Below are 71,708 nucleotides of genomic sequence, written 5' to 3'. Positions count from 1 at the left end.
AGGTGGGTTTGAGAGCAAAGGCTCCAATATGTCCAATATGTCCGTATTATGTATCTGCTCACAATGAACTTCGCATGTGGAGGGAGACGTAACTAAAATTAAGCAGCGTACTCTCCAAAGACCCGCTGGAATCCAACTGTGAATCAGTTTTGCTGGAACGAAAAGGTTCATTGACCAGCAGGTTCACTTAGGGAGCTCTCCTGGAAGTCACGGAAGATCAAACCCACAACATTTTATCAAATGTGATCAAGGAGGGTGTGTGTGGTAGAGATAATAGGAGAAAGGGAGAGCACTGCATCTGGAGGCAGTATGTGTGTGTGTGTGTGTGTGTGTGTGTGTGTGTGTGTGTGTGTGTGTGTGTGTGTGTATGTACGTGTGTGTGTGTGTCTGTGTTGCAGCATCTCTGCAGGATTTTTATTTAAGTGTCAGACTGTGATAAAGAGACAGCGATTGAATCACTGAGTGATCAGTGAGTGACTTGTAAGCTTTCACATGGGCATTCCCATGACTGAGCATGTGATTACCTCTGACTGTGTGCATGTGTATGTCCATGCAACCCTATTGTCAGACAAGAATGTCAACATCGCCAAAACTAGATGATTCTGCAAAACTACTAATGCTAACAGTTTTTTTTTTTACCATCCTTGTATCTGTGCATGGCAACTACAGTATGGATAAGATTAGAGAAAAATGTAAGTTATGGAAAATGAACAATGGTTATGGTTCCATTTATGCAATAAAAAGGATAGGGAAGGGTCACGGTTACAGTAAAGATCAATTGCAGGTCAGTTACAGGATGCATGTTCTTCTGCATGGAAGTTGGACATGCTACACACCCATCCACCACCTCACGTCCTACCTCACTACATAAAGGACAAAGCACTTCCTGCATTGATACTGGATCCACATATCGACATAATTCTCAGGATAGTGGCCTGGCCCGTGCGTAGCCTCGCTGCAAAGGACAGTTTTTAATTATAAAATTGACAATTCCCTTGCTGTGGAGGGCAGTATTGAGAATGCTTTCATTTAATGACTTGAAATATTGAAGGAGGTCTCCACGCCGGGCTGTTTTTGGCTAAGGAGATGCATTTACTTATGGTACTTAATTACAGTGGGGGAGTTATCTCGGAAAGAAAAATAATGGACATCAGTGATGAGTGGCACAGTCAAACCAAGGACACACTGCGGCTGATGATGATATGAGGCCATGGAGCAGCAAGCATTTAGTGTAGCTCATTCTGAAGCACTCAGCCAAGTGGGTTTTTATATAGGGATGCACCAGTCCCACTTTTCCTCTACTGACTTGAAGTGTTTGCTTGTTTTGCTTTTCAGCTTCAAATCTACATACCACATGTAGAGTGAGAGTGAGTCACCAATCCATCATTTACTGTATATTCAAGTCATATTTGGAAGGAAACAATATTAGTCTCCATTTTATACAGGGATAGGTGAGAAATGTGTGAGCTTACATTTCAGAGCTGTACTACCTTTAAAGCTTTAATATTAATTATAACCTTTACTTACAGAGGGCACCTCGGTAGCTCACCTGTTAGAGCGTGTACCACATAGGCTTAGTCCTAACCGCAGCAGCGTTTTCTGCATGTCATCCCCTCTCTCTCTCTCTCTGACTCTTATGTCTGTCTCTCACTTCACTATCTAAATAAGGATAAAAATGCCCCAAAAAAATAACTAAAAAAAAAAAAAAAACCTTAACAAGATTCAAAAATATGCTTTACAGGGAAACACATAAAGATCAAGCAATAAAAATGAAGGCAAAAGCAAAGAGAAGCAATAATAGTCACAACATGACATATGAGGCCCATCTAGTAACATCAAATTGAAAGCATAAAATAACACAGAAAACAAGGGTCAAGCATTCAAAAAAAAAGGTCTCCACTAATTCTCCCAGAGTGCATTATGGTAGTCAGGGTGAGAAAAGATAAAAGCATCCTTACAACTTTTAATGTGCATTTTACATCAATATTTGCACATAATTGACTCCAAAAGCGAGAGGTAGGTGGAAAAAGTTCTGAGACATGATGTGAGTAAACTTTAGACAGCATGCTTTAAATATGCCACAGGAATGAGAAAGAGAGCGAGAAGCAGAATGTCTCCATTGAATCAGCAGTTAACTGAATGTTGTGGCACTTTGCTGTTAATATTTTATAAACTTCAACTGTTGAATTACAACCCGTGACAGCCAACTCACAAACGAAATAGTGTAGATCAGACAGTCTGAAAGTGTAGAAGACATGTTTGTTTTAACCAGTGTTTCCCCTCCGCTCAGGTAGATTTGTTTTGTTTATGGCCTGATGGATCTCAGTGGTGAACTGAGAGTTTATGGATCTGAAAAAAAATTTCCTTTAAATGTTAAAGGTTTGTAATGTCTGTAGTTTACATGGCTGGTACGTGGACAACCTCCACAGCTCAATACGTTTAATTAGGCCCACTGTGTTGTTATAGCACTGGTTTTGCTGATAAGGCTGTAAGCTATTTGCAGTACTGATAATATCATATAATGCTACCACCTTCAAATCACAGAGCCATATTTTCTTCAACTAGATGGGAGAGTTTGTTTGCTTGTGTTTACCCTTAAATTTCATTTTGTCCTTTCCTGTGACAAAGCTGTCTTTTCTTCATAGCATAATTTCATTAGGACAAATACATTTTGTGAGTCTGAAATGTTCCTCTCTACATTTAAAAAATGGCTTATGTAGCTTCTGAGAAAGACCTTTTAACTGAGTTTGCACTTGATGTCTTTCTATTTTCCCTTGGTGGCTAATAAAACCCAGACAGCAGCTTTCCATTGACCTGTCACAGTGGCGAGAGCCTCAATCAAAATCTGTCTTAATACATCTTACCTACTCATGTTAGACAATGAAAATAGGCCTTTCTGAGCTCTCTGTTTCCCTCATGTATCTGCTAGCAATGCCCACTATGAGAAGAACTGCATAAATGCATCTTTGCTTTGTTAAAAAGCCCATAGCCTTCAGGAACCATTGTTTAATTACTTGTCACCAATCCATGACAGATGAGAATTCAAATGAGAGGATTTTATGCCAACCTTAGTTGCCAAAAGTATGCAAATACTAGACAGCGCTCGTTGTTTTTTCATGGATCTTTGAAGACATTTGAAGGGTCTTCAAACCCATGGCAGCATGAAGGAAACATAGCAGCACTACCATAGGGATTCTTGTTTGTTTGTGTGTAAGAGAGAGAGAGACAGAGACAGTACACACAGCAACAGAATAAGACAGATGGAGGGAGCACCTATTTCCTGGTTGCTGTTTTGTGAGCAGAAATTAATTCTTGGATTATACAGTAGCTGACTTTGTAAATGGGAACTAGTGCCTACCTCTGGATTACCTGTTGGGGCTGAAGTAGACCTGAAGAGAGCATCCATCAACTGGACACATCTAATAGAGTGGTCCATGTCTGAGAGATGGTCTCTCCCCGTGGCGTTTTTATCAAATTGACTCCTAATGGAACAAGAGTAAAAGTCTAAAGCCCCAACAGCGGTGCCTAGGGGCTCCAATGTCGCTTACATTCCACAAAGTGAATGTTGGATGGATTGAACCTACTGATTTTACTCATCATAGAGCCTTACCTGTAGAAGGGCTAAAGATGCAAACTTTGTCTTGAGAATGTGACCAGTGTTTGAATGTTGAGGGACTGCCATTTTTCTGCCATTTCTCCTCTTGGAAATATTAAATCTCCATTACCTCAAACATGAAAGTCACTTCAATCTTATCAGCTGGTAACAATAAGGGGGAACCCAGTTACGAAAGGTGCTAAGTTATCAAGTTATGTTTTGAGAATTAAAATGACAAGTTACACTTTTCCCACTCTGGGTTTTGAGACACAGAAGGCTTCCCCACTATATTGTGTAGTTTTCTATCCTTTTGCATTACAAACCATCTAGAACTCATCCCACCAAATTTGCCAAATTCTGTCATTTTGTATTAATGTTAATTTTGTTTGAATTAATGCAAGTGAATCAGATTAATTTCTTTATGCAGTCACTCCTTGTCAACTCATAAAGTCAAACATTTCCAGTCAACAAAGTTGGGCGACAAAATATGTTGTTTGTCCTTACTTTCTAGAACAAGGCATAGAAGCATTAGCATTAGTCTGTACCTTCCAAAATTCCAAAAATCACAACTGGAAAAATAAATCTCTTTTATGATGTGACGATAGTGTGATTAAGGTTTGGTTAGATTTAGGCACAAAAAAAATGACTGGACCTTTGTCACCACGGTTACAATAAAGGACACATTGTTAAGGTCCTGGAGCCAATGGTAAACATAATTCAAAACAACAACATTGACTGTTGATTGATAACGGGAAACGAGCAGCGGTCTCCTGTATTAAAGTTCCACGTTTTGTTGACCCAACCATCCCGACCTTGTTTTCTGTGCGGATTCTGTTGCTTTACAACAACTGTTGAGGTCGTCTTTGGAGGACAGCCTCCCTCCTCCTTTTACCACCAGGGTGTTTCTCTTAATAGCAGTCCATAGGGATTCATAAATGTAACACCACATGATTGAAAACACATCTAAGTTGCTTACAAGAGCAAGCAGTCAGGTTTATGTTGGGCTATTCCAGCTGTTAAGCTCTGGTTTTATTATATTTATCAATAATAGATCAGCGTCAGAACCCAAAACAAGCACTAAGTGGCTTGTGAATAGTGAGTGCTGCTAAGGACACGCTGGTTGTGTCTTCGAGGCTGCATTTCTCTGCAGCTTTTGAAGGACAGACAGCCTTACTGACCAACATCCTCATCATTAAAACCAAGTTGCCGAGATGGCATCAGTTTGTCGTATGGAATTAGCAGCAGGGCAATGTACGTGTTTCACTCTGCATATTTGCAGCGTGTGCCTTTCTGTAAAACAACCATTAAAATTGGATCTACACCAAGCACTCATCTCTGCCACCGTCACAAACCTGACATCTATGAAAGCTGATGGTTGTAATTTCAACTCTTTTCTTTGATTATGTAACAAAAAGCTGTCTGTGCTTATTTTCATCTAATTTCCAACATATTATGATGTTTCAAATGAGGATGAGAGAGTTTTTTTTTGCCATTGGTTACTTTTATGGGTAAACAGTGCCTTTTATGCCACAAACCACTGAATGCTTCTTTTGTGAATGTGTGGAAGAAGTCAAAGATCAGAGCTACTGTAATTTGTTAGGGTAACGCTTGCTGCACAGAGGATTGTGTCAGGACTCAGGGGTACGTTGTAGCAAGTCTGGCCTTGAATGGTAGATACTGAAAAGAAGTTCTGTCTCATTAAAAGGCCAACAGGTCTGAATGCAAAGTTCACATTGGCTTTTCCCAGAGGCTCTCTGCAGTTTGGGTTGAAACTTCCAATTAAAAGGTTTATTAATTCCCTCTGCTTGTAGATCCTTTTCAGCTCAGTTCTAACTGAGGACAGAAGTTACTATATGTGTCAATTAAGGAATTCTCCATTGACTATTGAGTAAAAAACTGTTGAATAAAATTTGACTGCTTGATAAATAAGGAGCATTTGATGTGATATTGCAAAAGTGATGCGCTGAATTTTAGAACCGCATTTGACTGTTTGTAGAAAATATATTTGACAGTAATATTTGTCCATTACTCATCTCATGAATGTAAGGTGAATTCGCAGCTACTGTCATAGCTGTTAACTTTGTAAGTGTAGGAGGGTTGTAGATATTTGTAAGTCATCGTGTATTTGTGAATTATGCAGTGGCTGCACCACATCTCTCTCTTTCTACTTCTGATTGGTATACTGCACAAGTATGATTGGAAAGCACAGAGTCTACATGTAATGTATTTCAGAGGATGTGTGTGTATGTGTGTGTTGATAAGACACAGAGAGATAAAGATATAGACCAAGATTTGGCACCTCCATCCAGTGACACTGCTGTCTTCCCTAAAGAGTTGCCTGTTTTGTTTCTGCTAAGTACATCTTCTCTAAGTTTGTTCCCTGAGCTTATTGCTCTCTGAATCTATGCTGGGAAGTTGATACAGTATTCCCTCGTGCTGACGTCAATATTGAGCTGATGACAGAGAGGTGGACTGGAAATCCACTGACTTGATAGCAAATCCTCTGGATATTGTTCTGGTATTGGCAAGTCGTTTTCATAACACAGGAGGAATTGTCTTTTTTTTTGCTCTTCACTCTGTGAACATGAACTACAGCAAATCCTGTCCATGAAATCTGTTTTTTAACACTGGCTGATTTGAACTCCCAGGTTGTTTGGAGTATATAAAACTACTGTGACTCAAACATCATCAACAGGAAATCCAAGACTCATTGCATAAGATGTTGGCCAGGATTTTGGAAAACTAAAAGGTTTGGTTTGGGTTGAGATAATGGATGAAATAGATTATGCATTAGACAGCATTAGGGAAAACATTAATAAGCATGTCCCTATTTATGACATTTTGTAAGCTTGAAATTTAGCTTCTGATCAGAACGGGTTGGGTCAATCAGTGTTGGGTTTACAGGAAGCATCCATTAACTGACTTCCTCTTTGTCTTATTTGCAGTTACACTAATCTAATCTCATTGCCACAATCTTTTTAGAGGACTCCATAACTGGTTTTAGATTGTGACTGAGTATGGAGTGTAGTATTGTGATGTAATCTTAATGTAAACTTTGCCAACAAACGGTTTTAAGTGTGGAAGTCAATGCAGCGGCAACAAGTCTGAGGGGGAATTTCATACACATAAACATTGACGTGAGTTCACTGAATTACAGGGATATGAAATATGTGAGAATTGTGAAGTGTTCCTGTCAACTTATTGTTTACTCACATGGTTTTAAAAACATACAAAGTTCATTACATATAAGCTATCAGATAATATATTTCAACTCTTAGCCTGAAATAAAAAATAACAGGTTTATTCTCACAAATAATGTTACTTAACTTTGCTTTGTTGAAAATTGCAGTTATTTGTCCACTGCGTTTCAGCTATGATGGACCATATGAGCTGTTTTCTCTGTGAGGAAAGGAGAACGTCCTTCCCGCATTAGGAACTGTCCTGTCCATTTGGAGATGGATCCAATCTGCAGAAACAGCTGTAGTTGAGAGCTTGTGTCGCACACTAACAAAACAATAATGCCATTGCCATTTTTATACAAACAAAAGGAAAAACAGCTTATGTTGCATGAAAAATGAAAATAGTGGAAGAGAATGAGGATAGGAGGCCCTTTATGCAAATGTTAGTCTGTATGAAATTCATTTTAGCCAAGTACATTTGTCACTGCAACACTAAATGACTTGTGGTGGATTTCTTTGCAGTGGAAGCTATGAATTGCATTAATATGATGAGCTGTTGCAAAGTACAGTAATCCCATTGGCACTGTGTCTTGCACAGCAATAATATGAATTTACCTGCTGGGAATCAATAAAATCTTCTTCTCTTCTCTTCTCTTCTCTTCTCTTCTCTTCTCTTCTCTTCTCTTCTCTTCTCTTCTCTTCTCTTCTCTTCTCTTCTCTTCTTCTCTTCTCTTCAGAGTGTGACAAAGTAGTGGATTTTCACTCCTGTCGTATCCTACTCCCACAACAATACTCGTGTCCCCTCCTAATCCCATGACAGAATTCAGAAGTTACCTGTGGTGGTTCCCTATCGGTAGACACTAGCTGCATACACAGAAGCCTTCATGTCTCCCCTCAGTTACTGCAGTGCAGCATCTCAGACAGGTGTGTGGCCAAAATGCATTTAGTTTGAAAAGAGTGAAACAAGCTTCTAATGTAAGATTTATGGGCTGTGCAGTGAATAGCCTCTCTGATTTTTGGTGTCTGTATCACGCATCGTCAATCGACACACATCATGCACCAGTGGCAACCAGTCACCAGAGCAGATAGGAGAGGATAAAAAAGAAAAAAAGACAGTAACAACAGAATGACTATGTTCAAAATAAAGAAAATGGTGTTTATTCATATTAGAACTGCATATCTATGTAAGACTCACCTACAGTTATTATGATTCCTGTCACACCTGCTCTCTTTGACTTTTTTTCCTGTCCTGTCCCAGTCACATGATGAATAGTGAGATTGACTCCGATTCTGTGGGAATCCCACGGGAATCCTGAAAAACCTCCTGTTTTCTTCTCTCCTCTCCTCTCCTCTCCTCTCCCTAAATTTCATTTTATATTCAAAATGAATCAGTTCAGTGCTAATAAATTAAATAACTGCTTCTTCTAAACTTATAGTACTAACAGAATTTATTAGACATTTATATAGTGAAACCCATTGTAAAGTTTTTTATGACTGAATAAATAAGTGTTGGTCTCGCCTGACAGAGAGGCAGGGCCAGCCCTCCTTCTGATACAAGACACAATGATGGGAGCCATATAGCTCGTCAGTGATAAATCAAATAGCTGAGTGATAGACAGCATCCAGATGGTTAAGATAAGAAATGGGAACATGTCTATAAATAACTTTGCAGTAATCCAATAAAGACAGAAAGGTGGCTTCCAAAATCCCTACATAATGGGAAACAGGACTTGTTCCTATCCAGAAGACCAACTTGCTCCCTTTACTTGTCTATGTGAGTTTTACAAGTTAATTTATCATCAATCCAGGTGCCTATGTATTTATAATGAGGAATTTTCTCAATTGGGGTACCATTCAAAGTGCATATTTGAATTAATATGAATTATTATGAATCCATATGTATGTCAGCCCCTGCCTGACAGTGGCTTTTCATCAAACATTTTCAGTGTATATTATCTGCTGTGGACATCTATATTTTGTGCACAGCCAGTGGTGAGCAGAGCAAAGACTAATGGACCGGGGGTCTGTCTCAGAGTTTACCAACTGAAAATAAGCTCTAAAGGCCAGAAATGTCAAGACTTGACAGCATAATTCATTTGTTAATTTGTGATTTATTCAACCCGTACTGTTATATGAAAGTCATTCTTAAATATATTTCGGTACTAAAGCTGCAAGCTGCTGCACTCAAAGCCTTTTCTCTCACCTTGCAAGTTCTAATCATTCATCTGTTTCCAACGGTGGGGAGCATGCAGCTTGAGTCAGCAGCATATCAAAAGAAAATTCAGTAATTTCATTTACATTTTCAGAAGGTTTTATCACTTTTTCCTATCAACATGTGGCTAATATATGCTATAAAGCGCCGATCCTCCAAGTCTTCCATACCCTTTCTGTCACACAAATTGATCTACCAAGAAAAATCATACACAGAAAGTGGGTCAAGAAACTATTTTCTGTTTTTATCACCTACGTCCTATCCTGAATTTGTGCGTTTTCTCAACACTACGCTCATTAATTTCCTCACAGAACGATGGTGTGATTTCTGCCAGGATAACCTTCATCTGCACCAAACAGCTCCAAGGAGACTTACTGAAATGACGGATCTGTTTCCGAGCAAACGCTGATGCAGTGTTGTGAGCTTTATTTTTGTGACATACTTATGTTATGACATGACAACTCTGTTGTTGGAGTGAGGGACTTTTTTTTTTCTTTTTTTTTAAATCTTTCTGCTGAAAACATTTGAAGGACATTTCCAATTCAAGACACATTGGAATTATCTCTCATTGTGTTGGTGTTTCATTGATGTCAGAATAAAATAGAAGAGGATTGCAGGAGTGGGACAAAAGAGGACACACCATGAAATGACTACAAATATTACATTTCTGCATAATCAATGTTTTTTTTTCACATGGACTTCCCATCAATTTAGCCATGTGCTTCATTGCATCCACCCAGTCCATTTACGCTAAGGTGCCCTTGTTACAGGGCAACTGTTGTGGAAATAAGTGAACATTGGAAGAGGATATTAGCTCCCGTAGGTTTGCGGAACTATGCCTGGGGTGCACTTTAATTAAATTCATGTGGCTGAATGTGCCAGTATTTAGGCTACTTGTGTGTGGGTGTGTGTTACCGGGGGTTGTTTATATTATTTGCACATAATTCATAAGACATTTTAAATGGATTAAACTGTTGATAATCAAAACTGCTGTTTCCATACACCCAAGAGTGTGTGTGTAAAAGAGAGAGAGAGAGAGAGAGAGACAGAGAGAGCGAGAGAGTACATGTGCATGAGTGACAGTTGGACACTTGTGTTATGTTAACATATCCAAAGGTAGCCATACTCATTTTTTGTAGCTTGAAGTGAAAACCTGAGTAAAAGTTATTGTTTATGATGTATTTGAAAGGCAAATTACTATTACTACTAGAAGTAGAAATAAAATCCCTTAAAACTGTGAAATACTGTAAGCATGTCTTTGAATTAATATCAGACAGATGAACTGCGTCCTGTATTTCTGAGGCTGCAGAACTGATGGGATGTTCATGTGGGAAAAAAAAAACATTGTTTATGCAGAAATGTAATATTCATAGTCATTTAATGGCGTGTCCTCTTTTATCCAACTACACTGTAATGTCAAAGTGCTTGTTTGTACTGCTGAGATCACAGAGAATTATAAATCAGTGATGCAGATCTGTGGATCTTTTTGCTCATTGTTTTGGTTTTTGTACAGTTACTACGGTTCAGGCATTCGTTTTAACCCGAGCAAATCTACCACAAAATATAGTTAAATGCAATTAATTTGCTTTGCCAAGTACATTTTCAAGGAAATATAATTCTCCAGCAGTGATGATTCAAATCCAACACATATAATATCCCTTTTCCAGAAGCACATCTCCAACAGCTGATAATGTGTCTCTTGCTGGATGTGGATTGTGGGCATATTAAGCTGACACATTAGCCAAAACAGCTGTATGAAGTGGTGATGCTGTGTGTGGCAGCTGCATATCTGGAGGCATGCGCTGATGTTTCTCAATGTGAAGGGGCCATGCAATTTAGAGAGGCAAACTGTTTTCCCATTTAATGTGTTTAGCTGCTGATAATTTCTTCAGGAGTTTTTTAATCTTGATTCTTCTCCAGGGGAGTTACAGTTTCAATTCATTAGGACATTACCTTCCCACTTTAACAGCATGATTAGCAACTTTAATAGCTGCAACATTTTGGTGGACATTAATTATATCAAACTACATGCTCACCATGTTAAATATTTAAATAAATACTCTCATTAACTCAAAATACGATGTGGCTCTGTAACCCTAATTTGAAGGGAGATAACAACTTCTCCTTTTTTCTGGCAATTACTGTAGTCAAACACTTTTCTTTGAAATAAATGGCATAGATCATGTGTCAGACTTCTGACAGCTCACATTTTTGCCTCAAAATGACCTTCTATTTAGCGGCTCTTTAGTAATAACAAAACAAATTAGAACACTATTCCCAGAGAAATTTGTCATACCCTGACGTGCTTACCTGATCTTACACATTTAATATCTGGATTTGCTTCCTTTTCTTATGACAAAGCTGCACTGTGTACACTGTGTGTTGTTTGTGTGAAGATTCACATCCTACACTGTTGACGTGTAGGATGTGTGAGATATCATCGGCATTTTTTTTTAAAGATAAATTAAATAAAATCCACCTCTCAGCTGCATGATGCAATTAAAGCAAAACTACGCATGGTCCGCTCACTCATCTCTTGTGAGTTCACTTCACAAGCTACATATTTGCTAGTTGTTGATTTTTCTGCAAATAGATTTCTGCTCCAAGTCTGGGTGCTCACAATAATTAATGACACCTTTCCATAATGTAAGAACTGGCAGTTGTCAAAACACATTTTAAAGGAGTATAAATGACTAAAATGTGGGCCACAGCTGAATAAGTAACACATCATACTGTTTCATGCAGTATGAATAAGCAGAGAAACAAATGTGTGAATGTACCAATTGCAAAATAATTTCATAAATCATTCAATCTCCATCTATTAAGCTCTACATAAATGTGTTAATGTTTTTGTAGATACAATGAATAAAACTGAATTTAAAAAAATTAGGAAAAAAATTGCATATTGAAATAAAGGTGGCTTAAAGTCCTTAATGCTTCTTTTTCATTCCGTAGCGACAATTTTCCCATTGACAGGTAACAAATAGGACAAAGTGGTAGGTTATATGCACAAGGACAATGAGAATGCATCCACATGCACCAGTTTTTTTATATATATGCTTTACATCCACAGAGGTCAACTTCCTTCACCTGGTTAGCAAACATGCAGTGACTACAATGTGTTCATGTGATAAAACTAGAATGGCACTCATACCTCCGCCGAGGCCAAATGTCGGAAAAATGTCGGAAAATACCCGATCTCGCAATGTTGAGGAAAGTCATTAAACAGTTCCTGATCCTCATCCGCCCCTTTAATCAGATCTGCACCTAAATTGGGTGACCTCGTCCCTGTTCCACGCCCCATCCCTCCACCAAGTTTGGTGCAAATCAGTTCAGTACGTTTTGCACAATCCTGCTGACAAACAAACAAACAAACAAAGCATCAGACACAGGTGAAGACATAACTACTTTAGCGAAGCTAAAAGGTCTGGTTCTAATGAAAGTACAAAGTCAATTTTTAACAGACTACGAAATAACAGGTCTAAAGAAACAAAAAATAAAGCATTATTTTTGGAGCTACAATTCAAATAAAATTGATTTAACTTGACTTTCTTAGGGGTTATTTTTTACAAACCTGCTACAGACAACCAGAATTAAATCCTTGTGATAGTGACCTGACAGGTTCTGCTTTGAAATAGGTCCAGTTGGCCTCCTTTCACACCCATTACCTGGGTAGCTGCAGGTCTATAGAAGTCTATAAGGGTGTATATGCAGGAATATACTATACCAATATATGATACATTAAGACACACTCGACTGTTTCCCTCCGTAACCTGGTGATTTGGATGAGGACAGAGAGAGGAGGATTGTTAGGACTGGGTTGTTTTGTTGTCAGGATGTTCAGTGAGGAAAGTAATTTTTCATGCAACTGTGTGTCCCCAGTGCCTCCCCACAATGTCACCATCTCCCATCTGCACAGAGGTTTGTGTGGTTGTTTTGCAGTTTGTTGATTTCAAGCCGCTGAATGTGTAAATCTGTATGCCACAGGGTCAAAATTGTTCAAATCCTGTAGGGGCTTTAATCAATGTAAAGTGTGCATCAGCATGTTTAATGATAATGTGCTTTGAGGCAGCACTTTAACATTAAAGACTGCGAACGAAACATACAACCAGTCATGCTGCCTTCAAACTGTTGATGCCAGACACTTTTTTAACAGTTACCCATTAACTCAGTACAGACTACTGATCGTATTTGTTGCCATAGTCGCATCAAACCTGTATTGATGATGTGGATCCAATTATGTGTTCTGGTAGGAGAATCTCTTTGATTCTCTGCTCACCAGATAAAGGCTTGAGCGGATGCTTTTTCCTATAATTGTGGCGGTTGTCTAATCAGTGGTTTTCCACGTTATGTGCACATTTGTGCTTGCTGATGAAATCACCAATGTATGAGCTGTGTTGGGGAAGTTACTATGTGATGCTATTACTGTTAATAAATTAAAATTGTAATGCGATTACTGTACTGTACTGGGGATCTATCCAGTACTTGCTATTACTTTCTAGAAGCCATAAATATGCTGTAGTCATGCAAAATATGACCTCCTCTACAGGCCTCCCCTGTATTACTGCTGCACTGAGCAAAAACTAATCTGAGCCTGTTCAGCAGGGATCGAGGCATCTTTGCCATCATCTGTAACAAGACAAGGCCGAATTCCACCGCTATGTTTCACATCTACTGCTCCTACAAGTGCCTTGGCAGATTGCTTTGGCAGGTTTCCTTGCTGTGGACAGCTGATTCTGACCGGGACTCAATTTACATTCACTGGTGGAATTCATGTCTTCATGCGAGATAAACATAAAATAATGTGTCTCCCCATTCTCCTCTGTACGTTTGCTCTTTACCTTCTTCCCCCCTGTACTCACACATGTTCTGACAGCATAGAAGGCTAAGGACTGAGTAATACTTCCTGAACGTAACCTCTAATGTCACATGCCCTTTGTAATCACCAACTTTTCAGAAGCATGTATGTGTTTGTTTTTAATAGTATAGACATTCATAATGGCTGCCTTGCATGTCAAGTCAGTCCATTCAAGCTGAGGTCTAGGAATGTACATAGCCTTAGTCCACATGTGCACAACAGCGAGGTTTAAGTCATACTGCATTAAACTCCTGGAAGCTTCTGTCTTAAAAAATAATTCACCTGATTATGGAGTGTATGGCCACACATACACTAACTGCAGCAGAAATAAGAAAGACAGATGCAGGCCACTGATAGATTCAAGAGTTTCAGCCAACACAAACATCACTTAAAGCCACCCTCCACTCAAAACTGAAATAGATTGTTTTGCTCATAGTTACTTAATTTGGATGTTTGGCCTTCACTGTGCAGAATGCTGTATGTGCAGAGTTCAACACTAGATGACTGTTTTTTAATTCATTCAAAACAGAAAGTATCTCCATGCTCACCTCAAAGGACCTATTTGTATGTTTTGGTATTGCTACATAGGTAGCATTAGCATTATCAGCTGTTTACTTTCCAGTCTTGGCAACAGCTTCAGCCATTGTCGCTTTTACAAGACAAAAGGTTATAAGACACTCTCTGAGCAGCGCTACTTCTTCAGGGCAGACTGAGCACTGCAGTGACTCGGAATTGGAAAGTGGCAAGCAAGTTCAACCGTGCCAGGGCTAGCTGGTTAGCATGCTAACTTCAGTAGAAGAAAAGATATAGTGATAGGTAGAAGAAAAACAAGAAGGTTGCTTTCCACCACTGGAGACAGCTCTTGGCGAGTAAATTAATTAAGTTTCATGCTGAACTTGCAACATTTCTTCCAGACTGGTAAAGAAACAGCTGTTAATACTAACAGTGGCTATGTAGCAAAAATAAAACAAATAGAATCCAAAAAGTTGAAGTCATGCACCTACAAGCAGGATCGAAGATTGAACCCTCCAGTGCACATATACAGAGAGAATTGTCTTTTCAGTGAAGCAGGAAACATCTTGTGTTCTGTGCTTAAACTTTTAAAGTACAAAAAAATATTTGTTGGATTTTGCATTGACATTTTGTGGGGAAAAAAATATAGCCAGCAAAAAAATGTTATTGAAAACAAAGTATTTTCTATGTCTTAAAACATGTTGAACACCTAACACTTACGCCCAGCATGCCACAAAATGCTTTGAAACCTTTTCATTCATCCCCAGATATCACTGAAAGTATTGTTGCTGACAAAACATGCAAACTGCCTAGAAAAAGATGTGTGCAACATATTGTATCATTTAAAGCTGGTTACACAACTGAAACACAACAAAGACAGTGGTAAAACAATGAACCTATCCATTTTTTTTTTTTTTTGCACAAATGTAAATGCTTTCTCAGATGAGTGTGCAGTAAGCTATCCACTTTATGTCCCCTACAGTACAATACCTGCAGTCAAGTTTATATGATGAATAAAAAACAACCTAAGAAAAGATACACCACCTCTGCCCCCTTTTGGACCTGGTGAGTCCTTGAACCAATTCCATCAAATTGAGTCCTCAGGGGTCATGTCACCAGCTAATACTTCTATCTCCATGAAGCAGGTAGAGAGAGCTGACAGTAACATGGTGTGTAGTGAAACCCCAGCTGAAACACGCATGAAGTGACCCAGTCAAGCCTGAAACGAGGACACAGGTCAGTGAGTGAGAACAGTGACTGCTGCAAAGTGAACATGACAGTAGTTTAGCCCACTCGGAGCGATGGGGATGATGTCACCCTTTGGTGTAATGCAGGTCAGTCAGTATGAGTCACTATAGACACAAAGTAGTTATTAGAACATATAGTACATTTTAGTCACTTGTCATTGTTATGCAACATACTTTGCTTTTAATTCATCCTTGATGTGGAGATGAATTTCTTGCTAGGGGTCTCTGATCTAAATGAAGTACTCTCAATCTCTCAAAATGTGATTAAATATTTATAACAGCTGATTTTTTTTTTTTTTTTAAAGGACATTGGAATATTATGGAAATGTTTAGTGCAAATAGTTAGCCCTATAATGAGCCCTTTACCTATTTGTGTCATTCCACGTCTTTACCATTCCCTGAAAATGCAGTTTACTTTATGCTACTTTTTCATTATTGTGTCCCAGAAAGCAAGAATCAATAATTACATCCAGTTATGTATAAAAATGTGTTTCCAATTAGTTTTTAAAAAAAATAAAAGCGTGTCCTTTGCTGCATTTTGTTTTTCACCAAATTAAATAGACTCAGCAGATGAAAATAGCTAAACAGACAGATAGACTTGCTGCTGTGCCCTGTTATTTTGCTACAGTTAGTCATTTATTTCACATCTTTCCAGATCTGTCACTCACACAATCAGCTTTTTCACAACTCTCCTCCTTCACAAACAACACTGGGCAGCTTGACATCATGCCTCGGCCAAACTGTGTTTCAGAGCTCGTGCTCCAAATGACAGATACAGTTTCTCTGTTGTTGTACAGAGAGAGAGATTTCATGTCAGGGGACTGACACTTTTCTTCTGGTGGGGGACTGCAAGCCTTGTGGAAATGAGAGAGAGTGAAGTTGTTGTTTGTTTGTTGGTGTACACAGTATATGTGTGCTGGTTTGTGGGTGCTTTCAGGTGGGAATGTGTTTGAGCTGTGAGTGAGTTGAGTTAAATATTGTTAACATGTTTCTGCTTTGTCAGCCTCCTTTTTATCTGCACAACCTGGATCTGTTGTTGTAGACTGCATCGTCACACAATATTGCCACAGCTTATTATTACACCCACATAACAACTTTGCATTTAAAATTTGGGGATTTTGAAAATGTTATTTGAATGCTGAATAAATATGCTAATATTGTAGCTCATGAAGCTCTTTAAACATTACTGAACAGTATCAGGGTGTGCTGGTTGTCTGTTATCACAACATATCCATAATTAGTAGATAATTCATCAAAAAAATAACGTAGCACTGTAAAAAAAAAAAAAATAGTTAAATTAAATAAAAACTGTGTAATTTTGAAACAATGTGGTTATCAGTCAGTGAATGAAGATTTTTTTCCCTGTTCACTGAATTTATGCAAGGGCACTGGGTTTTATTCTGAATAAAGCAGAGAGCAGATTCACGGAGACTCACTGGAGCTTATCTTCAGATGGCCTTGAGCAGAAGCCTATGTTTTAGAACATTTCAAGACAAAAGCAGATGATTTCTTTGTTGTATATAATGACAGGCTGACACTGTTAAAATGCATACTGTCAGTTACTGCATTTGCATGAACAGAGACACACTCATAGAAACACACTGCATCATATTGTATATCTAAATATACATTTGTGCAAAAACACTGACAAAAATAAGTGTTTTCAGATGCACCTCGGAGAATACATTGGTGCACAGTGACAGAGTGCAACAGAAGTGCAGCAGTAATTATCATCTATCTGTGCAAAGTAATCTGCATATTAAGTACTACTTTTTTCCACATTTACTCAAGGGTAAATGGGAAGGAGTAGAATTGCATCACAACACAGAGGAAGGGAATTTTATTGACTTTAAAGACAAGAATCACAGGTATAAATAAACAAATACTGCTCATTGGTTCATTTCACAGTGGCAAAGCAATTTGTTCTGGATTCGCTGAAACCATCTGCTTTTAATTGTATTTTTTGGCCATTGTAGCATAATGAATTGTACCTGACACACTCAGCAAAGAGTCAGCTTTAATAAAGTGCTTGGTGAAACTTCACTTTAGGTGGTAATTTTCTTGTACTGAGCCTGAAAATCAATTTGGAAACCAACAGCTTAAAGCTGCTGTTTTCAACACTGGGTCTGGCACAGCCAACAAAAGCAAACAGGAGTTTTATCTCCTACAAATTGTCAATACAGAAAGATGAAAAAACACAAAATCAAAATATACATTATTTATGGTTAAAGAAATTAAAGGTTCATTGTTCATGTGTTATACACCATAGAAATATGATTTCTTTTACACTGTAAAACACTAAGCAGAGGTGACTCAGTCTGGCAAAGGTGCCCACACCTTGAATGAGGTAGTGAAACAATACTCATCATAGGCCTCTGCACTGCTTTGGTCAATTTCACCTACATATTATATAAGATGCTCAACATTATAATGGCTATGAAAATACCACAGTTCCACCTAGATGTTGCATCTGATGCTACCTGTAACCTCTCATAAGAGGTAAGATTTTGCAGTGGTAATGGTTAGCCAATGGTAAAAACACAGTCTGGACGTGTTCATGGTAAATGATATTAACAGGCATTTTGCCGTGTGTGAGGGTTAAGTGAACTGAAATCTCTTATCTCATTCAGCTGTCATATGGCCTAGCCAACCCGTTCACCCATCCACCTACGCCCGGACCTACAGCCTGGGAATCGAACAGTGTCAGCAGAGACCTGACAGTCATAGTTTGCCTGCCTCTTCTCCATCACCAGATTAAGCAAAACTACTGTACTTCTTGTGTTTCTATAGCAACAGTTCCCACTCATGTCTTCAGGATACTGAGCAATGCGGCGGGTGAAGGAGAGCTGCAATGACAGTCATACCTGAGCATTTTGATGTAGTCATAGTGGCTGTTGCTAAATGTGGGGTGGGGTGGGTGGGAGGGTCACATTGGTTAATACTCAGTTGATCAGGTTAAAAGAAGATCCACAGACTCATGCTTAGAGAAAGTGGTTTACATGAATTAAGTGAATACAAATAATGCAAACGTTAACTTGATTTTTACTGTTGTGTAAGTGTACTTGTCCTTGGCTATGTTGCTTTCCTCCCTTTTCCTTTTCTCTATCTTTCTCATGATTTCTCTCTCGTTCCCTCTCTTTTTCTCTCTCAGGTGTTGAGTGACAGAGGTGATGTGATGGCAGAGCTAGCAGGCCAGAAAGATCAGAGCAGAGTGTCTGCTGCACACTGAAACAACTGGATGCAACACAGTAGAGCCTATTCAGGTAGGACTGCATAGTCAGATTTGTAGGTTTCTGCATACTTTTGTGGGCAAGTTTAAGGATTGTCAAAGCTTTGCCAACCATTTAATGTTTCAGGACCTTGAAAATTACATTTGAAAGCATATTTTGAATGAAAACCTTCCTTTCATCCACTTTGACATGTTTTATGTATGAAGTTCAGAGAGGAAAATCATTGGCAATGAATGTTTAAAAGAAGAAGAAGGGGAAGAATAACAGAATTACTGCGACAAGTGAATTTTGCAGCACTTTAAAATGTTGATGTTAAAATTCCATGTCAGATTATGAACAGATAAAAGAAGAACAAACATTATACACAGCAGTCACACGATAAATATTGACTCAAAATGATTTGTCTGCTCCTAAAGAGGAATTTTGGACAGCACCTTTATCTCAAATGCACAACTGTCTTTGTCTCTAACTGCAGAATGGATTTCCCCAATTGCACTGAAGGGGTGTTTTCCACAAGCAGCGGTGATTATGACTCACTGGAGACCACTAAACGCCCTCCCAGTAAGATCCTGCTAACGCTGACCCTGTCTGTGGTGGCTATCCTGACTACATTCTTCAACTGCCTGGTGATCACAGCTATCGCAGTGACCCGCAAGTTGCACCACCCAGCCAACTACCTCATCTGCTCATTAGCAGTGACTGATCTGCTGGTGGCTGTGTTGGTCATGCCCTTCAGTATCATCTACATCCAGAAAGAGAGCTGGGTCATGGGCCAGGTGGTGTGCACCATCTGGTTAAGTGTGGATATCACCTGTTGCACATGCTCCATCCTGCACCTCGCTGCAATCGCCATCGACCGTTACAGGGCCATTACTGATGCAGTGGAGTACTCTCGCAAACGCACAGGGGCCAGGGCTGGCGCGATGGTGGCAGTGGTGTGGCTTTTGTCCATCCTCATCTCGCTTCCTCCTCTGCTGTGGCGGCACTACAGCGGGGATGCAGACCACAAAGACCAGTGCATCATCATCCACCATCACATGGCCTTCACCCTGTACTCCACCCTTGGAGCCTTTTACATCCCCCTGCTGCTCATCCTCATCCTCTACTACAAAATCTACCGGGCCGCTCAGACCCTCTATATGCGCAGGGAGGCCAGCCGAGCCAGCCGTCACTCATGCATGACCAATGGGAGCATGATCCCCTCATCCTACCCTGCTGGAGATGGTGATGCTGATGAGGGGCCTCGAAGTCCGGAGCCCGTAAGCCCACCAGAGAAGTCTTTCTCTGAACCTTCGACTGAGGAACCTCTGCGCGAACGAGTACGTGTTTCGGTGAAGCCTTTCCAGTGCAAGTCGCGTCGGTATGAGTCGCGTAGCGAGTCACGTAGCGAGTCACGTCGGAGCCAACTTTACCAAGGACCTCGCATCTCTGGCTCGCGGGAGCGCAAAGCGGCATCCACGTTGGGGTTGATAATTGGCGCTTTTGTCATCTGTTGGTTGCCATTTTTTGTCAAGGAGGTGATCGTGAACACCTGCAGTGCTTGCAGTACTTCAGTGGAGATGGCTGACTTTCTGACGTGGTTGGGCTATCTCAACTCGCTGATCAACCCCCTCATCTACACCATCTTTAATGAAGACTTCAAAAAAGCTTTCCAAAGTCTCGTTAGGTGCAATCAGTACCTCTGATGGTTGCAATGATACACGGTCATGCCAATACACCATCTAATGTACACACATAACAGGGAGGCGACAAACTAATAGCTGGAGGAGGTCAGAGAATACTGACTGAATACTGATTTTGGTGTGCTTGAGTATCATCTCACAGAGGAAAGGATTGACACACATTTCCAGACACTCCATCAGGCTCTTCAACAGCCTGAATGGCACCAGCTCAGCAAAGAGCTTCACAGCAAAGTTCCACATTGAAATCCAAGTCTTGTTATTAATAGAACATCCTGAGATCCCCTTGATGATAATTGGTGCGTGTGAAGGGACACTGACATGTTGGTTTTTAGAAAATGGGCCATCGCTGACCTTTTTGAGGTAGAGGTTCTGAGCATTAATGATCAGTCCCATTTAAAGGTCTTGAAATAGCTGACCATTAAGTCTGTTCCATGGAATGACCTCCCTTCTATCTAGTCCAAGCTGCTAGCTGAAATACAGAACATGTGTAAAATACCACAGCATACCAAGTTGTGACTTTCTGTGGCCATGATGTTATGGGGGGGGGGGGACTTTTACATGACTTACTGTCAGAGTAATTGTTAACAGAAGTAGTTGTTGAATGTGGTATGTATTCAGCCTCGCAAAACATTCCAACAAATATAAAACATAAATTTGTAGATTGCTAAAGCTCCATGTTAAATAATGGTAATGATGCTGACTTTATTCATTTGACAATCTGAGAATGGGAAATTATTGCTTGCTTTTCATGAACTTCACAACACTAGAACTTAACATACCATGTATTAAATGTCTCAGATTAACAGCTAAGAATACCTTAAGTGTGAAGAAAATGTTTTATGATCTGGGACCAAATCACATATTGAAATATGAAAATACTTGTGACCAAGTTTAAAGAATATGTAATTTTCAGTTCGAAATCCTAACTGGAGATGTTCTATAAAACTCTGATCTCTAATTGAAATTTTTTGCACAAACCTTTATGTTCCTTTCAGTTTTTCTCAGTATTATTTATTTGTTCATCCTGGAACCCCTAGACTTCCTATCCCATCCCTCTCCCACACCATAGCCAGGTTAATGGATGTGAGAACCACTGGAGGAGAGATCCTCATTACGTTACTCCCACTCAAGTACTTGGAATAGAACTACTATTTCTTTACTGCCTCCGAGAGGAGACATGATATGTTGATGGAAATTTTGAGGATGAATCAAGTGAGAGGGTGTACTGTACGCCAGGGAGATAATACAGTGTCATATATTTACATACTCTCTGACAGTATGACCAGTGGTTGTATACTGTTTCTTTCTTTGTCTCTCTGTCTCAATGATCAATAATAAACAGTCCACAGCTGAATCATGTCCCCCTGTTCTTGTCTCAGTTAATTAGAAGTTTCTGAGTGATGATTTGGTGTGTGAGGCGACTACAGTATAGTTGATATGTGTAGGGAGAGAGTAGTAGAAGGAATAACAGAAAGATAACTCACTGATAATCTGTACATCTGAATGACTTGATGTGATATACTGCAATCCCATATTTCTATCTGGTGACATTCTGCTGTTAAATGTGAACACAACAATGGTTACCATATTCTGATATGATGACACCCCCTTGTGGCCGGCAGAAAAACTGCAGACTTTCCAGTTGGCTCTGATAAACTGCATCACTCTCTTTCACGGCTAAAACAAAGAAATACGGTGTTGATAATTTGGCTTCACCAAAAAAAAAAAAAAAAAAGAAAAAAAAAGGCATTAATGTGAATGTCCTCTCTGGCTTATGGGCCAAAAACAAAATACCTAAATTCACTCTAGCTATAGCCCACATCTTGCCCAGCTTTTTCCTCTGGCTTACTGAACGTGTTATTGTGAAGATCATGTTTTAATGCTGTTGTCCATTTTGAAAATGAGAGAAGAAGAACGTCACTTTTATTTCAACCAGTAACCCGTTGGTGAAACACATGGTGTGGGGACCATCTGCTTCTGTTTTACCTGTCGGTAAGGACAAAATTTACTGATGGATAAAACAAAACTCCTAAAACTCTTCATTACTACATCACTGGAACACACGACTGTCACAGAGGTGCAACTGCCAGGAATAGAAACCGTCTCAACAGTGGTTTGCCTCTGAACCACCTATTATAACCTACAGTGTCCAATTTGTTTCAAATGTCTTCACAGAGTTTGAAATATAAAACATGTAGACTAGAATAGAAAGTAACCATGTTCATGTACACACAGGCTTGTAAGGTTCTCTCACTAACCCATTCGGCCCACGTCTGTTATGAAAGGGTCTTACTGCCTAGTCTTTCTCCATAGTACACAAATAACTAGTGCAGTATAACTGTGTACACCCCCGAGGAAACATCAGTGCAGGCATAAGGCACAGACTAGGCAAAGTCTTTTCTCTTTCTCCAGCCTCTAGCTGAGTTGTGCAGGAGCTTAAAGAACTGTTGTTCTCAGGGGTAAAGTTTGTCTCACTAATAGTAGCGCTTTTCCGATGTTAATGTTACAGTTCATATCTTCAGTGACAGTTTGCTCAAAGGGCTCTTTGGAGAAGGTTTTGAAAACTACAGGCAAGAGGTCTTAGACATTTTCAGGAGTCATAGTAGGAAAAGCACAGGTGAAAAAAAATCCATTTAACTGCTTCAGCCTTAGGGTCCTGCTGTTGTACATGCTGGCTCACTGTCACTCTGTCTGCTGAGTGGCATACTTAAATAGAACAGAGCCATTGGTAATGTTATATAACACCTGTGCTATTCCTTCTATGACAAATCTACTGTGAAAGAGGTCTCTTATACATGAATAGGAATTTAATTATTACCATCTTATCTTCAAAATGAACCCATTTTCTGCACAGGAATCGTTAATTGTGCTGTCTTACCATTTAGGCAGCAGTACTCAAAGGTTTGGTTTTTGAGAGACTGAAAGTGAAAATTTCAACTCTTCTATATAGTTTGTTCACATTTTGCCAAAATTACAGTCACTTCCTTCCTGAGCATGTCATTTTTTTAATTATTTTTTTTATTTTACCTTTATTTTACCAGGCAAGACATTAAGAACAAATTCTTATTTACAATTTATCACTGTGATAAACCTGTGAACTTTTATGTTGTCAAGGGACCACATTGTATTGTTGTCCTGTATTGATTGTTTGATCTCGGTCTGATTGCCTGCTAAAACATTACATCCATGTCAAAAACTGGAGTATCAAAATGGATAACTGGTTAGCAACAGGAAGAATTAACAGAGTCAAGAGACAACTGGTGAACCGACAAGTGATCTCTCCCCATCAAACAAAATAGAAAAACTGAGCTTCCCATGCTTTGAGTTCAATCCTGAATGTTCGTTTGTATCATTAAAATCAAAAGTGCTACTAGAAGGCATTATTTGGCCATAGCCAGATTGTTACAGTGGCTGATGTGGGCCACCAACATTTTTGAGATTTTCAAGTTGGCCATGAGTTGGAAAAGGTTGGGAACATCTGTGCTAAACAGTCAAAGTCTCTGCAGTATTGACGAGCACTGCCAGTTTTAAAGCTGGGAAGATCGATTAGTTTGCAGATGACATTATCAAACTTAATTAATGTTAAGGTGACTATGAAAAATGTCAGGGCAAAAAAAGGGCACTCTGGAAAAAGCCATATTAAATAAATGAATGAACAAAACAATGGTAGCAGCAGAGGTACTATCAACTTAGAGAGTCAAGCATGAAACACACCATAGCAGAGATGTTGGCTGCAACTCACAATCCAGCATGAAGCACACAGCAAAGATGTTAGCTGTGTCAAACATGGATTACACAGTAGCAAAGATGTTTGCAGAGTGCAACATGGAGCACACAGTAGCAGAGATGTTAGCAGCTACTCAATTAGCCAAAGAACGTTCCGACACACAGGTATGTGATGTACCATTGCAGTGCTGGTGGACTTACGTGTGCTTTTGTATTCATTAGGTGCTCGACATAGGTGACAGCCTTGCCATCCCTGATGAATCACTTTACTTGTTTTTAAGAGTTATCTGAATTTTAGCCTGTAACATTCAAAAAATGCTGTAAATTCTACTGTAAAAACTTTCCTTCATATTTAAGATAATATTTATCTGATATTTCACAAACAGAGAATTTGTTAGAAGAGAACTTAAATGTCAACCATTTATTTAAAAATTTTAAAATGAACTAAAGTTTGCAGTACTATAACAGTCAGAATTATAAATGAATAAATAAATCATACATATGAGGAAGAAGAGTTAAAAGATAGTTGTGTTGGAATAACTTTCTCAAACAAGTTTCAAGTCTCAGCAATTTGGTATTCATGGGAAACATGCAGCTCAACTACTGCCTGCAAGTAGGGCATCAATAAAACTTTAGGCCATGGTTATTAACTTACATCGTTTTATTGACAGATAACAATCGCGATATTCATAGTTTATGCTCAAGATAATATTTCTGCCTCAAAATGCCATTATGTAGCAATTTGACGTTTGTCTCTGTATACAAGGGCCAACAGGCCACAAATATTTGATGTTATTCTGTCAATAGGTCCCAATAGCTTAATTTTGAACAACCAGCCTTCGTGTTTTTAATCTTTAGGAGACATTCAAATGTTTGCTTTTTGTATATTGTTAATTACCTTTAAGAATAACTTTAAAATACGTTTGTAATTATGGTGTTGCCAGGTTGGTTGTGTTTTGTCGTGGGAGATAGGAGGATGCTACATTACAAACCTGGCAACTTTGGCTATGCGCTGGATACAGCAGCCAGCATGGCGGACAGCGAAAGTGATTTGGAAACAGACGGGCTTGAATCAGCCCTGGACACATTGTGTAGTAGCCACTGCAGCAATGAATCATCTCTGAAGAGCAAAGATTATTGCTCTGAGTTTTGTGAGGTATGTTGGACTCCATTTTGTTGGCTAGTCTACTGAGTCGGTGTCTGTTTATTGCTAACGCTACTAGCTTAGCTGGCTAGCATTAGCCTCCAGACTAGCTCTACTAATGCAGTTGTGTAGCTAGCCAAGACTGTGGCATAGCCCATCAGAAACAAAACAGAAATAGTCAACAGAATGATGATAGGTATAAACTGGGCTCCCGGCTAAGTAACTCCATGTAGTAACTCTGTTTGTAGAGATCTGGCATTTGATCATGCTTAGCTTTATAGCAAGTCCGCTAAGCTAATTAACGGTAAGAGGTCTTCTAACGACCTATGTAACTACTGTTATTAACATTTTATGAAACAATGAGTAAAATGCAACATATTCTGCTCTGAAATGCCACTAGTTGATATGAAATGCCAGGTTAGGTAACCTAAATACTATAAGATTTACAGCCACCAATGGAAAACTTAATTTTAAGCCACCATGTAACATGACGTTATCAACAGTAACGTTAGTTTAAAGATTGCAAGGTGCACATACTACAAGCCACAAGCCTGAAGTCATTGCATGTGGCCCTGTCACCTCAGTCTGATTTCAGCCTTTCTTTTAAAGAAACAGTGATTAACGATATTTGGGCCGAATTAGTTTACACAATCATTTAATCCTAATGAGTCCCACCTTTTGGAGAGGTCTGTTACCATAGCGATGTCAATCAGAACAGAGTTATATTATGACGAACTGTAAAACATGACACAGTATACACATGAGAGCTCTACAGCGTTTGCACATATTGACTGAGACTCTTTTTGATGCAGTATGACAGTTAGTGAAATGCTTTGTAAGATGAGTACTTTGGTGGTGGATATGGTGGTCATTGTTTTGTGCCGAAGGGGTTATTACAATAAACAGTAATTTACAGTGTCTTGAGAAAGTATTCAGTCCCTCTCACTTTTTGCACACTTTATTTTGTTGTAGATTTAATTTTAAACAGATTAATTTGATATTAATAACCTACAGCGACAAAGTGAAAATTTGTTTTAATTTTTTTTAATTTAAGATAATAACAAATTTGTTCTAAAAATCAAAAACTGAAATCTCTCATTTACAAAAGTGTTCTACCCCTTTCCTGTGGCACTCCAAACTGTGGTCAGGGACATGAAGTCCAAGGAACTCTTTGTAGACCTCTTTGATTAAATTGTGGGGAGGCACAGATCAGGGCAAGGGTATAAAACCATTTTAAAGCTTTGAGTGTTTAGGAGCATTGTGGCCTCACTAATTATGAAATGGAAGAAGTATGGAACCACCAGGAGCCTTCCTAGAGTTGGTTGTTTGGTCAGACTGAAAAACTGGGCAAGAAAGATCTTGGTCGGGAAGGTGACCATGAACTCCGTAATTGCTCTAACCATGCTTCAGAAGTCCTCTGCAGAGATGGGAGAACCTGTCAGAAGGACTACCATCTCAGCAGCACTTCATCAATCAGGTCTTTACTGTAGAGTGGCTGGATGAACGCCACTTAGAGTAAAAGGCAAATGACAGCCTCCTTGGAATTTGCCAAATTGCATTTAAAGGACTCTTAGAGCATGAGGGGAAATTTTTCTCTGATCTGATGAAACAAAAATTTTACTCTTAGGGAAGAACTCCAAGCACTATGTCAGACAAACACCAGGCACTGGTCATCACCTGGCTAATACCATGCCTATGGCGAAGAATGGTGGTGGCAGCATCATGCATCTCAGCGAGTTGAGGGAATGACGAATGCAGCCAAATACAGAGAGGTCCTTAAAAGAACTCCAGAGTGCATGTGACCTGAGACTGGGCTGACACTTCACAGTCACTTCCCATCCAATCTGATCGAGCTTGAGAGGACCTGCCTAATGTACAAATCCAGGTGTGCAAAGCCTGTAGAGACTTACCCAAGGAGACTTGAAGCTGTAATTCCTGCCAAAGAGGCTTCTACAAAGTCATTAATTAAGGATATATATATGTGCGTGTGTGTGTAAAATATGACTGTGCTAAATTTTGTTCTTTTGTTCACTATGTTCTTCCTGCACAGCTGGTTGAGGAGTACACCGGGCAATGGCAAGTTCCTCTCCCCCAGCTGAAGGTGCTGCGGACAGCACTCTGCAAGTTCACCGAAGCCACTGCTCCCTTCCCTGATGACTGTCAGCACATCCACTATGTTCTCAGTAGTCTGGCCTTGTAAGTAGTTTGTTCCTTGGAAACGGAAAACTGGCGCATCAACTTCAGTGTAGAACCAGTTACTATTATTTGGAGCCATGTGTGGAACTATTTTATCATCAATGACCCCTCTGGAAAAAACTGGTCCTTTTAACAAAATGTTGCTCGTTGTGGACCTCAGGGTAACATAGACAGACAATGAGGATGAGTCCAGAACAAAAAATAATGGTAGAAAACTGAAACTAAAACTGAAAGCTGTGAACTAAAAATTATTATGTGTTAACACCACACAGACTTGAAGTAACACAGTAAGTTCTCACTTACTGTGAGGTGTTTTGGTAAACCTTTTTTCTCTCACTGTCTTGCAGGAGCTTCTTTGAACTGATGCTGTTTTTCAGCAAAGAAGAATTTGTGGAAGACCCTTTAAAAGACATCCTTGATTCCTTTCAGGTGACAAAAACTGACCCACTGTCTCAGTCCTTTGTTTTCTAATTCACACAACACACTTTCATAAGACCCAGCTGCCCTATGTGCCATTAGTAAGCTGTGCTCAGTGTTAAGTGACAGTTACCAACAGCTGAAAACACTACAACACAGTTGAGTCTTACCCTTCTACAAACAATGACGTTTTACTACTTCACTGGTCATCTCACAAAAAGGTTATGTGTTCGTAAAGGAAATTTTTGTGAACCAGCTTTTTGCCACTCGTTGCAGGATTGTCACTCTCGGCTCCTGCGGCACAGGAATGGCTACCTTCAGCATGTGAAGCAGACCATCAAAGCAGGAGGCCCATGGGAGAATCCAGTGCTGCAAGGAATCCTGAAGGAGGCAGACTTGCCACCGAAAGAGGGTAGGCTCATGACCATTATACATTTTTTAAATGATTTTAATTATTAGCTGACAAAGCATAAACACAGAGAGCGCTGCATTGTTAAGTGGGGCTCTCCACTCTTGTGACAAGACTCAGTTTTGATATGATTCACTGGGGTTGTGTCATCAACAAATGTATATAGTTTAAGGGAGAGGAGTGGTGAGAGCACACAGCTCTGTCCAGCAGCAGTGATGATTGATAGGGAGCGTGATAGGTAGTGTTGTAGACTCACCTTCATGTCTGCCATTCACTAATCAGAATCACACTGTCAGTCCACACTGTTCAGAAGTTCACAGAAGTTCAGCTGCTCCTGTGTTGTATTGATTTGCTCTGAATTGTTCTGCTGAATATAGATCTAGTCCACAAACATGACTCCAGCATTGGACCTCCAAGTGTGATGTAGGATTTACAAAGGGCTCCGGTTGGCTGCGCGATTACAGTTTCAGGATGTTTTTTTCTGTTCTCTGTTTTGTTTTTTTGGCCCAAGTTTTAAAATCTCCCCTGAGGTCGTTGATCTAGTGTACCTCAGAGTTTTCTTGCAGGCTCTTGGCTATCATTTTTGGTTCTGACCAGATTTTGGGATGTGTTTTAAGATACCTATGATTTTACAATACATCAAACCCTTTACATCAGAGATCGACAAAACTCACTGGCTAGTATAGAATGCTAATGAAACCGACATCACAGGTGGATGTTAAATTACTCTATTTAACATCACCCTAGGCCACACTTGTATGTAAATACTCCCATATCATGCACATTAACACATGTGATTTCCTCCCATGTAGTTGAGGAGTACTTGAGCGCAGAGTTGCCGGTATTCTTGGAGCTGCGGGTTCGTTATCTGCAGGCCTGTGAACGAATGAAGGAGGCTATGGCCCTAGCTAAAAGCTGCCTGGAAAATCGTGAGGCCGGCAAACACCTGTACTTCCATCAGGCCTACCTTACGTGCCTCTACAAGGCCTCACTGCATGAACATCTTCACAAGGAGGTAAGAGAAGAAGAGCAGCACAGACAAAGAAACGACAGAAAGGATTAGCAATGTGAAAAAATAAGGGGGTGTAATGTACATGAATGTGTTTGTTCCTTCAGATAGCAGAGGTGGAGATGAATGGAAAGGATTACACCAGCCAAAATGGGGAATAGAAAAATTTCATTCTTTGGTCTGTCTAAATTTTGGACAATAATATGAATAGAGTTGAATATATAAATCAACCAAAAAAACGGTGGAAATGTAAAAAAAAAAAGAAAAGAAAAAGAAATTAAAACTTTTATTACAAACAAGACATAATAACAATTTTTGTGATAAAATAAAAATAAAGTGTAATAGGACACATTATTTAGAATAGTTTCTTCTGTTTCTGGTATCCTTTCATCAATTGTAATGCATGTTGATTTACTTTTTGGTGTATTTTTTATTTTTTTTATTCATGTGTGTGCATCTGCATATTCTCTTCCTCAGATGGCAGAGATAGATGGTCGTGATGCAGTGGAGATAATCTGCAACACAGAGAGTGTTGAAAAAGATGAGCTCCTGTTGTCACTGTGTAAAGCTTTCCTTACCCAGCATCTACACAATGGAGACATGTATTACATTTGGTAAGTATGATGTTCAGACAAGTACATCACACTAATATAACTATAAAACATCTCCTCGGCTTTCACTCTTGAATGTTATTTTCAGTAACTTTCAGTAGCATTGTGTAAACATTGTTTGCACAATATGTGTATATCCAAGGGGAGTTATTGGCAGGATACATATATTGATTTCTTAATTTGGTTCAGTACCCCTCTGTTTATTGAATGAGGAATTATAACATCTGTTGAATGAAAATATAACAAAACTAGTCTTTGACTTTTCAACTGCTGCCTTTCTGCAGGGACCTGGTGTTCATCTGGAGTAGGTTGCATCTTAGGGCCCATCCCTCGAGACAAGGCTTCCTGGCTGAGTGCTTACAGCTGGCTTCCTCTGCTACCAACGTCAGAGCCATCTTTCCCTTCATCAAACTTGTCACCACAGAGGTGCGGTGTGTCATCACAGCATCATCGTTTTCCATGTTGTGCTCGTCAGGACAAATGATAAGAAAAGATTTAGAAAGTATTCAGACCTTTTTGCACACTTTATTATGTTGTAAATTTAATTTCAAATGGATAAAATTGCCTTTTCAATTAAATTTCAAACTGGAATTAACATTTACAAAAGTGTTCAGCCCTCTTGCCCTGACATCCCAAATTGTGATCAAGACTATCCTGTTTGCTTTAGTCATGTGTGAGATCTGTCTACAACTTGACTGGAGTCTACCTGTGGCAAATTGAACTGATGGGACATCGTTTAGAGAGGCCCACACCTCTGTATGAGGGCTCACAGTTCACACTGCATGTAGGGACAAAAACAAGCCATGATATCCAAGGAACTCAACGCAATAAAGTGTGCAAAAAGCGAAGAGATCTTAAACTGCACCTGTATATATTTCTTTGTTTTATGCAAATTAATTGTAAACAGTGTAGACTTCTGCAGTCAAAATTAACATTTTTGGGTTTTCTTTCATCTTGGCTGTAGTAATTTGATACTTCTGTCTTCTACCAGTTTACCTAATTTAAAATAGTATTGTTTACTTTTTTAAACAGGTGGGTAGTGAAGGAATCCAGATCTGTGTAGAGCTTTGTGCCAGGGCCTTTCAACTGTGTGACATGCAGGCTGACTCTGTAACCCGGTCATTGGTCTGCAAGACCATCGCTTTCCTGCTGCCTCATGACCTGGAGATCTGTCGAGCGTGTGCCCTGCTGGTCTTCTGCCAGGAACGCAGCCTGGAGGCTTATCGAACCGTCTGCCTGCTGTACATGCATCCTGACCAGGAGCAGCATCCCCACAACAGCCCCGTCCGGACCAATGTTCGCTTCCATATTCTGCAGGTTGGAGAGGGTGAAAAGGGGAAGATGTTCAGCATCCTTTGATATATTGGATATATTAGCGTTATGATTTGCGCCTAACATTTTCACATCTTTGTTTTCCAGATGCTGAAAGAGCGCCTGTGCTTTGATCCTGAGTTTTGGAACTTCCTGACCCTCAAGACCCATTGCTTGGAGTTGATAAGTGACAAGGTCATGAAGGCTGCTGTTCTAAATGAGATGAAGGAAGAAGAAAAGGAATACAGTGAAGAGCTTTTAACAAATAATTGTTTAAATGACTCTTGCACTCAAGGTTTAAATTTATGCCAGTGCACTGAAGCTACATTTGTGAACCAAGACCTTCCAGAACAGCAGATTAAAGATGGAGAGGCAGGAAAGTGTGTTTCTCCATCAAATAATGCTCCCTTAAAGAGGAGGAAATGGAGGAGAAGGTTACGAAGGAGAAAACACTCAGCATCTGACGATGAGGCAGACCCTGGTGATGATCCAGAGATCAGATACAATCTCAAATCCACCTCTTTGGGTAATAAGCCTGTGTATTCACTAAGACGCAATCACACTAACTTGGAAAATTCAACTACTGCAAAGCTCCCACTAAACCGCAAGAGAGAGTACTTGTCTAGATGTGTGAAGAGCCAAATTTTGAAAAGAAAAGGACGGAAGAAAAGATGGTTGCAGGGTCTTCCAAGGCCGGAGCAGGTACAGACAGTTAAGGAGAAGAAGGTCAAAGTTAAAGGGAAAAAACGAGGAAGGAAGCCTTTATTTAAATTTGAACTGTCTTACCCTGATAATGAAATATTCCTCACTGAGGACGAATCTGGTTTTGAGCAGAAAACTGATACAGAAGACAAAGAGCAGGATATGCCTCGTCTGGAGAATGAACTTGAACAGAAGAGTGAACATGAAGAGAATCAAATAGACCAGATGAATGACCTTGAGACAGAAATTGGACATACTGACTTGGTCTGCCTTAGTGGGCTCAGTGAACAAACTCAGCTTCGTTCCAAGCTTAGTGAAGGTTCTCCCAGTGAGCCTCAAGCTGCTGTTCTTGCTGCTGAAGCTGATCCTGAGCTTGATGGACCTCCATTGGAGTTACTGGATTGTCCAATAGAACTGTTGCACAGTTACTCACTTAATTCCAAAAAGCCTGATGGTGAGAAACTGCAAACTCAAGAATCCTCAGCACCAGATGAGCTTAATGGTGATGAAGAGCAGGAGCCCCAGCCTACAGTGGAAACAGAAGTCTCAAATACTGAGGTCAGTTATTTGTCTATAATTACCCTCCCAGGAATTTGATAATGTAGGTTTATGTAACAGTTGGATTAGTAGCATTTTGTTTTTCAAGAAACCATGATGTGTTTACACACACTTGTGAGTTCAGTATTTGAAAGTGTTACTAAAACATGAACACACCCTGTGTATTATTAAGGGAAACAGAGAACAACAAACAAGTGGTTCTAGTGTCTTTTGTTTGATATTTTATTTGACATTTTTTCTGTTTAATTCATAGCATTGATTTCAGTGGTTTGTTGTCTTTTCTTCAGGTGAAAGCCAAGAGAACATGGAGGGACAGAGTGCTCCGTACTCAACAGTATGCCCATTTGACGTACCACTGCAACTTCTGTCGCAAAGACTATAAAGGCTTGAATGTTATGAGGCACGCTCTCTCACACCTTAAGAGTAGCAAACTAAGATGTATACTATGTGAAAAACGCTTTAAACAGCTTCCTTTTGCCAAAAAGCATGTTCTGGACCACATTGATGAAATGTGCAAGCAAAAACCTCCAGATAAGGAGCCATGCACCAAGGACACCCCAGCTGCTAATGGAATAGCAGATAATGTGGAAGATCAGAACGAGCCTCAGGATGAGAATCTTACTTCCATTTCTGATGAGGAAATTCCAGGACAGAAACCTGGAGGCAAAACTAGAGTTTCCAGCCTCAAGAGGGAAGATCGAATCATCAGAAACCTCCGCACCCTCATCAAAAAGACATCCGTGCTACACAAAAAGTGCAAGAACCCTAATGCAAATATTTTTAAGCAGGTAGATTTCAAGGATGAGCAGGTAGTCATTAAAGATGGCCTGGTGATTGTAAAAGATCCATCTGTGATGGAGAAGGAGGGGGATGGAGAGGGGAAGGAGAACCCGGTAGGAGAAAATGGCTATGGTGTGGACATCACGTATCACTTGTGCCCTTCAGAGTCCTGTGATAGAGTATTCTTGAGGATCAGCACCACACTAACAAAGCATGCGATCAAATGCCATATTAATGATGAGAAAGTGCTGGAGAAGACTTTCATTTGGGCCAAGCACAAGTGTTCCCTCTGTCTCAGGTAAGATGTACAGTATATCAGTCATCACAGACTAACTTACCTACATTTAAACTTGGCCATTTTCACATAACTGAGTTAATGACTGCATCTGCCTTGTGATTTAAAAAAAAACAAAAACAAAAAAACAAACTGCACCTGAATTGAAAAAACTGTTATTTTTATTATTATTATATTAAGTTCCAGTATAACAGGCCATTAATAGAGATTCCCAGTTCTATATCAGCTACCTAAATCACAAAATTGATTAAATTATGAGTCAGTTAGCAACTCCTACCTTTCCAGCAAATGAATGTGGGACAGCTGATGTACAACATGGAGAATGATGACACACCAGTTGAGATTAAAGCAGCACCTTTCTAGTTTTGGTTGTCTTTTGGATTCCAGACCAACTTGTGTTTGTTTTGTGAATTCAATGGAAAAGTAAGTAAAGTAATGCATATTCAGATTCACAACCAATTTATTGGGGGGCTGAGAGGCAATTTCTTGCTTTACCTGCTAACTAAAGTGGTAATGATAAGAGTTAGTAGTTCATACTCAATACAGTGTTTACCATTTGATATGCTGATTTCTGTAACAGTCTGTTACTGTGAGAAATTCCTCATTTGATGCCAAATATACAAGAAGTTTCTTTAAATTTCAGCATTCTTGTATACTTTCAGCAGAACTTATTTGGATTATTCAATTTGCTGCTAAATGTTAATTAATGCAAATTGTGTTTCTTAGGTGAACTTACTGTGCTGACTGTCCTTTCCACCAACAGGCAGATGCAGTTCCTCCAGCAATATAAGGATCACATGAAGCTCCACGATACCCCTCTCCAGCATTTCTGCTACCATCTGGAGTGTAACCAGCGTTTCTTGACGCACCAGGAATTGAAGGACCATGTCAGCACCCACCAGCCCTTCAGACCCCAGTGTCCCTTCACAGACTGTGAGAAGCTCTTCTCAAGCCTTCAGGGACTCTATGACCATGAATGGAGACACTACATCCCAGCGCCTCAAAGAGAGGAGTTAGAATTGGGACCCAGCAGACAGAAAAAGCAAAACGCTGAAGCGCCGTGGAAGCAGAGAGTGAAGGTCGAGGAGTTATGGCTGCAGAATAAGAAGGGGCAGAGCGAGAGTCCCACCCCTGATCATGTTGAGGCCACTAATTTTGAGTGTCTTGAGGAAATTAAAACTGAGGAGGAGGATTGTGAAATAAATGTTGCAAACAGTGGTGAGGATCTGTCCAGATCAGATAATTATTCAGAGGACACTGTCAAATGCGAGCCCACAGATGACAGCAAACCCGACATCAATGGATATGAGGATGTGGCAACAAATGCATCTGACGGATCAATCTCCACTTCCCATACTGTTGCTGCTGGAAACACTCCAAGTAAGAAGTGTAGAAAAAGAACGCCAGTCGAGTGGGACCCTTTAAATGTCCGAGACCTTGAGGATTTGTCCACTTTGTCCGAGGGAGTCCAACAGAAACTGGGAGAGCCGCACATCACTGAGCACAAAACCTTCAAACCCGAAGATCCCGCCTACGCCACTTTTGTCAAAGCCCCCTTCATCCGGCCACCACCCTCCACATACCTGGATGAATCCCTGCTCTCAATGCGCAAGAGGAGGTCCACTGATGAGGCTGCTGCGAGGAAAAACATTTACTGGAGCAATAAGAAAAAGAAGGAGCCCGTCCCAGAGCAGGAGCAGCGGGTGGAAGACGTGGCCCCTGAGCAGAAGATCAGACATCGCTGCGACAAATGTCTGTCATCCTTCAGCAGCTTAGAAGAATTGCAGAAACACCAAGCCCTTAACACCTGCTCTGCACTCTTTGGCTTTGATTCAGATGATGAAAGTAAATACACTTGATTCACTGATTATGAATACAGTTCATAAATATGAATATGTCCAACCCCTTTGGACCACTGAATAATTGTTTTTGTTCTGTTTTTTTTATTTCTAGGTTAGTAGTGCGTGAAGAGGAGCTGTAGGTCACCTGGCTCAGGGTAAGCCTTGAAGATAAATGAACACTGGAACCTTTTCTCAATACTCAGATACAGTACCTATTTAATTCTTGGATACCAGTTTGTCAACAATGACAGGAAATGTGCCAAAATGGTAAATGGAAGGATTTTATTGATTGATAAAACTTCTCAAGCAATAACGTTGACAGCTAAAATTGGTTTTTAACTAATTTTCTTCAAAACATCTTCAGTGTGCACTTTGTCAAATACGCAAAAAAGGTGATAAATCTATTAATTCTCATAATCTATGATAGGTCAATATTTATTCACCTTTTTAAACAAAATTGGTTATAAAAAAAACAAATTTTGTTTTCTCAGTATATCTAAAAGTAACTCAGAACAATGTCTGGGAACTGAGAAACCAACTATGGCCCAGGACAACTTCCACATGAACCATAAACCATAAAATAACTTCACACAAATCACATGTATTCCTTTTCTGTATTTGCATTTCTGAAACTTTGTCACTAAGTAACTATACACAGTTTCAACCTGACTTTCAAGTTTATTCCTTGGCAAGTTCTGACAAATGTAATTCAGTCATTCATTTTTCCCGAATAGGTAGGAGGAGGCGAAGCTGGATGTGTGGATAACTGAAATGCTTTTGCCTTATAAGGTACTACTACATAGCTTGATAAACACTCACCCACAAATGTTGTTGTCAGTCACGCAACACATAAGATGCAAAATGCTTTAGTCAGTGTGGTTTGCGCCACACTCCAAATCATATGTTTTCGTCAGTCAGGGCCGTAAACAGCAATGGAAAAATCCCCCTCAATGTTTCTGGCAAACTGCATCCCATTTAGAACTTGGTATAGCTATAAAGATTACTCTAAATGCCATATCCTTCATCTTCCACTTTAACCTATGAGGACTATAAGGCACATGTCAAATATACTGAAGCCTTTAACATTCAGATAAAGTGAGCCTGAAAGATTCACGTTTTTTAATTTGAACTTAAACTGGCTTTCTTCTTCACTCACCCTTTTTAGATCAATTAATTTTGTTTATTTTTTTGCAAAGATTTTAGAAGATAAAACTGTGGCCACCAAACCGATGTTTTTCCCTGGTGACTTGAGACTCAAGGCTGTGGTGTTGAAAATGATGCCATGAACAAGGCCTCATTCATGGCTTCAACTTATGATTTTAAAGTGATGTCCTTAGTATGGACTTTCCATTCAGTACAACATAACCAGTGTTTTCAACTGTATAAACTATTGTGAAAAATCCTAATAATTGATAGAAAGTTGAGCTCAGTGCGTGTTGCTCCCTCTGTTCAGAATGTATAGTCTTCCAAATGAACCATGCGCCACTCTAAGCTTTGGTCTTTGTAGACAGGATGTATAAAACAGGTTTATTAGACATGACAGTAACAGTGGATATGTGATGGTTGTCCTCTTTCCACGTCTCTGAACCATTAAAATTGATTTCAATTCTGAGTAAATCCTTAAAATCCTTGTCACATACAGACACTTTTAAAACTGTAAGGAGAAAGTGTTTTCAGCTTAATGTGTGTGGGCTGTTGTTTTCAGTAGTTAGGCAGAATTGGGTTTTGCCTTTGTTAACTAGTCCTCTGGTCATGGTATGACAACATGAATCACTTGACTCATTGAAGCCATGACCAAAATGTCCGAAACCATGTAAATCTGCCTTCATACTGTCACACTAATTCTTGTACAGCATATGAATTATTCACAATTTTATTAGTGCCAAGACTGAATCAGTGTTAGACTGTAGGTAAACAGAAACATTAAAGATCAGTAAAACAGCTTTGAATTTCAGTTTGACATTGTTACTCAGTTTAACTCAATGATCATGTATTTCATTATGTAGTATATTTTATATTGGTCCTTTGTTATGTATATACTTTTGAGATGGTTGATCTGTTTGATAACTTTTTAATGTAATGTTTTTATGGGACTGTGCACTTAAACTTGCTATTTATATGTAAAAATGTTAATAGATTGGATTTGTAAAGGTAATGATTCCTCATCTATTTTTCTTAAAGAAAAGGTGATTAAAATTGTTTGAATAAACAAATGATGAATCTAAAAGTTTGTTGCCATGATGATAGTTATGTTACATTTTTTGTTCCACATTATTCATGTAGTTTTACTGTTGTTAGGTGCAGTGAGATGATACAGTAAAAGAGAAAGCAGGCTGACTCAATATATACTTTATTGTAGTAGAGCATTGCATATTTACTGTACAGAAACATATTGCTTCATTAGCCCCCAGGAAAGAGGAAAATAGAACGATTACATTAGAATTGCTTGTTTAAAAAAGTTTTTGCATCACATTTTCCTGATACACAAGGTCATTTTGAAAAAATACAGGGATCACGTAATTACAACCCTTCCATTCACTTAAAGTCCACAAAGTGTTTTCCCTTTTTATTTTAATCTAAGTCACTCAGTAATGGAGTTATGTGTATTAAAGTCAAGGGTGCATTGTCACTGAAGGCATGTATTCCAAGAAAAAGTGCAGTCTATTGTTGTGTGACTTGTTTAAAATGTACTGCACATTTTAGCTGACAGTCTGGCTTTAACAAATTTGGATTTGCGCTGTTGCATTCTGACGTTACTGTCTTAATGACACTTTATTTATTTAATTGGGGGTAACGTGGGGGTTAAGTGTCAAAGTCCAACTATTATGGCAACTTATGGCTGAGCTTACAGGCTCGAAAAAACAAGCAATGGCAGAGAGGCAGGCCTGCTACAGGTCAGCGTTCAAGGTGGAAGGCTTTTCCCAATATCACATGCAGCAAATTCATTCCAGTTTTACCACATGCTAATTTAACCATTTGCTTTGGTGCTGTATGTAGCTTAAAGACAAAGAAACTAAGATGGATGGTAATGTGCAGGATTTTAAAGAATGACTGATGTAGACTACACAGAATGACTGGAAAGAGCATTAACAACGTATCAAACAACTTGAATATTGTTTCCACTTGCATTTTCTTTTGACCTGAGATAAGAAAGTCCAAAATTATGGAAACGGAAAGCCCCCTTGATAGAAGTTTTTCCAAGTCCCATTCTTCCTTATTACTGTACAGTTATACTAACGGAATATGTGGGAAATCACAATGGAAAAGGCATCGTGATGCGTCATGTTAAAAATGAATCTTACAAACGTTTAAGGCCAGGTAAAAGGGAAAACTTTAGGGAAAAGTTTTAAGTAAATTTTTTTGTTAAAAAATTGGAAAGAGTACTGCACACTTTTGTGGGCCTGTTCAGGTGGAAACTAAAATGAATTAAGACAAACTGCTACATGTATCTGTATTCATGACTACTGATATGGGCAATGAAAGATATTTTTCGAGACTGAGAATTTTTTTCAGTTTCTGCAGACATGCTGGAATAAATTAGCCGAATAAACGCGGCACATTATTCTCATATAGATCAACAATGACCATTTATCTTTGTGAAAAAAGTACAAATATGTCTCAACAGCATTCAGAGTTGGAGATAAACATGCAAAGTGTCAGAGTGCATCCCACATGGGTGTAGTTTTGATAAATGTTTTCATAATTCACAATATTATTATTTTTTTAATTAAATGTGCTAAAAACACAATAGTAGCACTTTTGCAAGTTCAAATGGAAGACCTGGATCAAAAGGAGGGGTGGACAATATTGTGGGTTCACATGAGAAGAGGGAGAAACAAAATACAATTAGGGATTAGGCATAAAACCTGATCAAGATATGCAAAAGTCTGAGCACTGCATCTGTCTGTGTTTCTTAATCAAGGACAAAGTAGCTGTTAATTCAAGGGCTTGGTCGTACAAAGGACACAGTCCACAAAGATGGGGATTTCAGAGGATAGAGCCTCCCTCATAACCACTGCTACCTCAACAGTGCTGGAGTGATGGACCAGCTTTGTGCAGCATCTGCAGTTTACTGCACACGAGGGAGTGGGTTTGTAAGTTCAAAAGGTTTCGATATGGCTTGTCAAGGCAGTGTGTTTGGATCAGCAAAGTTATCAAATGCTCCGCTTAAGTAGCCCAAATAAAGAGTGTTGAACTGACAAAATCATGATCATCTGAGTCCTGAGTTGCTGACTTGTTATCTAAAGACTAGGACTGGAAAGCACGGAAACCATATTTATGATTGAAGTTATTATTATTATAATATATGCTTGTTTAGCATTCTCTATAATTTACTCTAAAATAATTAAGATATGTCTGTTGTTTTTTAGGGTTTGATATTTAACAGTAAATATTGAAAAGCAAAGTCAATAGCACGCTTTATGTGCATTTTATCTTATTAAATATGCTGCTGCAGTACAAAACTTCTGTGTGCAACCTGTTTTCTAAAATAGGTTCTCTGTTGTAATTACTTGAAAGTAATAAAGTTGAATGTACAACTCATATATTTGGGGTACGGGGGCTTATGATAAGACCTTACAGTTAGAATAAGCCTAAAAGGGAAGTCGGATTTAATGGTACAGTGCAACAAACACGTCCCTTTCAACGCTTGGATTTATAGTCTGTTTTGCATAAAAACATTTGCATGAGGTTTGGGACCAGTGGACTGCATTTGGCGAACATGCCATCACCGTCCTTCTGGTTTTTAAGTAGATGCAGCTCAGGAGAAAGTGGACAGATGCAAAGAGACATAGTGTATAGCTGGGTGTGTAAGTATTTGTGTGTTCATGCTCAGTGGCTGCTGTTGGAGCTCCAGTCGTACGGGAGGAAGCAGACTTTGGTCTTTCCGGCAGAAAGGATGTCCTGCAGGCTGGTCTTCTTCGGCGAGTCACCCATGTGCTCCAGCACCCACTTCAGCAGCTACGACAGAGGGAAGATAAAACAGAGTGAGGTAAACAGTTGGGTTGAAGGTTGAAAATATCAGTATGTTTCTTGCAGTGCTTTGAATGGTAACTGTAATTTGCACTGTAGTTATACCCGCCAGTATTAATGGTAGACACAAGAGCTGATAATTAAATATAACTTAGGAGAGTTAAAATGCTGTTGTATACAATAAATACAGACAATAAGAGACTTCAAATGTTGATTTGGTTTTAAACCTACTTTCTCATCAGTGCCTCCAAAGTCAGCCTTGTACCACTTGAATATCTGACTGAGACGCACTTCTCTTTTCCCAGAATCCACCACACAGCCGTCGTCGTTCTCCAGGAAGGCTTCAGCTGCTGTGCGGAGCTGGCTGTCTATGTCCTGATAGGTTTGAGTAGATCACACTTGAGTTCAGACCATTCAAGCTTGTACAATGAATATAGGCCACTGCCCAGTGTATTCCCATTACTAATTATACAATAAAAAGACTGGTGGGACTGAAATCCACTCACCTGTGGAGTGTATGTTTTAATAGGTGGGCAGCCCTTTGCACCACAGTTCAAGGCAAAGTGAATGAGGGGCTCTGCGTCTGGGAGAGCCACCTGGTGGACAACAATAGAAGTGACATTTAATTACTCTAAATGATATTGTTATAGAGTGAAATGTTCAGGTGTGATTTAACAGAATGTCTGAATACTCTGAGCCGTGGGTCTGTTTTGGAGAAGGGCCTTCGAAGCTGTGCGACACCTTTTCTGTTCCCTCTCAGAACGCCGTTCTCTATGTCCTGTAATGTGAACACTTCTCCTCCAATCAGGTAGCTCACATAGTTGAAGAACTACAAAATGGGACGGAAACAAAGCTCTTTAATGTAATGCACTTCTGCCCACAGGATAAAAAAAAATACAACAAAACTTTAGATAAAGTGACCTCCATGCTGTTTAGTATGCATACGTTTTATCTTTATATTTATCTGCATGTAAAATAATATATGCTGAAATGAGAGAAAATCAGTACAAAGAAATTAATATCTTTAACTTCAGTGTAGACATCAGCTGAGCCTTATTGATTTCTTTAAATGCTTTTTGCGCCACAATAATTTCCACATATATGAGGGCTATGTGATCCTACTCTGTATCTTTGCCACATGTTGGTGGGGGGCCCCATACGTAGGTACCCGTGGATGACCAAGGCGTTGTAGATGTTGATGAAGAAGGCCAGCTTCTCCTCTCGGCTCAGTGAAAGGAGCTCCAGCCTCTGCAGCTGAATGGCTAGTTCACAGTAACGCTCAAACGCAGGGTTCAATGACATGCCTTTGTAGTCCACAGACTGCGGGAGCAAGAACACAACCACACAGTCAATTTACAATGCAAAAACATGTAAAGTCATATCAATGTCATAAAAGGCCACAAGATGAAAAACGCACGAGGTCAGTCTGCGTGTGCAGCCATTTTGTCGATGCACATGAAACTTCAGAGGAACCTGCCCGATGCAACGGTGCACACTGCATGCCACAGATGCATTTCCAAAACAGACGCGTGTACATTTGAAAATCACTCAGTGAGTCAGAAGCCCTCCGTAGTCAACGACGACATTACCTTGCCATCAGCAGAGAGATGCTCGGAGAACAATTTCAGAATCATCTCTCGTAAAAGCAAAGAGAGCTCAGCCGCTGCGAGAGGGGGAGAGAGAGAGAGAGAGAGAGAGAGAGAGAGACGGTTAATGTTTCATATACTCACCAGCTTTTGATGCTGAGACAAATCAAAGCACTGTTTGAATGGGAAGGACATTTACAGACTGCAACAAGGATCAGGCTAACCTTGAAATAGCACAAACAAGATCATTATTAGGAAACACTACCTGTGAGAAAAAAAGACCATTGCAGATAAATTCAAGCCAAGCATAAAAACACAAACACACTTTTGAAAAGCAGTGATTATACACAAATTAGCTCGTCAGTTAGCCTCTGGAGGGGAGCAAGGTCAGTTACAAATACAACAATACAGAAGCCACCCATCACCACAGCAGAAGAAAACAATTTGAGAATAAATTAAAAGCTAATAAGCCGTAATATGTCAAAAGATGACACCAAACCCACAGCAAAGCAGAATAAGATTTTGAAATAGGGCTTGAATTATATATATTTTCATATTTCTGAACACTAACCAAGCTAAGCTGACACTAGAAGATATTTTGAACAAATACTATGTGTAAAAAAACTTTTAATTTGATCATTTTTATTTACTTATTTTCAAAACACGACTGATTATATATCTCATTAACCCCCTACTTCAACTCTTACCACCATTAACTTCTCTGAAATAATACACAAACCCAAGCGAACCCAAAAGCCAGCAGCCAAGAACAAGGGACAGGTGTTAAAGAGTCTTGACGGACACTGCTCAGAGTGAACCTGGGAGGCAATGTGTGTATGCCCAAAGCCTGGTCCAGTCCTGACCTACCCTGTATAGGACTGCAGGATGCAGTCTGTCCTGTGTTGAGGGCTGAATGAGGGTCATCCTCCAGCAGCCTGAACAGTGTGTCCATGGTGTCTTTCCCTTCTCCAAAACAGCCATCCTGCCGCCCACAGTCACGCACACTGACCATGTACTTCTTCTGCAACAACGCCTGGCCAGTGTTACAGGCCTCAGCCCTGGCTAGCACACACATGGCCACAGTCAGTGGTGTACAGCTCTGGATTTGATAGTTTTAATGAGTTTCTAGTTTGTTCTCATAACGAAGACAATCAAACTACCACAACAGAGAAAGCCTGTTTTACTGCAGGTCTACAGCCTTACTTACCCATGCCCTTTTCTTTCTGCAGCCAGTCAACCAGCTGATCGCCTGAGAAGCTCTTTTTGTATAAAGTCAGCCCCTTCCTTTGATTGCCAATCACACTGCCATGTTTGAGGTCATCTACCAGGTCGGCCAACTCATCTCTCTCACACTTAAACTCTTTGAGGGAAGGAATATGCCAAGTCGCACATGTACAAACAAACAGAAACACACATGTTCACACCCACATGAATGAAAGAATATGTGCAACTATATAGTCCAGTAGTATCAGGATAAAGGTAAAGGGATCACCTGAATTGGGTCAGATCATAGTTTCTTTTTCCCCCCAACACAGCTGTTTTACATTTTTCTTCCTGAGAAATAATCCCTTATGAGCACAATTTAACATAATTAGGTGACAACTTTCACTGTAGGCATTAATGTAAGGCTGAACTGTGAAAGATTATCAAGGGGACACGAGCAAATAAAGCTTTAAACTAACAATATCTATATGACATTATACATTCACTATATGTAGGCACGTCACCACCAAAACATGGCTGCTGCTCTACTACTAACTCTCACTGTTACTGTTGCTGTGGCAGCAGGAGCTGAAAGTACAGGTTGGTGTGGCCACTTCACAACGGCAGCACATTGAATCGCCTGACTATTTGATCTTGTCCTTCATAATATTTATGATGATGTTGCCAATACTACATCAAAGCTAACACTGAATTTAAATATTTCCTCACAAACAGCTGTGTATGTGCCCCAGTGGACAGACTCTGTTTACACTGTCGGGAGCTTAATAATCACATATAATGAGGTACTGTGAGACAGCCTGGTGCTGCTGGGCTCCTCCAGAGTATCGAGTTCCCTATATCAACTGTCTGTGCTGGCTTTAGTGACAGGAGATGAGATAAAACAAACACACACACTCACACACACATGCACACACAAACCTGCTGCTTCCCAAACATGTCCATATATGCCAGCACTATTTCATAACCACTCATAGCTCTTGGCTTGCTTCTTGAAAGAGATGACTATGCAAAACCAGCCCTCATAACTCTGGTTCAGTCTTACTGTTTAAAGCCGGAAGAAACAGTTTTCTCCTCACTCCATTTCACCATTTGACTACAGGCAACACCCACTCCAGAGCAGACCAAACCGGTCTGAAACTGATTTACTAACTAACATTGCACAATTAATCACCCCAACAATGGAAAAAATGTGTATAATCGTTAAACACAACATGAAATGTGTGTTATAGACAAAGTTCTCAGCAGTGATAAAATTGGCTGTTCCCACATGTGAAGGCAATGAAGTAATCTAGAAAAAGCAAATAGTCTGAGTAATGAATCCCTCACCTCCATCGGTCTCCCCAGCTGTATCCTCTGACCGGTTCTCCTCTGGTAGCGGTGGAGCGTCTGCTGGAAGAGGCTGCTCCTTGACCAGACTCACCAATCTTCGAAGCTCCTCAGGAGCCTGATGAAGTGAAACGGAGCAACGCGTACATAGAGGTTTAAACACACTTTTGAATAATAGTAGGTATAACTAATATTTTCTCCTCCTCCTCACCAGTTTCTGCAGGTCATCATTGCCCCCGACATGAACGTTGTTAAAGAAGATCTGAGGGACTGTGCTGCGTCCTGTCAGCTCCTTCACTCTGGCTCTCAGCTCTGGATGCTTACCCACGTCCACGTCACATACTGGTATTTCCAATCGCCCGAGGGTGGCCTTAGCTTGCACACAGTGTGGGCACCCCTGGATGGAGTACACCGTTACCCGGCCCAGAGCACTGCTCTCAAACTCCCCCATCTGCAGCAATAATGGTAAAATGGGAGTTTTAAGCTCTAGCTGTCCAGAGAAAATTGGTGGAACTCCATGGGTTTCAGTAATGATCTGTTTTGACTCTGATTAATTTATGCAAAAATAGTTCATCCATAGTATTCCTCTTTCTGCTCTTGGGTACTGAGCAAGAGGGTGCTTTATCCTACACATGATAAGCATATTGGATACACCCTTTTGGCCAGAATGAAGCCTTAAACTACAGTAGCTTTGTTCTCCGTGTGTATGTGTGTACATGTGTAAGTACACACTGTCTATGTTGTATATTCATGCATGCATATATACATCTAGGTTTGTGTGTATATATATATATGTTAGATACGTTTTGTATAGACTCACACGTAAAAAAAACATCTCTTATTTTCTACATTTACAGGAGGTAAAATCTGAGATTTATTTTAAATATGTTGATGCCTACATCTCTGGTTTATCCTTACACACTGACTGAAAGAGCAATTGTTTTCTCTGTCCATACTCATAAAGGTGAGACTGTCTATCTGATTAAGATTAACTGGCCGCATGTAAATTTAGGGGTCATGCGTTCAGTTCACTTGTGCTTTGTGTTCCCTGAGGAAGGAGACAGTTCTCCAAATGTTTTCGCACCATAAAATATGCTGAAACAATCATGTTCTTGTCCTCAGCTTTCTGTATTGCCATTGATGTCTCTACATTTTGTTTAGAGTGATATTCTCCAGGCCAGTTGAAGGATTTAAACCACTAATCTTACAGCCCACTTTTGTCATCTGGAGAATTGAGCATAAGGAGCTCAGGATCTCTTTTTGCCTGACTTGATGTATGGTTGGCGTAATTTCCTCCCTGCTCATTTCTCAACATTTCCTTGTGTTGAAAGTAGGCCAGTGTGATGTATTTCAACTGTGATAAATGTTGGTAACTGAGCTTGTATGAAGTTAACCAATAACACAGTTCCTCATTCACTCTGACACAGCCAGTCAATATTAGTCTTGGCTTATCAAATACTGGATCAAAACACTCCTCATAATGAGGTCAGTATGCAAACGTGAGTCAATGTCCAAGGTTTTTTCCTTATTACTAAACCGTTTTGTTTCTTTTGTTTAAGTTGTAAATGGTTATTGCAACTGCACAAGTAATATATTTTACTAATTTCTAAGGAATTGGATTAGCGCCGTTTTCTACATCCAAATACATTACCACAATGACCTATAAGTTGGTTATATTTAAAGAATAACGTCAATAATAATTTGTTCCATTTTTTATGAAAAATGACAAGACATGTGTAACTCTGGAGTTTTTTCAAATAAAGAAATTAAAAGCTGATGAAATGTAACCGATTTATAGAATGACATTTGTTATTTTAAAAGAAATCTGCAGCTCAATTTTAAAATGTATGGACGCTTACCAACAGTACGGCTATATTAAATTACCCAAGTTTTAAACGGAGTTCTGAATGGATCCACATATGCCAATAATTGAACAGCAATTTAACCAACAAAAGTAACAACAATGATGAATTTCAATTTGACGCTAAACATGTACACCGTACACCACCTAAGCTAAATGATGGAACAGCGTTTGCTAATGTGAATATGTTATTGCATCAAAACAACAATATAACGTTACGTTGCCTCTCAGCGGCTGACTCACCTGCTTGAATCGGGAGTACAGTATAAAGTAGCACGACTAATCCAGATAGTCCTGTTATTAAAACATATTAATTAATGAATAACTGTACTTCCCGCTGGATGGTCACTTATCTTGCAGGTAAATAAGCCAGCGGCACTACCAGTACACCATCACTGCGCAGGCTAGTAGACAGCTGCTACATTGTCGCTGCTACTTAAGCTAGCTATCTTGTCTTTTGATGCCTTCAGGTGCTCCTCGTAACCTTAAAAGCCTAGCGCTGTTGACTGTAAATCATAATGCCCATAATTTAAATTACCATAACCAACCACAATCGTGTATTTTGACATGATAGCAGATTATGGCCTCTATAAACTCTATTCTGCCTTTAAAACTCTAATAAAAACTTGCGAGTAAAAAACAATATATTATCGTCTGACCATAAAGGAATTACCTTAACTCGTATCAGTAGATAATGTCACTTGATCCTAAAAGACACAACAGAAGATGTAGCACACTTGTGTATGCCCCCTCCGCAGACTGGATCTGCCCCGGATCCTCTGCCCCAGTGCCCTGTCAGCCTTGGACCTCTGCCACCAGCGTTTGTCAGAAAGTTGAGCCCCAACCCTGCTGGTATTTTTACAAGCCAAGGTTGCACTTGTCTTTCAATGTGATGTTTGTCATCTGATCAGGACACATAATTTCCACACAGTATGTGATTGTATTTAGTTTACACTGTGAGTTGATAAGATAGATCGTGGAGATGACCTGACTTGTGTTCAGATGTTGGCGAAGTGAGCTGCAAAGTTAGCGAAGAAATATATTATTCGTTGCAAGGGGGGAAGCCGAGCCTTCCCACCGTCCATATTATTATTTGGCCTCTTAAACTATTGATAAAAACTAAAACTACTAATTAAAGTTATTCTATATCTATATTATTGTTGTTCTTTTCTTCTCATTCTTGTTATCATCATCATTATTATTATTACTATTATTATTATCAAAGACTCTCTGTTGGTTTAAAAGATGGCTGTAAAATATTTATAGTTTGCTTTATTACAAAGAATTTATCAGTAATACACATGTAATCCCACACGGTTACAGAATTTTATGGGTTTAATGAGTTTGATTTTCAAATTAAGATTTGACCTTATCAGTTATATTGAATGTATAAAAAAATAAGTGAAAATGTGACATGATCAATACTACAAAAACTGTTGGAAAGATATTGGTGTGTGGGAACATAAAATATTTCTTTCCTTTACTTTTGAAATCTTTTGGATTTTTTTTTAAGAAGTGGGAGTGGATAAATCTAGAAAACAAATGATGGGCCTTAAACACGTGAACAGAGAAATGTAATGAGCTGTTCATGTGTAGTTAGTGTTGATCGTGCGTATTCGAATTTAAGACACCGATATTTCCTACAGTTTTAAAGGCAACAAAGGCCCCTTCTTGTCTTTTTCTGTACTGTAGCGCTGTAGCAACAACGGCTTTGCTCGGAACCTTTTTTGACTGATACTTGTTCCTGCACGATCAATTTTCTAGCAGGACACGAATGGACGACGGGAAGCTTGAGTTCTTGTTTTGTGGTATTAAAGATGCCAGGGCTGTCAGAAACAGAGCGTGCTGGATGTACGAAGATACTGAAGTTAATGTCAAAAGATGACTTATTGTCACTTAGTGACACTGTCACGAATAAGATGATAGCGGTGGAAAATAATAGAGGTATGTTTTTAATTTGTACCGGATAGCAACAGAATTCTGAAATACCAAAACAAAATAGACCGTAGTAGGAGGAAGAAAGGTGCCTGGACCAACTCTAAAATGTTTAAGTTTTAAGAAAATGAAGCTATAAAGGTCATAAAAGTCTCTGTAGGACTTCAGCCAATCACCAAAATACCTCAGTCGTGTACTAAGATACATGTTGCACGTTTACCAAGCGTGAGCTTATGCCAAAACCGGGATTTCTGCTGCTGTTTTATTTCTGCCTGCGGGAAATTATGTTCAGATAATGACACCATAAAATAAACTTGTGCCTGACGTTCATCTGTTCATACAGAGGCTATGGAAACAATCCTGTCCTTCAGTAAAAATGCCGAGGAACTCCTGCGAAGGAAGAAGGTTCAGCGTGACCTCATTTTCAAGTACCTGGCCAAAGAGGGCGTGGTGATGCCTCCCAACAGCGAGAAACATCAGCTGGTGAAGAGGACGCTGGAGCTTTGGTCGTCAGGGAAGGTACAGGGTTGAATATATGGAGAAAACCTATAAATCAGATGGTGACATTTAGCCTTGGATGGATGGATGGTACAACCATGTATTAAGGCAGAATAGAGGATAGATAACTTGAAGGCCGCTTGGAATACTATAAAAACCATAATTTCTTAAGTCAGGTGTTAACAGTTCATCACTCATAACATTTTTAACTAAAGTACATACAGCTGTCAAAAGGTTATTGTAGTCTGCATGGCAAATTACTAGTTTTCAGAGAATTTAAATGACTCAATACCGATGGACCAGACATCGGTACTTTTGAAATAATTCACAAACATTACTAGCAGGGTGGAGGATGCCCTGATCCCTCAGCTCCAATCTTTTTATATGTGAGATACCGTCCAGCTCATACTGGCTGAAAATCTTTTAGGTGTTAGGTGTTCTTCAGCAGATTTTCAACTGAAAATGCAACCAATAACTTCTCATTCATTCAAGGCCGTGGTTGATGAAGGCCTTCAAGGAGAGGTGGATGAGACCAGACAGAGGCGGCCCACAGAGACACCATCTGATACCATGGACTTGAAGGTTGAGATGGGCTTTGACCCACAGGCCCTTGGCCAACAGTTCTGCCAGTGGTTCTTCAAGCTCTTGAACAGTCAGAACCCCTCACTGGGGCAACAGCCTCAGGACTGGGGACAACAGCACTTCTGGTCAGATGCAAAGCTACGTCTACTCTCCAAGTAAGAACATCATTAACAGTTGGATGTGAACATGATTTAAATTAACCATCAACATGGGGGCTACTGATATTGATTTGATTGTGTTTGCTTTTCAGTGTCCAGATCAAATGGAGTTTAGCTCAGTTTTTGTTTATTATAAATTGGCTTGAAGGATTGTATTATAGGGAGTAATGTGTTTGATCTCTGCTGAATAATGAAACATGGAAAGTGTATTGAGGTTAAAGATGTTCAACATTGGCTTTTAACTTAATCATTTCCTTTATTTATTGTATTGTATAATTTGTAGCATTTTAAATTTCCACTTTCACTCCAGCAGAACTACAACCTTTTATGTACATAAAACTCAGAATCACAGAAATGTTCAACACATATTTACAGTTAACTGAGGGAAAACAACCCAAAACCAAACTCTGCTGACTGAGCTGCATCTCTGTTTCTCAGAGCTGGCAGTGAACAGATGGATGAGTTCCTGGGTGCTGAACTGGTCAGCCTTCGTCTCCTAGCCTTGACCAAGGAAGAACGCCTCCTTCTCAGCCCCAACCTGGAGCCCCATGGTCTCAGGACCCTTGCCTCCCCCCATGGCTTGGTGCTGGTGGCCGTGGCTGGGACCATCCACAGAGATGCAGCCTGCCTAGGCGTCTTTGAGCAAATATTTGGCCTCATCCGCTCCCCACTGGAAAATAACAGCTGGAAAATTAAATTTGTCAACCTTAAGATCAGAGGGCAGGATGCTCTGGGCGGGACAGAGGTGGCAGCGCCTGCCTTGAGTTATAACTCCAGTGAACTGCAGCTTCTCTGCAGTGGATGACACTCTTTTCTTTCTTACTCTCTTGATGCATCACTCATCTAACTCGACCAAACACATTTGTTTTCAGAAACTGGGGCTAGCAGCTTTACTGGCACAAACCTGTCCTAACATATGTATAGCTGCCAGGTCAGGTTGTACAGGTAGGTGGACACTGTTGCATCTAAATCTACTTTGGAGGCATATTGGTGATGTAACATAAAAACATGACGGATCTTGAGGAAAGGATTCCTCAAGTCTCTGCTGCTTTTTGTCGGGGAAACTTTTTGCTTCAGATATACTGTACCTTGATGCAAAACATATTGTGCTTTGGTGGTCTGTGCCTTTTGCAAGATGAAATATAAATACGGACATAATCTTGTAAATATATAGAATATAAAGATTATGTTAACACTTGTGTACAGTTGTGCTCTATATATCTAAAATTGAAACTGCTCTTTAAGGCATTGCTTTATGCCAGTGTATGATTGTTACACATTTAATATCAATATTTATCTTCTCAGTTCCACAGTTATACGACATTTCTTTGATCTTCAGAACATACAGAAATGTAGGAGTAGGGCAGAATTAGGACGGTACTCATCACAGGAAACCGTAGCCTTGTAGCTCTCTCAATGGTCTTCAAAATGTATGAATACATATAGATATAGATTGTTTTTAAGGGCAAAAGCTACTATTTTGTGCCAGTCGTTAATATCCACACATTTGATCATTTCCATGCCATTTAAACAGGTTTGATTACACGTGTCATTATAGACTGACTGCCTCCCACACCACTCTCCAATAATTTCAGACATCTCATATAAAAATGAACATATTTAGTAGCTTTGGTCAAGAAGAAAACCTTGATCATATCTGGAGTGACTGTCAATTTCTTTTATTTTTCTGCTCTCCAAAATGGCGTATGACATGCATACCATATGTATGGGTCCAGCCCTACTCTAAACGTTTCAGAGTCTGCATTTTTGCTGGTAGGAATGAAGACAACAGCAGGTTTCCACTCCTCAGTGCAGTACAGGAGGTCCAGCCTCATCTATTCTACTTTCAGAAAGCTCAGGGTGATGAGGGTAAGATTCAGGGGTCAGGGGAGGATCTAGCCTCTTCATCATTAACACAGAACCTCAGCATACTGTAAAACAGCTGAGCAATAACCACTGAGAGGCCTTGACTGACTCCATTAGTTTTGGAAATACAAGATTTATCCCCAAAGCAGCTTTTCCTTCCTCACTAGCTGGTATTTTTAGCTACATTTCAACTGCACAATACAGCATTTTAACCGACATGCTATATGGCCCTATTAAAGCGACAAAACTAAATAATTCATTTACAATACATTCCACAAGCTTCAAATGGACTCCTTATTAATGAAATGGCTCTGGTTTTCCATCGATTCTACTCTGTCATCCTACTCGGGGCACATAGGGTCTGGTGGGGCAGAGAATATGCCAGTATGACTCTGTGGCTTTGGTGGGAAATGTTACATGTGGGAAATTATTCTTGGCAGTCGCTTTCAAAGGCCCCTGGAATAGTTAATATTTGTGACTGTATGGGTCGGAGCCGCATGGCCCTTTGTGCTTTACTGGGCCATAGTTGTGGTGAGAGGAAACCACTGCAGCCATTGATCTCAGCCTGTTCACCTCTCAGAAAGAATAATAACAAGCTGCTCGCCTTCTGTCTTTATGGCACTTGGCCTCTCTGTGTTTTAATAAGCGGTTTGGCCACGGGTACAGCGCTGACGCACGGGTTAAAAAATACCACTGCAGTGGCGTCTGGTGATGGTTTTGACTCCGAAGAGTTTTTTTTTTTTTTTTTTTTTTTTTTTTTTTCCTTTTTTCTTCCCCTCTTCTAATAGGAAGTGTGTTTCTCATAAAGAAACATGCTAAAACTTAGATCCACGGCTCTTTGAAATAGCTTATGGGTGGTGAACCATGGAGACTGCTGCTTTAATTATCAATCCATTTTTTTCCACCTCTTACTTTGATTGTGACTGATTGGATGTTAGTTTTGCTCTGAGAAACAGCCTCATTACTTATCAAAGATTACTTTATTAAACGCTTCATGCTACAACCATTTTTCACTCTCTGACAATCTGATGGCTTTACAGATCCATTAATGCCAAACTGTATTTTTTTTTCAAATTTATTTCTACAGCACTGATTCTAAAAGTGGGTCTTTAGGACACCCAGGGCTTTGCCAGGGATTTTAAGGAGTCCTTGAAGTAGTTCCAGGCATTTGTTGCAAAATAAGGAATAATTTCATCTTGATATTTTGGAATGACACATATTTATACAAAAAAAAATACTGTGCTAATATTCTTTTATATTTAGTCAGTGATAAGTCAACGTGACTTGACCTCATGACAACATGAGGCCAGAAGAGGGCAGACAAGCTACACCACAGAGGGGAAAGACTTTGATCCCCGGCCAAGAAAAGAAGAGGGGAAAAAAATCCTTTTAACACTATTATGTGAGGAAACTCATCAATTCCTAAGAGCAATATGAGTGAGCTGATGTTACCGGGCAATTTCTATCTGGCTACAGCCATGAGGAAAACTGTAAATTTTTCCAGTTTGAATTGTCCTCCATTAAAGTAATGGGGTTCTAAAAGAGAGACACGTTAAACTGTTGCCTTTCACAGGCACAAGAGCACGTATTTCACAAGTAAGCACGTAAGTTATTGAAGTGTCAGTAATTTATCGGTACCTGTGACGGCATCAGAGACAGCTTTAACACAATGCTCTGTGCAGTCTGCATTCTCTGGACAATAAAGAGCAGGATTTATGAATGGGAAGAGAATCAATCAATAGGCAATGATATTTCTCCTGCTGACAAAACATGTTAGGTGGAGAATTCAATCAGAGTTTGACAGAGTTGTTTTGTCATTTTGTTGGACTTGCCCTCCAACCCAGCGGTGTTTCATAAACCAGTACACACTAAAACTGCACTGAAACAACCACATAACTCGTGGTGGAGGGAATGAGGTCAACAGTGTTTGGCATTGGTGTTAAAGCCACAATCCACAATTCTCCAACCTTATACTTTATCCCTTGCTGAGGAGGAGGTTACATTTTTACTTTTCGTTCAGTTTTATTTTTTGTCGTGTTGGGATTTGAATTGGCCCACTGCTCTACTTCTACATAAACAGGTTAATTATCTTACATTTTAAGTTGATTTGAACAAAAACAGTGACTCCAAACATCTATTTTTTTTCAGTACTCAAAGAGAAAGACATTACATCACAAAATCTTAAACAGTCACCTCTTGCCACAAAGCAATTTCCTGGAAAGGTCTACTTAGACTCCAGATGCAAGTAAAGTACTAACATTTACATTTTAAGGAATGAGTTCAACCACATTGTACTATGTGTAGAATCAGGTTTGGCCTCATGTTTGTTTGACCTTACATGACCTTTAAGGCCTTGTTGGGAGTGGGCCTGAGCCCTGTGTGCATCACACATCTCCCCTAAAGCATCTCTCTTCATTACATCCCCCGATGTCTGAGCTGACATCATCGTTCCGTTTCAACACAAATTGGTTTGGACCGACGAGGCAGCCGTCACAGTTCATATCAGCCCTTCTCTTGGCCTGGCGGTGTATCCTTACACATGCATCATTATCTCACGTAAACAGTGGAAATGCGAGACCGCCGGGGGAACCAACGCCATTCAGAGCAACAAAGCCAGGGCTGAGTGAAAAGATCCTGGGCGGTGACACTCTCGTTTAGCATCAATTAAAGAAAACAACAAGCAGAGCCGTTTCTGAAGGCAGCTGGGTCCAATGTGTTTATTTATACTGAAGCAAATATGTATGCTTGAAGGAATGCATGCCTCCAAGGATGTTTCAATCAGAAAAACATGGAGGGAACATGGGTAACAAAAACGTCCTTCACATAGAGATGTACTTGAGTTGAGCTTGCACACAATATACTCCCCCATCTCTCTCTCTCTCTCTCTCTCTCTCTATGTTTATCTCTCTACATTCCTCTGTCTCTCTCTCTCTCACATATAGTGGCCCTACTGTGCAGCTTTGCACTGCGTCCCTTTCGTATGCAGCGCAGGGGCCCCCGGTGAGGGCCTTTCCCTTGGCTCTCGAACTAAGCAGAGAAGATGGTGTTATCTGAACGCTGCCAGGAGGTTGTCAGCTCGTATTGGGCCCGAGCTGACCGAGTGGCCGGTTGGCGGATGCGTGTCGATGCCAGGCTCACAGTGCCTTCCCTCCGTGGACATCTGCTGTGTGTGGAAAAGCTGTGGAGTTTGCCTGTGGTTGCATCTTAATCCTCCATCTCTTCGGCCCCAGCCATGCCTGGCCGAGCAAACCAGCAGCTCTGCTCGCCTTGCTTGTATTAATTGCCCTTGCCTGGCTCGCTGTTTGCTTCTGATTACACTCATTAATTTCAATTCCCTGGGAAGCCACCACCACCGTAGCTGCCTTTAGACAGCCACACACACATACAGTACACAAACATGCATTGACAGGCATAAATGCATATTGTGAGGGACATAGCCTTGCATTTTATGCACAGTGTGAAATATTCAACATTCTTTAAATTGATTTCTTTGTCTGAACATTCATTCAGCACACCCAAATATTGCCTCAAAATTACAGGCATGCAGCTATAGAATAACTTCCTTTTGGGGGGGGGTGCTCTAAATATTACACTCCATATCTGTCATCTTGAATATTTTTTAATGCATTTTTCCTGTATCATATACACAGATGCAAACACATCATCCTCTGTGTGATCAGTGGCTGGCCATGTGTATGTCATTAGCAGCTGTGGTCTGTGTCTACCCTGGCGGTTCTCTCTTTGTAAAGAAGGGGACAAGAAGAAAGTTGCTCTGACCTGCTGGTCATAAGTCAGTGTCCTCATCCCAGCAGGTGGACCACATCTGGTAAAATACCAACATCTGCGCCGGCAGGGTGGCCTCGTAATTATAGCCGTGCTACAGACTTTGTTCAGAATTGGTAGGAAAAATCAATGTCAAGCCATATTATTAACTTTGTCTCATTAAATTTTCAAGCTCATACGCAAACATTTCCACTCAGCAAATGTAACATAATTAGCTGATGTACAGCAGCTTAGTGGCAAGACCAATGACAGAACCAGATATTTTAAATCCTGTATGTTCCTAATGAACAAACACGAAACTAACTGTGCGTGTGTGTATTTATCTGCAACACAGAAAAATATCTGGCAATTTGAATATGTAACACAGGAACACTGGCACTCGAGCCAGGATAACACATTAAAGTCACACGCAGTGTGGCTGCCCGGAGGAGTGTGTGTGTGTGTATATCCACCGAAATGCTCACAGGATGTATTTATCATCCACAGGACTATCATCAGCTTGTAGGTTTTTAGTCCTTTAAAGTTGAGAGCGATGTACCAAGTGCTGCTACTCCTCCTCAGCAGCCACTAAGCCGACCTAAGGAGCAGTAAAACCCTGTCGTAATACCAAGCTGTGTGGCCTCTTGCCTCTGTCAACCTATCACCTCAGAACCTGGGATTTTCTGGGAACGCGGGGCTTCTGGACTGACTCATCAGACATCTGTACCTTAAAGGTCCTCATGGGGGCGTCACCCTGAGGGTCACTGCCCTGGGCTGTGATTTGACGGCCAGGCACGAAATAAAAACCCCTGAAGCTTGACAACTTCCTCGCTGAGCCCGCGTAACCCAATTAGCCAACCAGTCCTCAGTCGGAGAAAATGAAAACATTCCGGACGCGAACTCCCAGGACGGCTGTATTCATTTATTAAATCCACTGCTTGTTTCACCGTCTTCCTGAGATTTTCTAGGCCTGATTTTAATGGTTCACCGAGGAGTGACTCAACAACTCCATGTCATGCCAATGGATTGGGAATGTACTGTACTCCTGGCTGCACCGAATCCTGCAGACAAGCCAGAGTGCTTCACAGCATAACGTTAACTTTATGTTATCTTTTTAATGGACATCCAGGTAATGAACACTGACTGCATCAGCTGTGTAGGTGCTAAAAGTCTACATTACTCAGTGGGCAGGGTAGGCTGTGGGGCTGAAGATACTGGAGGGTGAAGGCAAAGAGAAGGGTATGCGCTTAAGAAGGTCATATTGATTGATGAAGCACCCTGTGGATTGGGCTGTGGGTTGCTCAGCCCCCATAGAGTGTTTGTTCTGGGTTACCAGACTGCAGCCTGAAGGCCCTAAACAACACAGACAGGCAGAGAAAGACAGTGAAATCAATGACTGTCTCATACTGGGGTCTTTTGGGTTCTTCCCAATCATCCAAAGTGGCTCCCTTGGCTCCTACCTCCACTGAAAAAATAGCATTATTTGTTAAAGATGCTAGAGTTCAGAGCGGGTTGGAAAGCACCTCCTGCACTAAAGCAGCAATCGATGACTGAAGAAAGATCCATTTCTCTCAAAAATAAAGGCATCCCGGCACTATAAAGCCACTCGCAGACAAAAATACCACAAATTTGCAGCATGTGAAAGATGAGGATGATGAGGAAAGCATATAAGGAAGGCTACATTTGCCTATTGAGACCAGGCCCCTTGTGTCTTCTCATTCCCTTGTGGATTTCTGACAGAGCCAGATAGGCCTCCTCACCACTGACAGCCAAATGTCCTCATCCATCCTCATCCAAGAGGCCCGCAGGCGTCATCAACCCCGTCTAGATTTCCCCCGACGAATCCCCATAGCAGAGATGTCTTGCCCCCCAGCCCCGCAAAGCGATGGAGCTGGGAGTATCCCCGCGGAGCCTCTGTCAATATGTCCTCATCGTCATAGCTGCCAGTTGGCAGCATACTGTAGTAACCCGCTGCAGATGTGTCAGCAAAATAGCCTCCACTTTATTATTTCTTTCCACTGAATATCCATTGCAGTATACAAACTTCTCTATTCACCCGTTAGGTCATAACTCAAGCAGCCCATGATGTGCCGCCCATTTCTGTGATGGAGAGATATTTGTGATGATGTACAGAGATGTGGGGGAGCGTTTGTTTTGTGCAAGAGGGCGACTCTCAGCCGAGTAAGCACTTCTGGTCCTACCTGGCTGTGCTGACGACACAATTTTAGCCGGTTTGGAGAACAAACTGACCATCTCATAGGATGGTACACCTTTGATAGAAATGTAGCTTATGAATTATTTTATCTTTGGAGCTGCAAGGGGAAAATGTGAAGCTTTGGCTATAAAGAAAAAGTCGCCTCTTTGTTACAGAAGAGCAGTTATTCCTAAAATAAAAAGCTTATAAGAAAAGGAAAACATTTATGGAAGGACACCTACAGAAGCATCCACCCCATGGACCTCTAAAGTCACCATCCAGACCTCCACAGGAGCCTCTTAAGAGTTGCAATAATAGTCCACAACAGTACCATCATACAGAATTTAACAATATTTATTCATTTAGACCGGAAAGTGCACTGTAAATACCAAGCACTATGCTAAAAGGCAGGAAATTACAGCAGTATCATAGCCATTTGGAGAACAGAATCATACACAGTAGAACATTTGTGGGCTTCATATCATCAGGCTTCAGATGGCAATTGTCTATACTGCATTTAGTGAGGGTCATAGAGACGGTGACACAGGAAAAAAGGTACAAATAGAGAAAGAGGAGAGACAAACGGAGAACAAGCGACAGCTGACTTCTCCCCGCAGAGTGCGTAGCAGTATGTCCTTTCCTGGCAAATTACGGGAAATTGCAACTTTGCAGCTATTGCAATGAATTTATTCTGCGTGTCAGTGAGGAGAGCAGAACAAGTCTCCGTATGTTGTCGTGACCTTCCCAAGGCTGTAATGTAATGCACAGCTAATAGGGGACAAGATGACTCTGAGATTTCATTTCAGGAGCAGCAGCGGTAATGGCAGAGATGATGATCATGACTGCATTACATGCAATTGGATTTAAAACATTTGAGATATTTTGTTTACTTCCCATGAGATGCCAATAAATATTTTCTCCTGGCTTTGGGGCAAGAAGCTTTAACTTTCCACCAGTGACTTATATAGGATTATGTTTATATTGAGTCTAGCACACAGGATTATGGGTTGAGGGAGTCATGTGCTGCATGTGAGGTGATGTGTGTGACCTTTGACCGAGGAATGTTTTTCATAGGCGGGTCATCCATCTTCATTTTCTCCTGGTGGTTACTGTGCGTACAGCATTAATTCAAACAGCTCGAGGTGTTTGGATAGCTCGCTCCATCGGAGCCGACACACCCAAGCTGTCTGAAATGACGTCCATCAGTCAGATTTGTTTCAATAAGGGATCAGGTTAACTTCATGTTATCACTTACTGTAATTGAACTTTCAACAGGTCACATTCTTCAGCTGCATAAAGTGTGGAAACAGGCTTTTCAGGAATGATTTCAGGGATGTGGAGGTAGCATAGAAAACACTCAAGTTCTCTATATTTTTACTAAACATATCAACCAAATACACTTCAGAAAAAAGGGAATTTAGTTCCTACTAAATTTGTAACTGTATGCATTTCCCTGCATTCCCTTTTTCATTCTTCACCTTTGTCAACAACATTAGGATTTAAATGTAAATTTAAATAAACCAAGTGCAATAACCTGTAGAAAAAACCAGATGTCCAATCTAAATAAAACAAATTCAAATATCAGTGACAGCAAACTAACTAACAGGGTAGATAAATCAATGATCTGATGAGTGATTTTGCGGTCTGCTTTAGCAAGGCCAGCAACCAATAACAAACACAACAACAAAAAAGTGAATTCTGCTGGCAGCTATTGAGTGAAAACATCTGCAAATTGCATTGGATGTTCTGAAAAATGACACGTGGAAACGGCTCTTTGTTGGTCGAACAGAGGAACCGCTGTCTGCTGTGTTTTTTCTCTCCGTTTGTCTGATTAAAAAAAATCTGCTGTCCTTCCTGCCTCTATAAATCCTAAGACACTAACAAAGCAAAGGAGCATTCAAATCAGCGTGTTCCAGCAGCAGTCGATGGCCAGCCTCTCAAGGACGCTGATTGACATTTTATACAGCGCCTGCAGTTTAGTGGTATTGATGACATTCAGTTTAATTGTATATTCTTTTAATAAGGATGCTGGCTGATGCCTGGTGCTTTCAAAGTGCTCTTTAAGAGACAGCGAGATGCAGAGGAAGGGAAGGGGATACAAAGGAGGTCGGGATTAAGTGATGTGCTTCTCTAAAGCAATTATTTTGAGACACTTGGCTGAGTAAACACAGTTGAACAATGGCACTATTTTATTATTGGGCTCCATACATTAGAGTTGTTATGAAACAATGACTGTGAGGTCAAAGTGCTTACTGTTACCTTCAATTAAAGGGTGATACATCCACATCTGTTGACACTGATATAATTGACAAAATTGTAAGATCACAGATCACAGAAGTCTACAGCCCACACACACGAGCATGCCTTCACCACAGCCACCGTCAATTTTTTTGTTTTTTTGTTTCAAGGACCTTTTGCCTTGAGTTTGGACTTCAGCTGGTAAAAAAAAAAACAATCTGTGACCTTAGGGTCATGTGATGGATTTGGCCAGTCAGAAATGTCCCAATCCAGGGACCCTAAAATACAAAGTCAGTCTTAACACTGTTCACCCCAGTGTGGATGTGAACACCTCACGGCCTTACAGCAAAGCCAGAAGTTAGCACTTTAAATCTACAGTAAGAAAAAACACAGTTAAAATGATGAAACCGGTGCCTGTTGAGCTCTAAAACTTTACATTCTGTTTACGTTGGATGGTACAGACATCTACTGTCCTTAGAAAAAACTCTAAAAGTGTCAAAAGGCAACTTTGTCCTCCTTTGACTTTTCAATCAGGCCTGGGGTGCAGCATCTATTCCCAGTCATGTTTTATTAATCCATCTGCATCCCCAAAAACTAGGCCAGTCTCACAGAGACCAGACTATCCACTTGTCCTTTGTACAGATGGTATTACTGTTTTTTTTTTTTTTCTTCCAGTTTTTATACTCGGGTCAAATGCACAGAACAGTACTCATTTCAGTTTTGTAATGAGAACTGTATTTCTGGGGGACAAGGAGCAAAGAGTGAGCTGCAATGCACAATGTGTGACTGAATGTCTCTGCTGTACGTGTGCGCATTGTGTCAATGTGACGATGCACTTGCAGTTCAGGACACAGGAAGGGGCAAAGGAGTTTGCAATGAGTTTGTTCTTCTGATGCTCTCGTGTCCAAAAAACTGTGAAAGGCTGCTTGAATTTATAAGAGTCTTCATTGCTCTCTCCACAGCCATCCCCTTTATAAATGCCATCGGGCATGCACTTAGTCTAGACACTCGACCACACAAGGCGACATTGGTTGCCTCCAGTCTTAAGACACTGCCATCTGTGTGTGTGTGTGTGTGTGTGTGTGTGTGTGTGTGTGTGTGTGCTGCTGTGTTTGTGTATATCAAGCTACTTACACGAAAGGAAAAAGAGATTCATATGCCACACATGTGCACCACGTGGCTCTGACAGACAGAGAGAGAGACCCCCCTCCCCATGGGTACAAGGAATCTGTGGCAGACAGTGTCACCCGCCCTGGCTACTGCTTTAATTAAAGCCCTAATGATAGGCTTTCAACTGAGAAGCAACTTATCATCGCACATAATCGCTCGGCGCTAGTTAGTGCTGGCAGAATTGCAACCATCTGCTCCGCTAAGAACACATTCTGATCATTCTTTATATAGCACTAGTAGTTAACGTACGGTATCTATATTAGGAGACCCCCATTATGTGAAAGTCTGTTTAAACATTGTACATTAATGGGACACATCTGTGTTACAGCCGCTTGGATCAGCAACGTAGTTGAATGGCCAAAAATGTTCTTTTTAGGATATTATCAAGATGATTTGGAATATGCTGTAGGTGAAAGGTGATACTGGTTATGTCAAGTTTTCACAGCTTTTTTAAAGTTGCTTATTTTCTTCATCCTCATGCAGCAGTTGATTAGTTCTCATCATTCGGATTCCAAGTCCGGAAAAAGTCCTGTATGTGGCAACAGTGTGTACTTTCACAGACAAAATGCAAAATACGAAAAATATTTTTAAGCTGAGATCTGTACTTCTGCGGTACTCCTGCACATTGTCATTAACTACACAGCAAAGAGGTTGTTGTGACAAGACTAGGCGCAACTCAACAAGCCAGTCTGCAGTATACATAAACACATACGCAGCTTTGTGTGTTTCCAAGAAATAGTCTGGAGCAAACAAAGCCAGGCTCGCTGTTTCACCCTGTTTCCAGTCTTTGATGTTAGCAAGCTGCTGGCGGTAGCTTTTGCCACAGCGAGTGTTATCGATCTTTTTGTGTGACTCTCAGCAAGAAAGCGGTGAAATGAATTTCCCAAAATGCTTAACTGTTCCTTTAACCCTCACCAAGACCTTTGTTGTGCTTTTATTAATTTAGTTTGTCTGAGTATATATGGTATGTGTGTATGGTAGACCTGATAAAAGATAAAACGAGACAGCAAAACGAGAAACTGTCTTGTTTACAAAGACAGATCACAAGTTTGGCTTGTGAAGAATATCTGTAAGCTGGATATCTGACGGATTTTCAAACTGACTGTATGGAGAGAAAATTAAAGAGGCAGTGAATTACAACCACACAACATGCTGCATAAACACAACATTAGATTTGATCTACGGCGTGAGAGAAACGCTGCTGCCGTGTGTTTGAAAATCTCCATTTCTTCGGGCAGTTGCATTCATTTCTGCAAGGTTTTAATAACGTATTGTTTTGTTAACGGTATGATTTGTTGACATAAACCAAATGACTAATTTACAACAGACTGTTTTCACACTTTCATTACAGTGTTTTACTTTGCATGCAAGATTTACTTCCAACAGATCAATCTGAGGTCAAATATGAAGCACTTAGGGATTATTTACTAGCTCTGAGACACAGTCATAGTCTATCTGACAGAAAAGCTGCACCCCGAGAGCTGATGTAATTCTCCTCCATGTTGGGTGCCTCAAATGCTCTGCTGATAGAAAAAGCTTTGGCACGGCAAAGTGATGAGAGCAGCTTGCCGCCCCTGATGTAAATCCTGCCTCTGTTCACTGAAGAGTTCCTGATCAAAGGAAGGAGAAGGAGATGGAGGGCCGCACGGAAAGACATCAAGTAAAAAGAAAGTTGCAAAGTTGCAAAGCTGAGTCACTGTAGGTGTGTGTCTCAAGTGTTCTGTGGGGTTAATAGTGTGTGTGGGGGAGTTTAATGTAGGGGTCTGATGGCCTGCATTAAGCTGAAAACATTATCATTTTTTGGTTATTGATGCCATTCTTCATATTAGTTCAGGTCACTTTTCAGGGTTAATTAAGCTCCAAACCCCGACCTTTAGAATTCTCTCATGGTGAAATAAACTTCTTGCCTCTTATTCTCTTTGTTTGTCTTACTTTCTCAAATTTACCTGGAATGCTTTCAAGTTCACCCTCTGGTACAACATCTCTGTGTATCTCCTGCCTCCAGCTGAAAGTGAACAGAGGATGACACAACAACACTGTCTGTGGTGTTTGACAACCTCTCCCTGCGGGGCTCTTTAATCATACATGCTTCATTAACTGGCTATCTGTTATCATTTTGCATCTCTCCTTTGAAGGGGATAAGAAAGGTGGAGGGCTATGTGGCAATAATCAATTTTCCTTTTAACACAACAGCAGCATTTTTTTTTGGGGTATCAAGCTGAGGAGAATAAGATTCAATAAAGCAAACTTTTGGACCCCAAATCAGGTCAGTGGGTCCCAGTATTTTAAAAGATTTTAAAAGTGTGCCTGTCAAGCACAGATTTACACTCCTTATCACAACATAGTGACAGAAAACGGTTCACAACTCTTTATGGTGCTGTAAAGAACTCTATTGGAGGTTTTCTTTACTTCCTTCCCAAGTAGTTCTATATAATCTTTATGGTGCTGTAAGGAAACAATTAAAATACTAACCACCACCAAGTCTCACACTGACAGACCTATGTCCACAAAATGCTTTGGTGCTGTGCCAGAGTAGATCGCGTTTTCTTTTCTTTTCTTTTTTTGTTTCACTGGTTGTATTTTTTAAAGAGTAACTCAAGTTAAATAAGCGCTGATTCACTTACCTCCTCTTGTTAAATCTGACAAGTCTGATGTTCCTGTGACTGCCCCCAGCCTCACCGCTGGCTGAACAAACAGGCAGAACCAACAGTGAAGTCAAGGTGAGGATCATTTTCTAATATCACAGGGTAAACACTGGCATGAGTTTGGATCAGCAACAGAAAACTTTTACAAGATGAAGGATAGAAGTATCAGGGTCTGAGTATCACAATCGAAGCAAAAAACCTGCATCTACTTATTAGAATATACTATTTCAGGTATTCTCTCCTGAGTCAAGTCAATGCGAGTCAAATGGTGTATTAAAGGAGTGATAGTCTAGGCTTTCTTTTGTATTAATAATTACATTTTCAAATTGTCAATTGTGTGTGTGTGTTTTTTTTTTTTTTTTCATTAGTCAGCACAAACCTGTTGCTGCACCTGTTGCCACACCTGCACTTGCTGCTGTCATTCCGCGTGTTGTCATTGTTTACTGTGCCCTGCCGTCTTCTTCTCTCCGAGTTTGATGTCAGACTGGGACACTTATAGTGTCATTATCCTGCTCATGTCAGTCCTGGAAGAATCACATCTCTAGTACGTACGACATCCGCGGTACCTTGTAGAAAAATAAGTACCGTCACATTTTCAGAATTTCGGGCATGGGCTTGGTGCTGAAGTATCAGTTCTTGTGATGCCTTTAGTACCAAACAGAGCTAGAGATGTCTGTGAGACAGTCGTGTTTCTGTGAGATACACCAGCAGAGCACAGAGCAGCAGAGTGTATTGACATGTGGATTCTTGATGGCTTTCATATCATTTTCATAAGGCTCACTGAGCTTTAATCACTTTCTGGAGCCGTGACTGCACTCTGTGCCTCAGCTGTAGGAAACAGCTGTGCTCCAACCACTGATTCAAAATACATCCAGTTATTGACTTACACATCACATAACTGATTTCATTGTATTCACTCAATATCTTTGATACTGAGGCACTGATTGGTAAACTTTGTAACCTCCAGTCATCCAGACCTTTAGCTTTTTTCGCTCAATACTTTTATCAAAATCAGTGGCCCTATTATTCCCTTGTACAAAGATCACTGTAAAATAAATGTAATGTTTTTCAATAAAAACTGAGAATGAATAAACTGCACATTTTTTCTTGTTAAAGCAAACATTTTATTTCTATTTAATCACAAATCATCAAATATGATTGATCTTAATTGATTTGAAAGTATGTTTATGCGTCTCCTTCTCCCTGCTTAGATCTCCTCTGACCATTTACCACAGTGCTGCTCGGTTTCAATGTGTGCTGCTTATGAGCCATGACATACATTACAATCATCGGTCTTCACGGCTGGCTTTTAACCAATGTATCATGACAGGCAATTGACTCTGTGTGATCTCTCCTGTTCCTCCTGCTGAACCATAGAGATATGATCAGAGCTGGGGTGCAGATGCGAGGCTGGGAAATGGTGGCAGTTCACAGGAGTTAAATTGTGCCCCGGAGAGGAGGAAGTGTAGTTTTTCTATCAGATGGAAAGATCAGAGGAGACAGATAATTCAGTTATCACATCTGCAGTGATTAGGGGGACAGGACGCGGTTCGCCGATAAGGATCTTCGGGCTTCTTGGAGACTCTGGTCTGTTGTTAAGAAGCTGAAAAGACTCTGCCTCCACACAGTGCCCTCTTTTTGCTGTGTCATACCTCTATTTTTATCTCACCTTGATTAATCGTCTTTACTTCTTTGTCATCTCTCATTTTGTCCTGGTTCATTTGGTCTCACCTCATTTATGAAGGGATCAGTGAACTTACCGGAGACTGCAGATCAACAGACGTCCTTGTGTCATTTCATCTGGTCTCATTTCATCTCATTGGGACTTGATCTTTAGTTGTCTCTCCTCATCTTATCTAATTTTGTGTTGACTTCTTTTCTGGACCCCTCAACTCCGCACGTCTCATTCACAAGGCATCAGAGAGCCTCTCAGAAACAAAGACCAGAGCTGCATCGGTCATGTTTAATTTCACCTCATCTCATTTAGTCTCATCTAATTTGTACTAGAGAAAGAAAAGAGGGACTGAATGTCATGCAACAAACACCATAATACACAGTAGCCCCTCAAGCCAACCATGAAAGATGGACACATCATCTAATTTGTTTTCATTTCATCTCTTCTCATTCGATGGATTGTTTTTGTGTCACTTTTAGGTGACGACTTTTTTTCACCTCATTCTGTACCATACTGTCATGTGTAGTATTGCCTTACAGTGACTTCTCTCAAATTTTGAGATTTAATCTTGCCACATATGGTCTTGTCTGAATATTTGTTACTGTCATTTTGTCTCATAGAGTTGCACAATTTGACTATTTCATCTCTTCTGTTTTCATCTTATCTCACACATTTTGTCTAATATCATATTTTTTCCTTTCCTTTCTTTACTTTCATTTTGATTTCATATTACCTCATCTCATCTGTTTTCATCTTGTCTCGCTCATTTTGCCTTGCCTCAAATTTCATCTCTTTTTGTCTTGTCATCTCATGCCATCTCTTCTCTAATGTCATTTCTGACTCATCCGGTTCATGTTGTGTTTCTTGTTAATGTGCTTCCTCTTCCCTATTGCTGCTTCTTCATGTTGGTGACTTGTTCAGTGGGTTGGGATAAACCCAAAGAAACAGACGGACAGAAACTGTTTTGGATGTTTTTACAAACCAATTATTTATTCAGTGTTTATCTACATTTTTTTTCTTTTTCTCGTAAGAAGAATTTCCATCAAACCTTAAAAACTTCCGCCAAATAATCTTTGAAACACCCTCATTAAAATTCCTCAGAACTTGGAGTGGCTCTCTCAGTATTTTTTTTAATTTTGTTTCATGGTTTTGCTTGATAACATTTCAAATTAAAGTGCAAGCAGTTGTGGTCCATGTTTTTCACAGTGCAGTGTTAGTGGAAACTGTGACACTGTTACAAAGACTGGTTAACATCACATGAAGACAATTACAGAGAAATGTGTACATATAAATGCCAAGGTGGTCCTTCACTCTCTCTCTGTCAGATACACACACACACACACACACACACACACACACACACACACACACACACACACACACACACACACACACACACACTACTTTTGAAGGTATAATCATCTTTTTCTACCTCCATATCCCTCCATCATATCCTTCATGTAAATCATCTTCTATTGTCATGGCCACCTGGGGACGAATGTGACGAGCCTTCTCACACTCTCTATCACAGTAATTAACAGCCTCCTCTGTCTGCCTGTGCACGCACACACGCACACGCACACACTCACACACTCACACACACACATGCACATAAACCCTGAAAAGGGCCAAAAGAGCTGTTCTTGTTCGTTTTTTTGACCCATCATGTTTCTTGCACTGCTCATACCTGTCAGCCTAGTCATTATCCCGTCATCACTGACTGCTATCTCACTGCTGAGAGCAGATGACACTATGTGAGTTTGGGTTCTTATGTTATGTGTATGTTTGTATGCATGTGCTTCAGACTACTATGTTAGTGTCCAGTGTAGCTGTCTGTTGTCAGCGAATCGAAGAGCAAGAATATGAATTGGTACAGAAGTGTATAACATTTAATATAACCTTCGTTGTTTAATTTGCAAATAGACAAAATAGCTTTTGGTATCACAACACAATGAGATATTTTGTATACAGTGAACTTAGGTGTTGTAATTTACATCAATGTTAAGTTTTGCTCACATTTTAAACAAAAACTTTTCACCTATGTTTAACATTTTGCAAACTATTGTGCTGTGAAACAACCATTCAGAAATCAAAGCTTTTTCAGTCACTCTTCTGTAAACAGCACATAGTGGGAGTTTGATTCAATTACTTGTACTTAATGTAAACCAGTTGCTGGAGAACTTCTGTAACATGTAGCAGATACTGACCTTTGCAAGGCTTGAGAAACGGATGTCTCCCCGAAAGGATAAGTAGATTTATCATTATTATTTTAGACAAATCACAAGCCTTCTTACTGTAATGATAAAACACAGTGAGTCACTGGATACTCTTCTCATCCTCCCTTTATAACAAACCACTCCACAGCTGCGTGGATGCATGAAGTTTCTTAGTTGAATACCACAAATCTGGGCTTGAACAAATAGCAAATAATAACGACTGGTTTGCATTATGATCTTCAATGTTACCACTGACAAAAAGCTTTTGAGTCAGGAGCTTCAACAGAGCTGTGTAGAAGAAGCAGGAAAACCTTACCTGCCTGTAATGTTGTGCTGCGTCACTGTTCATGCTATTCATGCAAAAGAGATCCTGGCTCTCTGTGAAACTTCCCTGAATAAATGAAGATCATGTGTTTTTTGATGGCATCAATCATACACCAAGTAAACAAATCAGATTTGCGGTATAGCAATGCAGTCAGTGGATGCAGATGAGGTAAAAAAGACACAGAGCAATGACAAAACATATGGTCCGGGGCTGACTAAGCACTACAGATGGGGGCAGCAGGCACAGATGGCACACCTACTGGCAGGTAGGCAAAGGTTGACAGTCAAATGCAGTGTGTTTGACTACTGCAGTGGCCGGCAGGTGTCATGCAAAAAAAAAAAAAAAAACTAATTAGTGCAAACAAATGAATATGTCATTCTCACAAATATAAATATATAAAGCACACAAACAGAACATAGATGTTGCAGAGTTGCAGAGATGTTTTGGATTATTGCAGGATAAACTGTTCTCCGTCTTTCATGATGCGTCAGAAAGAAAACTGGGAAGCTTTCTGAGCAAATCAAGGGGCTAATGCATATTTACCAACCCCTGATTAGTTTTCATTAGGGAGGTTAAATCCTCTCACCACTGACCTAATCAGCCCATTCAGATCATAAGACCACTTGAAAACACAAACATTTCAGAAAGTTGATGATGCATGGTTATTTCCACTCTCGACATACTAAATCAGGGCAGGGATTCAGAGCTGTGTCTGTTTCAGTTGGCGCTACTCAGCGTTTTTTAACAGATCAGTGGTTAACTTGCAAGGTTTTGTAAAGATCAAGTGAGTTTTAGTTATTACTGCCCAACACGCACTGGTGTGCATTGACTTGTTGACCATGTGAATCCTATTTTGACTGCAACTGTGATGGGTAGAAGCAATCATGCACCTGAAGTGCGAATGCTGTGCTCACCTCATGTGTGCGGTGGTGAACGCTTTCAGGTAGTGTAGGGCCTGTGAACGCAGCCCTGGGATGACTCCTCCCCCAAGCCGACCTCCTCATCAGGGCCAGGTTATAAAGTCCACCTGCTGGCTTCTTTCAGTTGCTTGCTGGTTCCTGTCTGTTAGCACTGGCTGCAGGTAAGTGGCAAAAATGAAACTTACCTGTACTGCATCTAGTTTAGCAGTGCCTCCTCATCCAGTTCTAGGCCGGTTCATCCTTAGTGGGGCTGTTCATGCCACATACCAGAGGTGGTGAGTGGGGCCCCTTTTTTGAATGACAACTTTATACAGTGTGGTGAACCAACTAATTCTGTTTTAATTCTTGTAATTCTGTGTAATTCTTTTTGGCTTCACCTGCTGTTGTTTTGCCTGGTTTATTTTGCATTATTGGTTTCATTTGTTTAGGGTTGTTTGTGGGTGGTTGTTTGCTTGTTAATTATTTGGTTGTTTAGTTGTCTAGTTGCTTGTTTACTTGTGATTAATTGCTTTTTTTTCCCTTTTTTTTTTCTGTGCAGTCTAGCTGAGTGCTGCCAGTTTGGGAGGGACACGTGTATTTTTGGATCCTGTTTGCGGTGGTTTCCTGTGCTGCACCTGGGGTGAGTTGCACTCCTCAGTAGTCTGCCATGTCTTTTTCTTTTGTTAGACTAGTTGTAGGTATTTTAGTATTGATGATCTTTATTAAATTTAAGAACCTATATTCCATCTTTTTAAGAAATCTATGCATTGAATAAAAGAGTTGTTTATGTTTTTGATTCTCATTTGCCTTCAGTGTAATTCTCCTTTTCAGCAGCTTTGGTCCCTGTTGATATTTTGTTCCTAATAAAATATTTTGCTGAACATGCACGTCTTTGTCTAATCAGTTAACAAGCTAAATCCTGGGGTGTGATTTCCCCAGGTGATGTTGGACCTCTTACTACATTCTTCCCCTTACCCTACACTCAACAGGGGATAGATTGACTTGTGAGTGCCCAAATCATCAGTTGGTGTTTGCAGAGTTGCAGTACATTCAGTTTGGGTGTAACAACCTTGAACAATGAACATTGGCTGAGATGAGGAGCCTGTGTTTTATTTCAATCACTTCCATATTATTGAAGTGATAGTTCTGGTTATTTGTCATGGGGTTGTGTGAGAAACTTATCAGTAGTCGACGTAGAACCTGCAGTAGATTCGGATCGGCATTCTCAAAGTTTGGCAAAGCAGCCGGGAGCACTGGCACCAAAGTTGAGCTATGCGGTGTGGGCCGTCTGCAGAAACCTGTCTGAGCCACTTTTTAAAGTGGCTAAAACGCATTTTTGCAGGTGGCCCCATCCACAGCAGCACATTGCTCATCTTCTGTGCTGGTGGCTCCTCTAAACTGGGAGTGTGATCTGAATCTACTGCAGGTAACACACTGACTATGAATAGGTACCTCTCAACCCACATCAAATAACATGAACTACCACTTTAAGCTCTAAGTCATAAATCCAAGCTTTTCACATGATCTTGATTACATGAGTCACTGAAAATTCTTATCTGAGTTGGACTGAAAGTAAACTCTGAAAGTAGCTGAATAAATCATGACAAACTGCATAGGGATCCACAGCTTGTCTTTCAGTTACTGTTTTCTAACAAAACATCTGAAAATGGATACAGTGGTGGATTATGCTACAAGGATGATCGCCAGTCTTTGGTGGTCGATTGCACAGGGATCTACATCTGAGTAAACTTACCGGGTTTTCCTCTCAACTAACGTTACCAATGTAATGGTCAAACCAAAATGTTAATATAATGGACACCAGTTACAAGAATATATTACTGGTCAGTCATACATTTTGCAACCTCCTGTATAAAATAGCATTTTATGAGCTATTGATGAGTAATCACTTACTTACTGTATGGAGAGCTGACTCCTTGGTCTCTTGTCTTTTCTTCCAGTTCCGGGGAAGTGGAACACAGTCTGCAAAAGTTTTCCCCTTCAGTCGGTACAGGAGAGCAGTGACCACGGACATACCTGAGGTACGTTGTCTTTCGGGATGATTTTTTTTTTTTTTTTTCTGCTTCCATTCTTCAAGTACAGTGACTGGTCATTGTCCTCCTCGTATTGCATGGGATAAGTTGCTACAGATGCGTATCCCTATGCAGTTAGCCATGATAGCTTTTTTTACACAATCAAATCAACCTGTGTTTACTTCTGGTCCGACTTGGAGACAACTATTTGCAATGATTTGGTAAAAATGTTTATTCTCAAAGCTGGAGGAGGCTCAGACAGCTGGATCTGATGTTGTTTTCCAAGGTGGTGGCAACAACCCATAGAATCACATAAGCAACATTTATGCCATAGTTGCTATTAGCAACTATGCTAGATTGAAATACTGGAATTTCCTTTGAACCATTTAAAGAACTTTAACTTAACCTTAAATATCTCTTAACTTTACTAGTTCTGGCACAGAAAATATTTTGTTGAATACACAATCCAGAAACATTGGCAGTGAGAATTTGGCAGCTATATTCCGTATTAACATGGATGATATGCAGAAGAAAAACTTTAATCCAGGCAGCATTATATTTCCCCCAAAATGTATTTTGCTAATGCAAATCAGCTGCATATGAGCCTAATTTGTAAGAGATAAAGGTTGGCCTGCAGCTCACTCAGAGCTGCCAGCCTCTCCCTAACCGTCTCTGACTCTCTCTCTTCGCTCTCTCTCTTCGCTCTCTCCCCAGCCTCTCTCTCCTGTATGTTTGGATGTTTTGGTGATTCCGTGATTGCTACCAGTTTCCAGCAGCCAAAACATAAATGTGTCAATGCGCTCACTGCTCTCGTGAAAACTAATGGAATGAACGAGCGTTGTTGGGGCTGTGGTGTAATTAGCTGGAGCTGCAGCGCCGCTCACCTGCGTGTCGGCTGCGCAGGTTTGGGCCGTGCTGGCTTGCTAAGTAAGTATTTGCACGCAAACTGGCGTTATTTGATCCACCTCAGTGTCAAGCGCTTCCATAACTTTAAAAATTGAAGAGGAGGAGGTTCTCTCATGGCTCTCAGCT

General features: G+C 40.2%; 4 protein-coding genes across 7 annotated transcripts; 3 read left to right on the top strand and 1 right to left on the bottom strand.

Annotated features, from left to right (window-relative positions):
* The first annotated feature begins 19,310 nt into the window (after positions 1-19,310).
* On the top strand, positions 19,311-20,676 carry htr1f (5-hydroxytryptamine receptor 1F). Its single transcript, XM_022740911.1, has one exon. The coding sequence runs from the start codon at positions 19,311-19,313 to the stop codon at positions 20,517-20,519; it is 1,209 nt and encodes a 402-aa protein (XP_022596632.1). The 3' UTR covers positions 20,520-20,676.
* Positions 20,677-25,282: 4,606 nt separating this feature from the next.
* Positions 25,283-37,695, top strand: znf654 (zinc finger protein 654). The gene is made up of 12 exons (XM_022741341.1): positions 25,283-25,398; positions 27,437-27,582; positions 27,930-28,011; positions 28,276-28,411; positions 29,221-29,423; positions 29,895-30,031; positions 30,313-30,454; positions 31,061-31,345; positions 31,448-32,599; positions 32,887-33,677; positions 34,438-35,519; positions 35,628-37,695. The coding sequence occupies exons 3-12, from the start codon at positions 27,946-27,948 to the stop codon at positions 35,630-35,632; spliced, it is 3,999 nt and encodes a 1,332-aa protein (XP_022597062.1). The 5' UTR covers positions 25,283-25,398; positions 27,437-27,582; positions 27,930-27,945; the 3' UTR covers positions 35,633-37,695.
* Positions 37,696-37,848: 153 nt separating this feature from the next.
* Positions 37,849-47,269, bottom strand: LOC111218571. 4 transcript variants are annotated; one of them, XM_022740932.1, is made up of 12 exons: positions 47,157-47,269; positions 46,727-46,777; positions 44,834-45,073; positions 44,623-44,740; positions 43,280-43,432; positions 42,940-43,134; positions 42,076-42,149; positions 41,609-41,806; positions 41,178-41,315; positions 40,993-41,082; positions 40,718-40,861; positions 37,849-40,474 (listed from the first exon to the last, which is right to left on the bottom strand). In XM_022740932.1, the coding sequence occupies exons 3-12, from the start codon at positions 45,071-45,073 to the stop codon at positions 40,346-40,348; spliced, it is 1,479 nt and encodes a 492-aa protein (XP_022596653.1). In that variant the 5' UTR covers positions 46,727-46,777; positions 47,157-47,269; the 3' UTR covers positions 37,849-40,345. The 4 variants fall into 4 exon arrangements, with proteins under 4 accessions (XP_022596653.1, XP_022596654.1, XP_022596652.1 ...); XM_022740933.1 differs by lacking the exon at positions 46,727-46,777; XM_022740931.1 differs by lacking the exon at positions 47,157-47,269 and having other exon boundaries at positions 46,727-46,952.
* A 996-nt stretch (positions 47,270-48,265) lies between these two features.
* On the top strand, positions 48,266-50,804 carry cunh3orf38 (chromosome unknown C3orf38 homolog). Its single transcript, XM_022741029.1, has 4 exons — positions 48,266-48,427; positions 48,762-48,937; positions 49,409-49,653; positions 50,095-50,804. Exons 1-4 carry the CDS (start codon positions 48,301-48,303, stop codon positions 50,459-50,461), a joined length of 915 nt encoding a protein of 304 aa, XP_022596750.1. The 5' UTR covers positions 48,266-48,300; the 3' UTR covers positions 50,462-50,804.
* The last annotated feature ends 20,904 nt before the right edge of the window (positions 50,805-71,708 follow it).

This window comes from Seriola dumerili, unplaced genomic scaffold (genome assembly GCF_002260705.1).
Source record: "Seriola dumerili isolate Sdu_G_001 unplaced genomic scaffold, Sdu_1.0 BDQW01000052.1, whole genome shotgun sequence".
NCBI classification, from domain to species: Eukaryota; Metazoa; Chordata; class Actinopteri; order Carangiformes; family Carangidae; genus Seriola; species Seriola dumerili.
Note: the sequence above shows the minus strand (reverse complement) of the source record. Positions and strands in the feature narration are given on the sequence as shown.

What these genes read in the sequence shown, in the direction of transcription:
- htr1f (XM_022740911.1), top strand. Translation starts at nt 19,311, where the DNA reads ATGGATTTCCCCAATTGCACTGAAGGGGTGTTTTCCACAAGCAGCGGT.
- LOC111218571 (XM_022740932.1), bottom strand. Translation starts at nt 45,073, where the DNA reads ATGGGGGAGTTTGAGAGCAGTGCTCTGGGCCGGGTAACGGTGTACTCC. An exon ending in AGCTGGGGAGACCGATGGAG is followed by an intron (nt 43,433 to 44,622) that starts GTGAGGGATTCA and finishes CTTCCCTCAAAG; the next exon opens with AGTTTAAGTGTGAGAGAGAT. An exon ending in ATCCTGCAGTCCTATACAGG is followed by an intron (nt 42,150 to 42,939) that starts GTAGGTCAGGAC and finishes CCCCTCTCGCAG; the next exon opens with CGGCTGAGCTCTCTTTGCTT.
- cunh3orf38 (XM_022741029.1), top strand. Translation starts at nt 48,301, where the DNA reads ATGCCAGGGCTGTCAGAAACAGAGCGTGCTGGATGTACGAAGATACTG. An exon ending in AGCTTTGGTCGTCAGGGAAG is followed by an intron (nt 48,938 to 49,408) that starts GTACAGGGTTGA and finishes CATTCATTCAAG; the next exon opens with GCCGTGGTTGATGAAGGCCT. An exon ending in AAGCTACGTCTACTCTCCAA is followed by an intron (nt 49,654 to 50,094) that starts GTAAGAACATCA and finishes TCTGTTTCTCAG; the next exon opens with AGCTGGCAGTGAACAGATGG.
- znf654 (XM_022741341.1), top strand. Translation starts at nt 27,946, where the DNA reads ATGCTGTTTTTCAGCAAAGAAGAATTTGTGGAAGACCCTTTAAAAGAC. An exon ending in GGAGACATGTATTACATTTG is followed by an intron (nt 30,032 to 30,312) that starts GTAAGTATGATG and finishes GCCTTTCTGCAG; the next exon opens with GGACCTGGTGTTCATCTGGA. An exon ending in AAGTGTTCCCTCTGTCTCAG is followed by an intron (nt 33,678 to 34,437) that starts GTAAGATGTACA and finishes TTCCACCAACAG; the next exon opens with GCAGATGCAGTTCCTCCAGC.